This window comes from Haemaphysalis longicornis, unplaced genomic scaffold (assembly GCF_048455015.1).
Source record: "Haemaphysalis longicornis isolate Haplotype H1 unplaced genomic scaffold, Haemaphysalis longicornis Haplotype H1 scaffold_5, whole genome shotgun sequence".
NCBI lineage: Eukaryota > Metazoa > Arthropoda > Arachnida > Ixodida > Ixodidae > Haemaphysalis > Haemaphysalis longicornis.
This window is the reverse complement of record NW_027526385.1, coordinates 153392395-153463861: the sequence shown is the minus strand read 5'-3', so window position 1 is coordinate 153463861 and position 71467 is coordinate 153392395. Positions and strand designations below refer to the sequence as shown.

At 47.8% G+C, this 71467-nt stretch overlaps 2 protein-coding genes and 1 pseudogene across 3 annotated transcripts; all 3 read right to left on the bottom strand.

Moving 5' to 3' along the window:
- Positions 1 to 12233: 12233 nt before the first annotated feature.
- LOC144139949 (uncharacterized) lies at positions 12234 to 15410 on the bottom strand. Its single transcript, XM_077672171.1, has 2 exons — positions 14336 to 15410; positions 12234 to 12898 (listed from the first exon to the last, which is right to left on the bottom strand). The coding sequence occupies exons 1-2, from the start codon at positions 15408 to 15410 to the stop codon at positions 12234 to 12236; spliced, it is 1740 nt and encodes a 579-aa protein (XP_077528297.1).
- A 705-nt stretch (positions 15411 to 16115) lies between these two features.
- LOC144139948 (uncharacterized) lies at positions 16116 to 18436 on the bottom strand (annotated as a pseudogene).
- A 15251-nt stretch (positions 18437 to 33687) lies between these two features.
- On the bottom strand, positions 33688 to 64064 carry LOC144139467 (uncharacterized). 2 transcript variants are annotated; one of them, XM_077671803.1, is made up of 6 exons: positions 63827 to 64064; positions 58293 to 58391; positions 45122 to 45239; positions 44929 to 45048; positions 36621 to 36847; positions 33688 to 36467 (listed from the first exon to the last, which is right to left on the bottom strand). In XM_077671803.1, the coding sequence occupies exons 3-6, from the start codon at positions 45165 to 45167 to the stop codon at positions 36300 to 36302; spliced, it is 561 nt and encodes a 186-aa protein (XP_077527929.1). In that variant the 5' UTR covers positions 45168 to 45239; positions 58293 to 58391; positions 63827 to 64064; the 3' UTR covers positions 33688 to 36299. The 2 variants fall into 2 exon arrangements, with proteins under 2 accessions (XP_077527929.1, XP_077527928.1); XM_077671802.1 differs by lacking the exon at positions 63827 to 64064 and adding an exon at positions 58496 to 58583.
- Positions 64065 to 71467: the final 7403 nt, after the last annotated feature.

The following is a 71467-nucleotide window of genomic DNA, read 5'->3' as shown; positions in this document are numbered from 1 at the left end:
TTTAGGAAGATTACGTTTAGCTTCACCTTCTTTTTTGCACGTAATGACAAAGTCGTCTTACTGGCTTATTGTCATATATAATTCGCTTCCAGATAGTTCAGGTAAACCAACAAATACAGCCGTGTTCTGTAACCACCGTACCTCAGTTGGTAGCCATGTATTGACAGCAGACAGTTATTACGGGACGTTTACGACTCCAATGTGCACTAATTCTGACAAGTAAACAAATATCGACGTGTTGGTAGAGTCGTCTTAGCGGCTCATTGTCTTGCAGTTCATTTTGGTGACTTCCATAAGGCAGCGTATAGAGCCATTTTCTGTAATCATGCACCCTCAGTACATAGCCATGCTTCACTACGCAACCCGCAGTGTGGGAAAGCCAGCTTACACCAATTTCCAAATGTCGGCTTCACCTGTATTCACAACTGATTTGCTGCGACGGTATTCCTCTGGGGACAGTATCAGCCATCTCATATCAGAACATGAGGCCCTGGTACCCGTTTTATATATTTATGGATTTTTTCTGGGCAGGGAACCGGCTTCTTTGCGGCCGAGACACCTGATCCAGATAGAGTGTGATACGATAGCAGCAGACACTGTCGTCAGGGCCAGCTATAGAAGAGCGCCATTGTTAAGGTGTAGAACATTACTTCGACATTGCGTACAGCTTCAGAGATGGTGGTTATAGAAATAACGTAACTTTATTTCGTCTGCACAAGCTAATTAGGCTGGCAAATTAAGTGGGCTACACGGTAGTCGGAGGAAACCTAGCGAACGTGTTGTGCAATTCTCTCTTGCACTGCAAGCTTAATTAAGAGGTGTATCATGGGGAGTATGTACATTGGCGATACTGCCAAGTGCGTGAATAAGGGGCCTTTTGTGTGTGGTTGTGAAAGTGCCAGGGTGGTGTCTAGGCGCCCTCGAAATGTGTTGCCGCCAGCTGCGTACTGCTTTTTTTATAAAATAGCGAAATTGAAACAAATTAAAGCCGTTGAAACATTGAATTCTCGGAGGCATTTCCTCAAAGTGAAAGGAGACAATGGTGTGAGCGTTCTCCCGGCGTTTTGGCTGCTTAGTTTGCAACTCCAGCGACGCGCTGTAAATGGCAGCTACCGCTACTCCCCGTTTTACCGCATGAAGGCTGTAAACGTCAGAGGTCCAACCAGCACCGCGCATTAGACCTAACGACTGGTTCCGATACCCATCCCCATTACCTTTATTTCCGATTACGCCAAAACCCTCCGAAACAGCACCCTTGCGAATACCTCACAGGACACCCGGAAAGTTGCAGACACAAAAGTTTACAGAAAATGTCCTGCCAGCGTCTCATCCGACCCCGGTCCAGGTGCGGATGCCTCTGTGATCGCTCACCTGGTTAGCCCGTTGACACACGCTATCAGGCTCCCACGCTCGGATTTACGCTGCGATGCATGCGGGCACCGCGAGTGTCTGCGTGCTCCTTAGGAACTGGCACGGGGAGTACGCCAGGCCCACTCCCCGGCCCGGAGATCCACGACCACAGGAACGAGCGGTACGCCAGGCCCGCTCACCGGCCCGGAGGCCCGACAATTTAGGAACTAGAGATGCGCCTGATCCACTCGCTGCCCCGAGGGTCCACGACCGCAGGAACGAGCGGTTTCATTTTTTATTTTGTTTTCTCCTTCGCGTGTCTCCGTCTTCTGCTTCCTTCTCGTCGTCGGTCCCACCCGTCATTCACCATTTCCCGCGCTTTCTGAGATGAGGCATTGGCCATTGGGTCATTCCGATACTCCAGGTAACACACCAGCCCTAAAGTCCCACAATTTACCACAATCACCCCGCTTTTTAGAAAGTTGTGGGCAAAACTATTCCAAGTTCCAGAGATCTACGGTTTCAAGGAATTATTTAAAAGTGCCTGACAAGGGGCCGCTTACCAGACAGTGGGACTACAAATGTACAGGGGAAACTATACAAAAGACGCACAGAACACACGACATTCAACGATCACGACCTAAAATGTGTATTCATTTTGTCTAATCACGCCCTGTTCATATAGTCGGCACCAATGTATTTGTGCTTTTGATGTAATGTACGGGGAAACCATACTCCTGAAGTGACAAGCTCCATCGCAAAACCCTGTTGTTGACGTGTTTCGCGGACTGCAAGTACTGCAGCGGTTGATGGTGACATTCAATAATGAACGGTTTGCCCTAAGGGTAAATGTAAAATTTTCGCACTGTCCAGACCAGCGCTAAGAACTCGCGCTCGATAGTGGAATATCGCGCTTCTCGCGGGAGAAGGTTTCGGCTTGCGTAGGCATCAGGATGCAATGCAATATCCTCTCCGGCTTGTAGAAGAACGGCCCCAAGGCTTGCATTGGAGAAATCTGTGCTCAATACGATCTCTTTGGTGTGATCTGGGGCTTGAAGAATGGGAGTTGAGGCTAGTTTGTTTTTCAGGCCATGGAAAGCCTTCTTCTGTGCTGGTCCCCAAGTGATGGTGTTCTTCTCGCCTTTCCGCGTAAGGTCCGTTAAGGGTTTAGCTAGCTCAGCGTAGTTGGGTATGAAGTACCGGTACTAGCCGGTTAACCCAAGAAACGATTGGGCGGCCTTCCTTGTGACTCGTGTCTTGGCGTCTTTGATTTTGTTCAGGGTTTCCTTTAGAGGCTCTACTTTGGATTCGCCTATTTGACGGCCGATGAACGAAAGATGGTGCTACCTTCTTCACACTTGGATGGATTGATCGTCAGGTGGGCCTCTTTGACTCGTTCGAAAACTTGCTGTAGGACTTCCAAGTGCTTGTCCCAAGTGTCAGAGGCTATAATTACATCATCAGAATCTAGATACACAAGGTTCAGGTTCCCCGGTACAGCCATCATGAGACGTGCGAACACGGCCGGCTCAGACTTGATACCGAAGGGCATAAACTTAAAGTGGTATAAACCCGATGAGCTGGAATATGGCCTCATTTTGCGGCTTTCAGGAGCCGTGGGAACTTGCCAGTACCCATTTGTAAAATCAAAGTTCTCGAAAAACTTCGTCGCCACAAGGGCCAGAAGAACGTCTATCAGTAGGATGGGTTCCCGGTCGCAGACAAGGAGCCGATTGAGCTCGCGGAAGTCAATACGAAAATGATAGTTCCATCCGCTTTGCGTAGAACCACAACAGGGGCATGGTAGGAAGGTTTAGACTTCTCAATAATGCCAAGTATTAATATTTCTTGTACTTCTTTTTCGACAGCCTCGACTAAGGCACTGGAATGGGGTACTGAGGTATGTGAATGGCCTTGGTGCTCGTCGATGTCAATGTGCACTCCACAAGGTCGGTCTTCCCAGGCAGATCAGAAAAAATGTTTTGGAAGGCCTGGAGGAGGGTGCGAACTTGTTTACCACGCTTCGGGTCGAGGTCACGAGAAATGTCCACGTCAGCGATGGACTGCGACTGGTGGAGCGAGGGGAACGGAATCTTGGTCTCGTCCTCCCTTTCATCACCACTGGAGTGAAACATTTTGGTGTTGAGAGAAGCTGCTACTGACGCTTGCGCAGGAAGTAAGCGTTGTCGGTCTTCATACAGTTCGAGCATGTTGACATGAAACACCTTGCTGTTCCCACCTACGACAACCATATAGTCGATGTCGCTTTTTGCTTCAACCACTTTGAATGGGCCTTTTTACTGCATAAGCAGCTTGTTCGATTCGGTAGGTAGAAGAATTAGGACATGATCGCCAACACAAAGTTTTTGCAGCGTGCGTTTTCTGTCGTAGTACGTTTTCTGTTTCAGTTGACTGCTTTCCAGTTTTTCGGGAGCAAGTTGGCAAGTTTCTTCCAGGCGCGTCCGAAGATCTACGAGGTAATCATACCTCGTCCGCACTTCATCCTCAATATTTTCGTTCGTCCATAGCTCCCGGAGAACAGACAAAGGGCCTCTAAAAGGCCAGCCGTATATTATTCGGAGAGGGGAAAACCCGAGGCTGGCTTGTGGGACCTCTCGGTAGGCGAAAACGATAGGCGCAATATATTGTCCCATGTTCGGGGCTTCTCGCAGAAAATCCTCTTCAGCATTGTTTTCAGTGTGCCGTTGAACTTCTCAACGAGTCCATTCGCCATTGCGGGGTAAGGGATAGTACGCAACAGCTTAATAGAAAGAAGGCAGCCGACCTATTGCATTAGGTCGGGCGTAAAACTTGCCCCCTGATCACTGAGCATTTCTTCCGGGATGCCTACCCGAGAAAATATCTCAAGTAGTTCTTCACCCACATGCACAGCCTCGATAGCTGGCAGAGGAATGACATCCGGATACCGGGCGGCAAAGTCAATAAGTGCGAGCACGTAGCGGTTCCCCTTTTCTGATGTTCGGGTGAATGGCCCTATTAGGTCTACGGCAACATGGCGAAATGATGTCCGAATCTGTGGCATGTTTCCCAAAGGGACGATTCCAACCATTCCTTTTGGCGTGGTCCGCTGGCAGGTGTCGTAGGACTTGCAAACTGCTGTACGTCACTGTGTAAATCAGGCCAGCAAAACTCCTGAAGAATTCTCTCAGTTGTGCACCGTATTCCCTGGTGGCCGGACATGATAGTCTCATAAGCGATTCGCAGTATGGGTTCGCGAAGCGGCTTCGGGACAACCACTTGACGGAATGTTCGACCTGTCGCCAGTTTGTACCATCGGTACAGGATACTGTCTTCCTCCAGGAGCCTATAGGAGTGTTCTTTCCCGGAAAAGAACGGTTTGCCGAGTTTGCGGTAGCAGCGACGTAGTCTCCCATCTTTCTGTTGTTTCTGCGCTAGTTCGGCTCTCGACACCTGGGAACCGATAATTGATGAAACTTTCAGAGGTGTGAACTTGTTTTGGTTTTCCCTGGCTACTGCAAATATCAGCGCGGGAGTGTCCAGCGGCACGGTTTGGTTACCGGAGTTTACACGTCCCTTGGTGCTTGACGAGGGTTCCCAGCATGGGTCAGGATCGGGGGGTTCTCTCACGCCAAATGAGTTTCTAATGACTAGATCGTATAGCGGGTTTTCCATGCAGGATGAAGTGACTTCACCAACAAAGAAGTGACAACGTGAATGACAGCTTCAGGCAGTCGAGGAGGACGGGAGTGACGACTTCCGGCAGTACGACAGACCCGTCGAGAAGCAGAACATCCTTCGTTTCTCTATTGAATCTCTCATCTTCCACGAGTTCCCGACTAACAATGACTCTGTTGCTTCCCGTGTCCCTGAGGACGCGGACTCGTTTCCCGAGTAAGCATCCTTCGATGACGGGTAGTCCATCTACTAAGAATCGAGGCGCCTTCTCGTCTGCTGAACTATGCAGGTCTGCGATGTCAAGGTCCTTAGTAGGGACCTTAGGTCCTTAGTACGAACATGTTTGCGGGGCCGTGTGAGTGTACAAGCGGCTTCATGTTCTTGGTCGGGTTGCTTGCTCCTGCAGTGCTCAGCCGAATGCCCCGACTTGCCGCATTTCTTGCATTTAGGTAGGCCCCGTGAAGTGACGCGACAGTCATATGCAGTGCGGCCGATGCGGTTGTATAGGTAGCATTTCAGCAGCTTCTTTTGGCCGGCCCTTCCATCTCTAGCTGTCCTCTCTTCACTGTCGTTCCCAAGGCTCGTGATATTTGGGGCCTACAGGAAGCGGTCAGGGTGGTCCGGGAAAGAACTCAGCGTCTTGCAGTCTCGCTCCTTCAGGAATACAGTGACTTGGCGTGGCAACACCGAAGAAACTGCTCGGAGACGGCAAGGTTCCTGAGTCGTTGGAATGTTTTCGGCACGCCCGCCACCTTAATCCAATGGTCAAAGTATCCTGAGAGCCGGGCAGCCAGTTGTGAAGTCTCGCCATCTATGGCTGAATTTCTCTTGGTAGCTCTGGGCAGTAAAGCGAAAGCGCTGCAGTAGAGCCTTTTTGACCGTTGGGCAATCCAGCGATTCCTCTGCTGTCATACGGCCTAGCACGGTCAAAACCTCCCTAGAGAGGCGCATGCTGATGGCCGTGGCCCACTTCCCTGGCGGCCATTCTTGTTCAGTAGCTACCCGCTCAAAGCGCTGTAGATATGCATGTAGGTCATCGTGGCGCTCGTCAAAGATGGGGATAAGCTTCTGGGGATTGACCATGGCCCCAGGGGATGGCGTGCCGATCGGTTAACGCCGTTCTCCTCGGACCCTGAATTTTCCGGTGTTTCCATTTGCTCCTTTCATCCGCAGCTTTGTGCCTTTTGTCCACGGCCTTCTGCCTTTAGTCTTCTTCGCGACTTGCTTCCCGTTGAGCGACTCGTTCAGCGCGCTGGTTGGCGCGTTTTTTCTCAACCCACTCGCGGAGCTCATGCTCAGATAAGCCGTAGTGGACGCGTAGCTCTGTAAGCTTTTGGAGATCCATGGTGGCCTTTATGCACGGTACGGAAGTCGTATCGGTCGGTATGCCAGCTGGATCCTGGCAGGCTCGCCACTTTTGTGAAAGTCAGAGGTCCAACAAGCATCTCGCACCACACCTAACTACTGGTTCCGACACCCACAACCATCACCTGTATTTTCGATTACGCAAAAACCTACCGAAACAGCACACTTGCGATTACCTCACAGGACACCCGGAAAGTTGCAGACACAAAAGTTTACAGAAAATGTCCCGCCGGCGTCTCACCCCACCCCGGTACAGGTTAAGATGCCTCTGGGATCGGTGACCGGGCGAGACCGCCGATGCGGTGGTGCTCGTCGGGTCTACGCCGTGAAGCGCACACGGCGCCGGGTTGCGTTGATGACACGCCTCGAGCACACACGCTATCAGGCTCCAAGGCTCGGATTTACGCCGCGAGGCATGCGGCCGCTGGGGCTGCCGGCGTGCTGCTTAGGAATGGGCAGAGGAGTACGTAAGGCCCACTCGCCGGCCCGGAGGTCCGAGAACTCAGGAATGAGAGATTACGTTTTTTTCTGGTGGTGGTGGTGGCCCGAAAAATGGCGCATACCCACTTAGGGGGATTGGCCAAGAAGAGTTATGTTTTCATTAGAATAAATCAAGCGAGGCAAAATAATGGAGCAGAAGAAAGAATTTGGTCTAGGTTAATGAAAGAGAGAGAGAGGAAACACGAGAAAAAAACACAGAGAGAAGAATAGGAAAACTATAGTAAAAATTAGCCTAATCGGAATGTTTTTCCTGCTTCGCGTGCCTCTGTCTTCTTTCTTCTCGTCGTCGGTCCCGCCCGTCATTCACACTTTCCCGCGCTTTCTCAGATGAGGCGTTGGCTATTGGGTCATTCCAACCCCCCACGTAGCACACCAACCCTAAAATCCCACAATTTACCACAAAGACATCCTGCCGGAGTGTGTAGACAAACCTTCCAAATGTATTGTTGAGCGCCCCAAATACAGGTAACAAAATGTGTTAAATTTAGTATAAGAATCTGGATTTCCCGGAGATTGGCTAAAAAGCACGCGAAAAACATTTTTCAGCATCAAGGGTGGCGGTACTTGGTCAGAAGACGTTCAAAAAATGTTGCAAAGGGCCCTTTATCGCCCTAATATCGATTCGCGCATTGAACGTGTGGTTTATGCTTCGGTGTTCACGCACTCGCTCAATATTGTCGGCTGCACACCCGAACAACGACTCTGTTCTTCCTTCCGTTATTTAGCCGGCAACTTGGTCTCGCGCTACGCCCCGAAAGAGATGTAGTTGCCATCACATACGCCATCTATACCATAAGTGGCTCAATATACAGCTCCAGCAGCTTCTGCCGAATGCATACACAAGCAAAACCTTCTATTTCGTAGGCAATATTTTTATGGCGCGTGTCTAGCGCTCTCGTGATGTTCGTGAATGACCTATTTGTGCGCCCAGAGGCAGTTCATTTGCGAATTATAAGGTGTGGAATGAGAAAACGTGGAAGAGCAAAGGCAAAGCAGCAACTGAACAATATCAGGAGTGAAATGGCAGAAACCGTGGGTAATGCTCACGCTAGCCCGAACGCGGCTAAACAGGATGCGGCAGAGCAGGAAGTTGGAGACCCCAGCGATAGTGGTGGCTGTGATCGCAGCTGTCTCCCTGTAGACCGGAAGCTTTAGAGTTCACGTGGACGACGATGAGCAACTTACAATTCGGACATCATGGAAATAGGCCAAGCGGCTTCTATGCGAGTGCGACAATAACCCAGACTTGACACCTCTTTCTCCCTCCCCTAAGCACTGGTAGATACTGTGTCCAGTTAGCTAACGCAATATCGCCTTCTGCTCGTCGACAGGGCCCGTCGAGCCAAGACGCCTCATGAATATTTGAAAAAGGGACCACCGAGGACTTAATGCTTAATAAAAAGTTTTCTCTCCCTCTCTCCCACCGGATTTCTTAAATGTATTGTGCGGTGTATTTACTGGATGGAGTTATCCAGGTGGACTGGATTTATGAGCCTTGTACGGCTAACGTTGCTAGCATCTCACAACGAATCTACCGGGAGTGGAATCGTAGTATTCAGCCAAGTGGTCCTGTTAATTCTGGGACAAACACCAAATCTTCCTTCGACGGCGCTGGGGGGGTATATTAGTTGATTGTAATAGTCATGGTAATATACCCGCCAGGTTCAGTAAGGAGGCGTTCTAACTGTCATGGCAACTACGCAAGGAGGCGCAGCCGGGAGGGTGGGGCAGTAAGTGAACTGTCGACCCCCGGCTTCTCACCCGCGCTGACCGCCCCACCAGCCGCTAGACCAGCCAATACGGCGCGCAGCTCTGTGTATGCTACTTGGGCAGTTAATGCGGCAGCCAAATCACACTTAACATTTCATTCATCTTATGAAAATGCTACTGTGCGCGAATGCAACGTGAGACAAGAAACACTGATTTACAATAGCGAGTAGGAGAAGCTGACACAAAACACAGTACACTTAGTTGCTCAGCTCTTGGACCACACTTCTTCAGCTTGAATTCACGATATACGAACGAGTATCTCATCTTTTACTAACATAAAGAAAAAATACCTTCTGCTGCGATTGGTCTCTGTGGATGGGGTAACCGCGATTTTGTAATCCCCAGAACACTGACTGAAATTTCTTCTACTACGGTAGGACGCGTGCGAGAGACTCCACACCTTGCCTTTCGCTGTTACTCAGGCCGCAGCGGTGATGTTTGTTCTGTGTTAGCACCTCTAGCCGCGCCGGGGAGAGGCAGTGAGACCTGCAGGAAGAAAAAAACTTCACATAGAGAGAAAAAGTCCCGGGGCAGCACCACTAACGTGAAACCTGGGGAGGGGCGAAGGATGCAGTGTTTTTGCAAATGGCGATGAAATCGTTGGGAGGAATGGGCATACAGCTTTGCTGAAAAAGTCTCTCGTCTTTGAAGTGCGAAGCTCTCTAGAGCGACTTTTAAACGAGTGTGCTGGTTTTTTTAGCGCACATTGCATTCTAGCGCGTGGCGTAAACGAGTTTCCCGGTGTTTTAACTGTGACTACATAGGAAGACGGTTATGACGACGACAGCAGACGCCAACTTTCCCAGACACTAATGGGCTTCGCCTCTAACAATAGTGGAACCAGGGGCGGCGTCTTGCGTACCGAGTCGCGGTGCCACTAGTACCGGTAAAAGCTAATCGAAAAAAAAACTGACGTTAGTCTGGTATCGCTACATCACTTGACGCAATTCGGTTATCGCTGCCGGTCGACGCCGATAACCGAAGACAGCGTGGTCTTGGGAACCACACGGAGCAATCGAGAATCGGTTGCCGCGTAGTGCCTAGTGCTTTTTGTAGGGAAAAACGTCGAGAATACCAAAGAAGCGACGCGGCGTGACTGGGCAGTTACGTGCGGAATCGAACTGTGATGTAGGGTTCTGATGCTGTAAAGAGATCTTGAAAGCCCTCAGGTCAGTCAACCCCGTAGTTACAGCAGCAAGACAGACATCAATTTTGTCAGAAATATCCATTGTTTCTACTTGAAACCGGCAAGAACAATGCGTATTCGATTGTTTGGTGCCATTATTGTAGATCGTAGTAAAGTTCCGTGCCTCTATCCGCCGATTCCACCATGTTAGAAGGCCAGACGGTCGCGAAGGTTCACAAGCCTACAAAGTGTCTTATGATCTGTAACTGGAGTGACATTATCGCCGTACTAGTCAGAACGAAAGCGTTGCGCTGCTAAAATTTCTGCTTGAAACTCTTCTCCTGTAACACTACATTCACACACAGCTTTTCGCGTGAGACCACTTACATAATAAAGAACGTCTTGACGACTATTTGACTTTGAACTATGGCGTCCCCAATGCTCGCGGCGCTGGCGTCTGTATGGCATGGCCTTCAGTGGATACACACAGTCAAAGATACAAAAAATCCTTAGCCTCCCTGTAAATATAAACATTAACATCCGTAGAGTTTCGTTAAATTCGGGAGTACATGTGAAAGAAGGATATCGGGCCCGAAGCGTAGAAAATAGAATGCGAGGTCACAAAAAAAATTACAAACACCTAACAAACTGCGGCTGCTTGGAGTATGCGACTGGTTTAGTCTTTTGGGGTCTTGTCCCACATTATCCCGCTAGTAAAGATCGTTTCCCCGAAGTCCAGTGTCGATGAGGAACCTAATCTCCCGGGCTCCGGTTGATTTGTCTGGAGGCTGGCAGGGCGATGGCGTTGAAGTTCTTGGAGGTGGCGGTCGAATTGACGAACTCGAGGCGTTGAGGTTATTAAATGAAACGGAAGTTTATATACAGCTATTTACAGTACGAAAACTGGGTACATGAGAAATAAAAAGAAAAACTTCGAACTTCAGCTAGACGCTAGCTCCAAGTGCGCACAAATCACTCGAGCTCCTCAACTTTGTCTAACTCTCCTATTCTCGGAGCGTACACAAACCGCTCGAGAAACCACGGCCGAGACTCTGTCTCGCCGCAAGATCCGTCTAGTTGCCCGGTACGGCGCTGCACCCTAAACCTCCGACGCGATCTTAACCTCTACTAGGGGGCTCACAAATCCCAACCTAGCTTTAGTGGTCGAGACTCCTTGTCCCGCCGGGTACTGCCAGCTCAGCGCTCAGACAACAACGATTTCCAATGGCCATGTTCGGCCTTAAAAAACCTCGAGATCAACCTCTCTCGGGAACGCCCCTGTAGCGTTCGTACACGTGTATGGGAGTGCGCGAATTCACGTAGACAGCTGTGACTCAGCACGACAGGGAATATTCATTGAGGCCCCGCCACCTTCGGGTCAACGGCACGCCCGCAGACGAGCAGGTTCGTGCGACTCCGTGGGGTGAAAGCGAAAGACGGCGACCGTGCGTCGTGCTGACCAGGGCGCGACAACAATGGAGACACGCCGGTAATCCCACCACCTCCGCATGTCGAGCAGACGTTCCTGGAATCCGGCGGCGCTGTTTGCTTTCTCAATGGGGGATTATCCTTGAGGTATGCGGTGGGCCAGACGATCCGTCTTCCGTGCGCGCCGTGACGAATTAGCGACGGCAGCAGCGCAGTGTTGGCAGTGCTACGTCGCCAGATAAGGTGGTGGGTTCTCACGTGCAGCTCTGGCGCGTGGCCGTTATTCTCATAAGTGGACCTTACAACTCCCCCCTTTAAGAGGGTTACTGGACCTCTTGGTTCAGTCAATCCGAGAAGAATTTAAAAGGGCCACTCGTTTCATCTCTCCTTCCGCAATAACAGCGGAACAAACGAAAAAAAAAACACGTGGAAGGAGCTAGGTATAACCACAAATGAGCCCCCTCCCGTTTTTACAGCTGAACCGAACTCTCTCTCGCCTAAACTACAAACACAACCTATTCACTAGCCGTTCAACAGGGACGGAATACTCTAGCAAACCGGAAACACACCAAAAAACATGCTAAAAACACTAAGTGCGAGCAAAAAGAAATCGGGTCGTATCTACGGGGCGCGTAAACGCCCCGAACAACGAGACAGCTCAACCTATAACACTGATGCGCGCTATCACTGCAAACACGCACACACATTCCGGCACTCGACAAAAAGAACAAAAGGAATAAGGACTGGCAAAGAACACGGGCAATTTTGCAGACAACAAAAATAAAACATTAAGAAAGTTTGCATTGTCACTATGCGCACGCACGCCAATGTTCTCCGTGACGGCGTAGCATGATAACGTTCCTTCAAGAATGTTCGGCTGTGCTTTCGCTCACTTGCGGTGCACAGAAAGTTTGGTTCGGTGCGCCGATCGATCAATTCGGTGCACGGATCGAGCACCCAAGGCATCTCGCCGCGCACAACCACGGCACACACACACACACACCACCGGCGAAAAAGGACGGGTGAACGGGAACGTTCACGTTCGTCGTGGCGGTGTTAAGGCTGGGAGGCAATTCAATGGTGGCCCCCCGAAAGCAGCATTGTGAAGGCGCGACAGTGCGTCCGCGTTCGCGTTGTTTGCTCCCTTCCTGTGAGAAACCACAACGTTGTTGCGTTGCAAGGCTAATGCCCACCTTGACAATTTAGCCCCATGAGGCGTACAGGTCGTCAGGTAAGACAGGGGGTTATGGTCGGACACAACGTTGACTTCTGCCCCAAAAACCCAATAATCAAACTTTTTCAATGCCCAAATGATGGCAAACGCCTCGCGCTCGATGGTTGACCAGCGGGTTTGGGTTGGAGTGATACGATGGCTGGCAAAAGCGATGGGCTTCTCGCGGCCCTCTTTCCCCATCTGCGCCAGACATGCCCCGGCTCCCACCTCAGACGCGTCAGTAAACAGCCAATAATGCTGGTGCGGGTCAGGGGTGTTTAGCGCCGCGGCTGAGCAAAGGGACTCCTTTAGCTGCTCGAATGCCCGCTCGGCCTCGCTACTCCAAGGAATCGGGTTTGGTAAACCCCGCTTTGTCAGGGACGTTAGCGGCTCAGCTACCTCCGCGTAGTTGTTGACGTACTCTCGGTAATACCCGCAAAGGCCAAGGAGGCTTCGAAGCTCCTTCTTAGTCTTTCGTTTTACGAGACCTATGATTGCGGCAAGCTTTTCCGGATCGGGACCGTGCGTTCCGCTGCCCACTACGTGGCCGAGGTACTTAATGTGGCCCTGAGCTACCTGGCACTTCTCAACGCTCGCCTTTAACCTCGCGTCCGTCAAAAAGCCGAGGATAATGTCCACATGCCTAAGGTGGTCCTCCCATGAAGAGGAGAAGACGGCAATGTCATCCAGATAGGCCGTGGCGTAGGACCTGTGTTTGGCGAGCAACGTGTTCATCATCTTCTGAAATGTTGCTGCCGCATTTCTGAGACCAAACGGCATGACGCGCCACGCGTACTGCCCGTCTAGCGTGACGAAGGCGGTTAGGTTCTGGCTCTCCGGCGCTACCGGCACCTGTCAGTAGCCCCTCCGCAAGTCTATGACTGTGATAAACCTCGAGTGACCCACTTTCAGGATCAGCTCCTGCGGTGGAGACATAGGGAATGCATCGGCGCGAGTCACGGCATTTAACCTGCGGTAGTCGATGCACATTCTCCATGACCCGTCTTTCTTTCCGACGCAAATGACTGGGTGGGCGTGCTCACTTTCAACTGGGTAGATGAGGCCCAACTCCAAAAGTTCGTCTACCTGGTGGGTGACGTCTTTCCTGAGCAGCTCCGGAACGTGGTAAGGAAAAGCCCTCTTCGGCTCATAACTTCCCTGCAGCTCGATTCGGTGTTGCCCCACCGCGGCGAGTCCTGGCGTTCCATTGAACAGGTCGGCGTGTTTTGCAAATACGCTTGAAATCTCAGAGCTCTCTCGCTCGCTTAAGTGTGACAACTCCTCGATCGGTAAGGGGAGGGTACTTCGACACTGCGGCATAAAGCGCGGGGTGCGCTCTACGTCCCCAAAGTCGCTATCTTCATCGAACACTACCCCCACGTAACTGACGCGACCGTAGTAAGGCCGCAGGTGGTTCGCGTGCACCACCGAAGTTCTCTTTTCCCCCATGTCGAGACGGTATGAATGCTGCCTCTCCTGTGCAACAACCGTGAATGGGCCCAACCATCTCGGGGCCGTCTTACGTTTACCCTCCGTGTCGAACAAAAGGACCTGTTCGCCATCGCTGCACGTTTTGTTAAGGGCGGTCCTCTTGCACGCCTGCGCGTAGCTGCCCTGGCGCGCGCTCGCCGTGAGCCCCGCCACTTCCGCCGCTACCTCTAGCTGCTCGCGCAGCTGCCGTAGGTATTTCGCTGGCTCCTCTTTTAATGTGCCCGGTACGGGCAGTTCCCCTGTCCAACTGTGCTGGTGGATCGCCAGCGGTCCTGTGGGGTTCCTGCCATATAGCATGCGAAACGGGGCGACTCCGGTTGTGTCATGCGGAACCTCTCGGTAGGCCCACAACACGAACGGTACTAATCTATCCCAGTTCCTTGGATCCTTCTCGATGACGTGAAACAGCATGTTCTTAAGTACCCTATTCCAACGCTCCACCGTGCCATTGCTCTCCGGGTGTTCCGGTGTCGAGAAGCGTGGCGCGCAGCCCAACCTTTCCAAAAAGCTTTGTGTCAGTTGGGACGTGAAGTTAGTACCCTGGTCAAAGCGTATTAACTCAGGGATGCCAGTCCTGCTGAATATTGTCAGGAGAGCTTCGCAAGTTGCTTTCGAAGTAAATGACCGCAAGCACACGACTTCGGGCCAGCATGTGCAGAGGTCCACCAAACAAAGCGCATACTTGTGGCCCCGACCCGACGGTACGTCCAGGGGTCCGATGATGTCCACGTTTACAACCTGGAATGGGTGGTCGGGCCTTGTTAGGGGAACAATAGGGACCCGGTCGCTGAGCCGTATATCTGCCCGGATTTGGCAGCCATGGCATGTTTGGCAGTGATGGGATACGTCCGCCTCTAGGCCAGGCCAGAAAAAGCTGTATTTTATCCTAGCCTTCGTCTTTTTGGGGCCTAAATGGCCTCCCCATAGTGACTCGTGGGCCAGCAACAGTACCTCCTCGCGCCTCTCTGAGGGCAGCACAAGTTGCGTTACCTTCGCGCCGGCTATAGTGTCCCTATGAAACAGCAACCCGTCAGAGACAAACATGCCGGCTTTCCCTCTTTTCGCGTCGGCCCAAGCTTTCTTTAGGCTGTCATCAGCCAGCTGAGACGCCAGCAGCCTTGTCCGTGGGCCCTCAACTTCGACTGCCTCATCAATCTCCTCGGCCGGAGCTTCGGGTGCCGTCTCTCCCGTAATCTCACACACGGCAGCCGCCGGTTCGGAGATCGCCCCGGTGCCGACCTCGCGGTCCCCACTTGAGGAGGCGAAAGTTTCAGCCGTGCTGTTCGCCTCCCGGTTGGGGTGACATTTCGTCAGCAACTCCAAATCCTCTCTCGAAAGCAAACAGTCTAGTCCCTCGGCGAGATTGTTGGTGACAGCACAGATTAGCTGCACCTTGGGGCTCCCGACCACCGACACGGCATGCCTCAAACTCACAGGCAGGCTGACCACTCTCGCGTTAACCGACTCCCGAAATGCTGGAACGAGCCTGATGGTGCCCGATGGCTGCATAGCGTCCTGTGGGACGCTATGCAGCCATCGGGCTTCCCGTGTCGACCATCCCGTGTCGACCGTCCCGGTAACTGCCTTGCCTGCACAGTCGAGTTCCACGTGCTGTAGTCTAGACATTCTCAGCTCATTAATGCTTTCGAGAGCATTTACCTCGACCACGAGAATTCGCTGCCCCGCGCTCGTCAGGCCGGCATCCTGAGCTTGCATCATCATCATCATCATTTATTATACCCTTAAGGGCCCCTTGCGGGGTATTACATAAGGGGGGAGCAAATACAGAAATTCCACAGCAGGTGATGGTCAATGGTACAGGCGTAGAAGTGAGGCAGATTCATAAAGAAATGGCAGCAACACAGCAAATATATGTACATATGTACCTAAAGGAGCTGTAACAAGAAAATGAGGAGCGAAGTACCCTTTCAAAATAATTAATATAAGCCATTGATTGGCCACATCATCCAATCAATCCCACACAAGTCACTCATACACAAGCCCACACAATCACACACACAATCCCACTCACAGCACTCATTGACATAGAGTCACTGACCCGCTGAGTGGTCAAACCGTCTCGTCAGGTGGGCAGCACACACACAAGCCAAAGCCGAACGCCCAGCGCAGTCCCCGCGCGGACAACATTCCAGTGTCCTCGCTTCGACGCCCCGCAGTTGTCCGCGCGCGCTCGCCGGCACAACGAGCGAGTCGCTAATCCCCTGAGGAACGCCTTCGTCCGCCGCCGGACTCGCAGGAAGAGCTGCGGTAATCCCAGCCCAGTCTCCCTGTGTACGCCCTGGCGAGCCGGCCAGCACGCGCGCGCCTTTTCGGCATTCCCTCGTCGCCCATGAGCTCGTCAGCCTTGGCGAACGACCGCATACCAACGGAAGAGAGGAGCCCGAACTTAACAACAACTGAAATGATTTACGATTAACTGCCTGAACAGTAAGTGGTCACGTTCGTTGACTATGGTTTCGGGTAGGTTATTCCACTCTTCTATGGCTTCAGGTAAAAAGGATTTGTTAAAAGCGTTATATGATCCATGCAGGCGCTGCAAACTTAATGAGTTAAAAAGGCGACGCGATGAACGGGTAGGAGGGAGAAGTACCGTACCGCGCTGTGAGGGGAAATTATAATATATTTTGTGCAAGAGGCATAGCCGAGTAACGTTTCGGCGGATTTCGAGGGTGGGCAGGTTAAGAGATTGTTTTATACTGGTAATACTTAAGCGGGGGCTGTACTGTGAGGAAATAAATCTAGCGGCACGATTCTGAATTGATTCAAGTGAGTCGATCAAGTAATTTTGGTGGGGGCTCCAAATAGCCGACGCATATTCAAGTTGACTACGTGTAAAAGTTTCATAAGCCAGTTTACGGATTTGGGGGGGACAGAAGGTTAGCGATCTTTTGATATACCCAAGTGATGTAGCCGATGCGGCGGTTAGTTGCTGTATGTGATCGCACCATGTTAGGTTGCTTGACATCACTACTCCGAGGTATCGATACGAATCAGCCTGGGTGAGGAAATTGGAGTTTACCGAATACTGGAAAGAAAAGTTGCTGCGCTTGCGCGAAACTTGCATGACTTTACATTTATTTATATTTAATTGCATCAGCCATCGTCAAACACCATTTTTGTATGTTAGATATGTCATTTTGAAGAATATTTTGGTCAGAGCTAATTGAAATGCGGCGGTAGAGTACACAGTCGTCTGCGAACAGGATAATGGTTGATGAGATTTCGTCTGGAATGTCATTAATAAAGATCAGAAATAGAAGTGGCCCAAGTACTGACCCTTGCGGAACACCGGATATTACCTTCACGTGAGTTGATTGGTGAATCTCCACAACAGTAAATTGAACCCTATCTGCGAGGAAATTTTTAATCCACTCCACTTGCGCCCTCTGCTATCACTCTCTGCACGTGCGCGCTGTGCCCTGGGTTTCCTGGCTTCTCAGAAATTTTTAGGCACAGCCGGAAATGTTGACCCTCTCCCTTACAGACGCTACAAATCCAGATTCGCTTGCCACTGTTGGTATTACGCGCGGGTACTTTATCTCTACGCCCAACAGTGGAGACTCTTCCCTTGGCCTGCTCGAAGGTTTGCAGCACGTTAGCTATCTCTGGCGGCTTCAGCCACGTCTCTGCTTCGCGCAGGCGAACGTACTCCAGTCCCTCAGCGCTCAAACTATTCTTAATTCTATCGGTCACCATGAGGGCCACTACCTCCTCTTTTGTTTCGACCTTCCTCTATTTCAGGTAGTAGTCCAACTGGGTGCCAACGCGGGAGGCAAACTGCGACCAGGTTTCGTCGTTACGTTTCGCTGCCTTTGCAAATCGGTCGAGGTATTCTGCGGGGCTTAGCCTAAGCTCTTGCTGCACGGCCTTTTCTACCACTTCGTAGTCATTGCACTCACTGTCCCCGAGTCCACGTAACATGTACCTCACCCGTTCCGACAACGCGGGTACAACTAAATGAACCCGACTTGACTACGGTACACCGTACGTCACAAACAACCTTTCAACTTCGTCGAACCACAACAGAATGTCCGCTTCGCATGGCAGCTTTAGCACCTTCAGGACCTTTGAGCACTGAGTGACCGGGTCTAAGCCCAGCCGCCTACCCTCGTCTGAGTCCGAGCCCGTAGGAGTTGGCGCGCCAGCCCTCGTCTCCAGCTTCAAACTTCGCAGCCGCTCATCGGATTCAAGCTTCAGTTTTTGTATGCGTTCTCCCGACTCTCGCGCCTCTCTTCTCTCTCGTTCCGCCGCCTCTCGCGCTCTTTCCTCCGCTTCGCGCGCTGCTTTTCTCTCTCGCTCCTCCGCCTCCCGCGCTCTTTCCTCCGCTTCGCCCGCGGCTTTTCTCTCTCGCTCCTCCGCCTCTCGCGCTCTTTCCTCCGCTTCGCGCGCTGCTTTTCTCTCCCGCTCTTGAAACTCCAACTCCATTCGTCTAAGAATTATCACCTCGGATTCCACTTGGGGAGATCCTCCTGCTGCCGAGCCTCCTTGAGGTGGCGCCTCGTCTGTCTGACCATTTCGGTCTCCTTCCGCCATGTTCGTCTGCATGCTCCGCGTGACTACTATGCAACCCAAGACTCAGCCTACACCGCCACAACGAAGCGCAAGAAATCCCACTCACCCACACCTCCTGTGGTCGGCTGCTGCGTCGTTGGCCCCGTGCGGTGGTTGGCTCTGCCGCTCCACTCCGCGCGGAGCTCGGCCGCCGCCGATGAAGGCGGGCTTGCGTCTGCTTGCTGCCCCTGGTTGCGGCCTGGTGATTTCTTCTGCCAAATCCCGCCGACTGCGCCAGTAAAGATCGTTTCCCCGAAGTCCGGTGTCGATCAGGAACCCAATCGCCCGGGCTCCAGTTGATTTGGCAGGAGGCTGGCAGGGCGATGGTGTTGAAGTTCTTGGAGATGGCGGTCGAATTGACGAACTCGAGGCGTTGAGGTTGAATAAATGAAACGGAAGTTTATATAGAGCTATTTACAGTACAAAAACTGGGTACATGAGAAATAAAAAGAAAAACTTCGAACTTCAGCTAGACGCAAGCTCCAAGTGCGCACAAATCACTCGAGCTCCTCAACTTCGTCTAACTCTCCTATTCTCGGAGCGTACACAAACCGCTCGAGAAACCACGGCCGAGACTCTGTCTCGTCGCAAGATCCGTCTAGTTGCCCGGTACCGCGCTGCACCCTGAACCTCCAAAGCGATCTTAACCTCGACTAGGGGGCTCACAAATCCCAACCTAGCTTTAACGGTCGAGACTCCTTGCCCCGCCGGGAACTGCCAGCTCAGCGTTCAGACAACAACGATTTCCAACGGCCAAGTTCGGCCTTATAAAACCTCGATATCACCCTCTCTCGGGAGCGCCCCTGTAGCGTTCGTACACGTGTATGGGAGTGCCCGAATTCACGTAGAGAGCTGTTACTCAGCACGCCACGGAATATTCATTGAGGCGCCGCCACCTTCGGGTCAACGGCACGCCCGCAGACGTGCAGGTTCGTGCAACCACGCGGGGTGAAAGCGAAAGACGGCGACCGTGCGTCGTGCTGAACAGGGCGCGACAACAATGGAGAGAGAGAGAGAGATGAAACGTTTATTATCAGGAAAAAAGGAGGTGGCGCGATTGTCTTAGGGGTGGTGCCCTCCTTCCAGGGCCCCAGACTCTTCTGCTCTTCTCCGGGCTGGAAGAATTAAGTCCTTCTGAATCCCGAAGTCGGAGCTGGCCGGAGCTGCCTCCCATAGCGCGACCGTATTTTTGGGGTTGTTTCCTGAAGGCCAGATGATAGGGCAGGCCCATGTTGCGTGAAATAAGTTGGAAGGGTTTCCGCATTTATTGCATGCTTCTGTGTGTGTTGGAGGGAACATTTTGGATAGCCGGGATTTGTTAGGATAAGTGTTCGTCTGGATTTGCCTCAGCGTTTCAGCTTTTGCGCCAGAGAGGTTCTTGTCCGGGTTGGGGAAAAGGGCTCGTTCATCTCTTTGGACAGTGAGGCGTTCGCCAAAGCCACTTGGGAGGGGCTGCAGAAGGCTAGGACTGTTAGCCGCGCGGTTTGTAAGATCGCGCGCAGCCTGGTCGGCCCTCTCGTTTCCCTCCAGCTCCTCGTGTCGTGGAGTCCAGACAATGCGGAGGAATTGATTCGACATTTTCGGCTCTAATTTTTTAAGTCGCTTGAGAATTCTTCCATTCATAAGGTTTTGCGTAGCGTTTTTGGAATCTGTGACTATTTGGAGGCTTTGGTTCTTATGCTGCCCATACCTTATTGCCAGGAGGAGAGCACCAGTTTCGGCTTTGTCGGCAGTGGTATCTTTTAGCGTGAGGCCATCCTTGATGGCTCCTTCGTGATCAATTATAACTATGGAGGAATTTTTCCCGCTGTAGAAAGCAGCGTCGGTGTAGATGACATTTTTTTTTGTTTTAAAGTTGTTTCCGTAGGAAGGCTACTCGTGCTATTCTTCTCTCTTTGTGCAGGCAGGGGTCCATGTTTCGAGGTAGGGGGAGCACTTTCAGTCGTGTTCGTACATCTCTGCTCATGTCCACTTTGTCAATAATCGAGTGTACGTCCGCGGGGGACCCCACTCTTTGCAGGATAGCCCTGCCCGCTTTTGTTTTTTCCAGGCATTGTTTTTGCGAGATTAGGAGTGCCTCTCTGATTTCTTCGAAGGTGTTGGATACACCCAAGCTCATCAGCTTTTCATTTGATGTATAGTTTGGGAGACCGAGGGCTGCTTTGTAAGCCGTGAGGAGTATGACATTGGCTTGATCAGTCTCTTGAGTGTTAAGGCAGTGGCAAGGCAAGCTATATGCCAGGCGGTTGACTACCAAGGCCTGCATAATGCGCAGGGTTTCTTCTTCCTTGAGGCCGGCTCTGTTCTTAGTTATTCTTCTCACTATTCTTGCAATTTGCACAGTTGACTTCTTTATCTTTTCTATGGTGAAGTTTGCCTTGTCATTACTTTGTATAAACATCCCTAGGACTCGTATTTGATCTTTTTCGGGTATTGTGTAATCTCCAAGCTTAATGTTTATTGGCCCTGGGCTTACATAGCGGGTGCCGTGGATTCGGATAACAAAGGGACGCCGCAGGGCTCCGTAATCTCCCCCCTGCTTTTTAACGTTACCATGATCAAAATCGCAAAAAACTGCAAAACATTCCCGACATAGGCCTTACCCTTTGCGCCGACGATATAACAATCTGGGCTACTAAAGGATCACTGGCTGCAAAAGAAGAGTTACTTCAAGAGGCTACAAATGTGGTGGAAAACCTGGCTGCACAAAATGGGTTACAATGCGCACCAGAAAAATCCGAAGTTATCCGAATCCACAACAACGGAGACACGCCAGTAATCCCACCACCTCCGCGTGTCGAGCAGACGTTCCTGGAATCCGGCGGCACTGTTTGCTTTCTCAATGGGGGATTATCCTTGAGGTATGCGGTGGGACAGACGATCCGTCTCCCGTGCGCGCCGTGACGAATTAGCGACGGCAGCAGCGCAGTGTTGGCAGTACTACGTCGCCAGACAAGTCGGCGGGTTCTCACGTGCCGCTCGGGCGCCTGGCCGCTAATCTCATACTTACACCGCTCAAGCTAAATTTATTGGGAGGGTTTCGACACTCGCCAAAAGGTCATTTCGATACCAGGCCCACTTCTATATGCACACAGCAAACATAATGGTGAGCGTTATGCTTCTGCTAATCGAAAGTGAGACATGAAATGCCGACGTAATACTGATTTTACATGCTGATACAAATACAGTGCAGTGCCAGCAAAACGGTATTCATACAATTGTGATGCTGGCGCTTGCATTTTATAGGGCAATGGTCACAACAGTGAACGCAAGGTCTATCTTGTCTGACCGCAAATACGTAAGGTCCGTCTTATGTGGCCGTCTTACCTGACTTGAATTGTGTTCGTTTGTCGCTGCCATGCATAAGAATTTTCTAGTGTCCGGACTGTAGGTACACAAAAGAAAAGTAGAAAGCTGTGTGGCGAAAGCCAGGAGTGCCCTCAGTCCTTGGCAGAGGGTACGCCCTGTTTTTTTATGGCAGCACTCAGGCGGTGGTAGTCAAGACAAAATAGTTAGGGGTCACTATTTTTTTTCTCCAGAGTAACTGTAGCTGTCAAGGGGCTGTAAAAAACCAGAATCACGCCCTTGAACACTTTGCCGACATGGTCAAGGATGTCTTTGCGCTGAGACGGTATCACTAGATAAGGTTTCTTTTTGATTGTTGTTGCCCAGCCGTTATTTATTATGTCGTCTGCCCGGTTGTTTTGTATCAACGGTGCGGTGATGGTGTCGGAATAGTTGAAGACAGTTGCGCATCAACAAAGACTGTTTATCAGAGTCCGGCGTTTGTCAGAGAGGTTAGGATTCTCACCATTTTTCGTTATGAGTGTACATAAACTCAGCTCTAGAATTTGATGCAGGAAGGTTCGATCATACGTATCAGCTTTTACATATCATCCTTTTGACGTTGCTTTCAGCGAATACAACTATTAGGCGCTGTTTCAGAGGTCAGTACACCCTCAGGTAGACGTAAAGGTATGCCAAAGGTTATCCTGTGCTCGACCCGGGTCAGCCGTGTATATGTTCGCACAGTATTTTCTTAGTCGCCGTTGAAAGTGTTTCCTAGTCTAGTTTTCTGCGGATCTCCTGAGAAGCAGTGGCGTGTGTACGGCTAGTTGGCGTTCTTTAATTATAGATTTTGCTTTTAATCTGTCGTCATAGCCGGAAGGAACTAGACAAGCAAACGCTTGGAAGGGCACAAAGACAGGGCCATACGAGGATAACAGGGATGGCGCCGGTCGCACGTAGGCATGCCTTTGGGAAATTTTTATTATCTACCTGAGACTCGGCTAGTCTTGCAAGTGGCGATTGTTGATAACTAATCTAATTGAAATTTATGCCCTAGTTAGGAGACGTGCAAGAGAGAGAGAGAGAGAATAAAGTCCATTCAGTTTCCCAACTGTGATGTCAACGACTGTTTGCCCTCGGACTCTGGCCGCTTGAAGTTTAAATCCTGTTGATCTTCAAAATAGCTACCTTTAATTAACTAATAATGAGGTACAAGTATGTTTTAATGGCTTCCGACATCAGCGGTGTCCGCATGCTAATTGCACACACACCGGGACGTAGCCATGGCAGGCCTCGTGCCTCAAAGAAATGTTTTGTTTATGGACGTAAAAAGACATATAATCGTAGTACAACGCCCCCCCCCCCTCTTTAATGGGCGTGGAACATATTTCGATCTAATAATAAACCCTCGTCATAGAAAATTCGCTTAATAAATAACTGTTTTCTAGGCACAAGTGCCGTTCCTTTTTTTCAGGGCCAAGAATAAAAGTACTATGAACTCCCCAAAATAAAATAAGAATAACGACAAGTAGAATGTCGGTTATCCTTCAATGTAATCGTCCTGCACTACCTTTGAATGAAATCAGATGGTAAATGCATCTTTTCTATTTTAGTCAAACGCCAATAATTTTTTTACTTCATTTTTTTGCCGCGCGGCATATGAGACGAGGATTAAAGAATGTAACAGATAAGAAAGTAGGAAGGCAAGAGAAATAGAAGAAAGTAGGGAGGGAGGGTCTGCCAAAAGCACAGATGGTCACGAAACCGATATGTTTTCCAGTCTACAGACATGCATGCAGGCCAGTGGCGTGCACAAAGTCCATCAGCGACCTGCAGTATTTATCTTCCGGCACCCAGAGGTTGTAGTCATCCGGTTTATCCCAATTCCGCTGCAGTTTTGAGTACTGCATGCCGCATTGAGAAAAGACGGCTAAACAAATTTAGGCTGTGCAAGCCGCTAGATGGTAAAACACGTGAACGCACAAGGAGCAGAACAATGTCCAAATTACTGAGATAGAACTACACGCAGAGAGCAAAACAGAAATTGATACAGAATGCAAGTAGACAAAAAGGAAGATGGAACAACAGCATAAATAACAACAAAAAAGCGGAAATAAAGCGAGCGTTCGATGCTGCCTGTTGCACTGGTAACAAGGTACTGGCATTGAGGGCAGCGTGGGGCAGTACCCCGTTCATTTATGCGCCAAATGCACAGCTTCTCCATTCCCTAAAGTTTTTTCTGGACTGCCTTCGCTCGCTGAGGGTAAAGAAATACATTTCCACTGGGAAAATATTGAAGCAGATGCCTTACAAGTCGGCGCAGTTTAAGTTCAGGAAAATAATTCCTTTGAGAGGCTTGGCAGCTATTGGCCGTATAGGTTCATGGCCAGTAAATGCCAAAACGCTATAAAAATGTTTCGTACTTCTGCAGAAATTTCCGTCACTTTTCGTTTTGATGGTGACAGCTTTCACAGAGTTCTTCAGTTAACTTCTACCTTCCTTAACTGCCAACCTTTTGGATGAAATTGGTGGGGATGTGGTATGCAAGAACGCATTCCTGTTCATTCGTTAAATTCAAGGTGGCGGAAAAAACGCTGCTGGCCTAAAATAGTTTTCTGCAGGTAACTTCAGCAATACCGTCTGCATTGTTCAGATAGTGCGATCAGCACGAACATCCTCTTACACGCTAGAGGACTGCTACACCGCTCAACAATGAGCAACTACCGCAATGCCGCTTGCCGTCTGTGCAATAAGACCCCCTCCCACCACTTCTGACGCACTTCCGAGCAGGAGCCACTGCACGTGTCTGCATCGTGTACACGGGATCAAGTTTGCCACAGGCGTTGTGCCAGGTTTCTAGCAACCGGTCGTCTGTGGTCTGCGGTGTACACCTTTGTGTACTGGGAAGCAGGGCGTGGGATCCATCAACAAGCATTTTGCAATATGCTTCAGCTACCTCTACTTCGCTTTTTTCTGTGCTTAGAGCCAAAGCACGAAAAGGGTTCTCGATGCAAGAGCTGGATGCCGCTCTTTCGGCCTCCTGCCGTTCATCTGCTCCAGGACCTGATGGTGTACGGTACTGCGTACTGCGAAACCTTGGCAGCGAAGGTCGGAAAGCTCTCTTATCATGGTTCAATGCAACGTGGATCTCCAGCTCTGTCCCCAATCACTGGAAATGCAGTTGTGTGGTTGCTCTACTGAAGCCAGGAAAATCCCCCTTGGAGCTGTCCTCATACAGACCCATCGCATTGGCAAGCTGCATCGGAAAGGTTAGGGAGAGAATGGTGCTGGCCCGACTCGAATGGTTTCTTGAGAAAAACAACATTTACCCGGATGTCATGACAGGATTCCGAAGAGGACGATCCTCTATAGACAGTGTCATCGATCTGGTGTCTTCAGTGGAGCGAGAAAGAAACCGTCGGCGAATCGCGGGCGCATTGTTTTTCGACATCAAAGGCGCCTATGACAACGTGCTCCACAGTGCGATTACGGATGCTCTAGAGATTGTGGGTGTAGGCGGCCGACTCTATGAGTGGATTTCCAGTTACCTTACTGGTCGGACAATCTTCATGTCCACGTCTGCCGGTGACACAGGACTCCACCAGGTTAATCGTGGTGTTCCACAAGGAGGAGTACTGAGCCCCACCCTCTTTAATATTGCCCTAATCGGTCTCGTGGACGAAATGCCTGAAGTCGTCAGAGTCACTATGTACGCTGACGATATCTGCATCTGGACTTCTGGTGTAACTCGACCGCAGCTGCGAGCCCGTTTACAGCGAGCCGCAACAACGACGTCTCGGTACTGGTGCCGTCAAGGCCTAAGTTTAGCGCCAGAAAAATGCGCCGTTCTTGCATTCACCAGAAAGTCGATGCTCCGGTATCCTATCATTATTGAGGGGGCACTAATACCTTACGTCACGCACCACAGATTTTTGGGAGTGACTGTAGACCGCGGTCTGTCGCGGACGAAACACATCGCCTCGTTGAAGACTAAACTTGCAAGCCTTTTACATGTTCTTCGCTTCGTGGTGGGGATGAGATGGGGTCCACCTGAGAGCGCTCTTCTCCAGTTGTACCGGAGCCTGTTTTTGGGGCATCTTCGTTACAGCCTGCCAGCCATTTCAAACCTGCGAACTTCTTCCCGGCGCACATTGGTGGGTTTGCAAGCACAAGCCCTCAGAATATGCTTGGGACTACCATGATGTACCTCTACTGTGGGCACAATTGCCGAGGCACGTGTTTTTCCAATGGATGCGCTTCTTTTGGGCAAACCCCTTCGAGTCTACCTTAGATGATTCACAAGGCATGAACACCATCCATTATCGGCTCTTCCTACTGCGTATTCGAGCATTAGTTTTGCGGCAGCCATTTTGCAACACCAACATAAGATCCCATCAGATTTCGCCCCAGTGGTGGTTTCCCAGAATCCTCTGTGGGTACTATCAAAACCATCAATTTACCTTTCCATCCCGGGAATTGGGAAGAAGTCTTCTTTGCCATCAATAGCCCTCAAACAGTTGACTCTAGCGTTCTTGACAGACAAGTACGCTGGAACTGTACATGTATATACTGATGGCTCTGTGACTGCATCCCGGTCCGCCACAGCTGTGGTAATTCCAAGCTTATGCGTTACCCGAGGATTCACACTAGACCACAAGACAACTTCTACTGCCACTGAGTTGTTTGCCATACGGGAGGCGATTCGTTTAGTCTCCCGTGAATCACCTCAAGCTTGGACCCTGTTTTGTGATTCCAAGCCAGCACTCCAGGTCCTCAACGGAGTTATGAGGCAAGGACCTTATTATGCCCTTGCTTCGAAGTACTCGAATTATGCTCATTGGCACTGCAACAAGGACATGTCCTCACCATTCAGTGGGTACCAGGCCATTGCGGGCTAGCTGGTAACGACTGGGCTGACCAGGAGGCAAAGAAGGTTTCTGCAAATGCAGATGTTGTACGTCTGCCCTTCGCAAGGACGGACACGACCGCCCTTCTGTTTACCATTCTCCGCCACGCCTCGGCGAGTCACTGGTCCCACCCTGACAATCGTCATAGAAGACTACACCGCCTGGACCCCGACTGCAAGTTTCGGTTACCTCCTGGTATTCAACGAAACTACGCCACGCTGTTTCACCGCCTACGGCTTGGCGTAGCCTTTACCCGTGCTACAAGCACCTCATTGGCTTTACGAGTGACCCCGACTGTGAGACATGCCATGTACCAGAGACTATTTCGCATGTTCTCTGCCACTGTCCACGCTATGCGCATCCTCGAGAACAATTAGTGAGAACATTGGCCCGTTTGGACTGTCGTGTGGTGTCGGAGGAAGTGCTGCTGGGACCTTGGCCAGACGCGAATCGTTCCCACAAGGTATTTAAATCTGTGCTGACGTTTCTGCGCAGCAGCGGCCTCTCAGAGATATTGTAGTTGAGGCCCGTCCGACTTAACTTTAAAACATACACCGTATCGGTATAGGTATCGTCTATACATAGCCCTTTATTTCTCCGCCATCTTCATCTCTCTCGTCTTCTATCCACACTCTTTCCTCCACTTTCCCTTCCCACACACAGAATAGCTGGCCCGATATACTACCGTCAGGCCGACCTTTCTGTGTTTTTTCATTTCAATAAAATTCCTCTTTCTCTCTCTAGCAACCGGCCGCGGTTCCCAAAAAAACGACACTGAGTGCCCAGAACAGCACCCATTTATTGGTAGTTCCGTTATGAAGGTTCGATTCTCGCAGTGCCCGCTCCGCACTCCCTAAATCCCATCCTGTCTACCATGCTCTAATCGCAGCTCCCGCCAACTTCCGCACCTTCGTCACCCCGCACACGTTCTTGTGGGTGGCCACCACGTGGGATTGACCAAGGCCTCGGTTGTCCGGTCAACACAAGAGTACGCACAAGCTGCCCAAACAAACGCATTTCACGCCACTTTTAAACTTTAATGTCATCAATTGAACCCACGTAAGCCTATCCACCGGCGAAATTTTTAAACAAAGAATAGGTACCGTACGAGCGGCGAGATTATTTTCATGGCATAGTGAGCGCGACACCCCGACCTGCCATACCAATGCAGCTCGAAAAGCTTTTAAAAAGGGGGACATCGTGCACTACGGTTGCCATGGAAAATCAAGCTCGTTTATTTGGTGCTGAAGGCATGCCCCACTGCCAAAATTGGATGAACTTATTCCCATAACTTTTTCAAATTAACCTCGACATTTTCCCAACAAAACATTTACGCTCAGGTTTATACCGAGAACAAAAAATCTCCGAAGTCATCTAAGTGCACCTTATAAGTGAAATAATGGTTTTGAGAGCATCGACGCCTCAAACAAACAAGGTTAGAGGACAGGTGTGGGTGTGGCGCAGAAAATTCAGGGTCCATGCCATGTCGCTGGATTCTCCATATGCTGTTCACAACCGCACAGTGGTACAGCGGTCCACCGTTAAGCAGTTGCTTTGGGAATTACCAAAAAATATCTGTCATGATTTTGGATATAAATAATAAACTACGCTCTGGATGCGGTTGGTAATGTAATTCTCTGGGTCACACTATTGCTAATGTTTTCTCAGAACTAGAAATGTCCGCTCCTGCGCCCGAAATGTAGAGATGCACGGCGTACACGCATCAAAATATCTTAAACAGAAACAGCCTTATTTGAGGTTACAACGAATACAAAATCTGTGTCAGTGGGTAACCTCTCCTGCAATTGCACCCAACCTTTCTTAATTTCCTAATTCCTGCATACTGGGTACTAGAAAGTGATAAAAAACTACCCGCTCAAATATGCAGCAATCCAGCGTAATTGTAACAAGAAGAAACTGGCTTTTGCAAAAAACAGCTGTCACCATGCTTAGCAAGGTTTGTAAACAACGAAAGTGCGCAACACTTCTCGATAGGAGCCATGGGAGAATAAAAACAGGTCGACTGCAATGCCGCCATTCAATCTAGCTTTCCTGTGCGTTTTATTTTTGTTTTACTACGTTAGTTTTGTGCTTTTGATCTCTTGGTGGTCAAATGTTCATAAACAAATGCGCTCTCAGTGGACTAATCGGCTCATATTTTGCCACCGTTTCGGTATGCACTCAATGTTGTTTCCGCTTCACGAGAACCTCAAAAAAGTATTTCTCACCTATTCAGCAGCTAGATATTTGTTAAGGTTGGCCCGATACAGCAGGAGAGTGCATAAGTGCGCGTTCCAGGCATGGTGAAGTGGGTTCTAGAAGAATGGCTCCAGCTTAATTTTGGTGAAAAAATTTTGTGTCTTTGAGATATCGGGTCTCAACCCGAGCAAGAAATGCAAAAACGGCGATTAGCCCGAAGATCAAGGGCCTCAAAATTTGCCAATTGAATATTATTAAGAAAGCGTATGCTACATCTGAACACATAATCGTTTAGAATATTTATAATATTAAAATTTTCATATGTCGAGTTAACATTTCTTTTCTTTAACCAGCTCTCCGGATGTTTCAAAATAGCGATGGCGTCACATTTGTTGCATCATAATATATTGAAAGTCTTAAAGTGATTCCGTCGTCTACATTTGTTAGGCTCACTGAGCACACGTTTAAGACACCCCCGTAAGTGATTTCCAACTGATATTTCTGCTCTTTGGGTCGGAAAGCAAAAAAAAATGATGACGATAAGTATATTACAATAGAATAGAATAGAATGGAATAGAATAGAATAGAATAGAACTTTATTTCACATCATTTGCATGAAGCAGGAGAGCTGCGGAAAAAGCTGAAAGAAGTCAGCTGGACAAGGCCGCAGGCCCCCTTCGTTGGTATGACACATAAAATTCGCGATGACATGATATATAAAATTGGTTTACATGGGCATGGTACATAAAAATGGCATGATACACACATAGGGCAGTAAAACAGCCTTTTTTTCCAAATGAAAGAAAAAACACGAAAAATCGCTATACACATAGTGCTAGGCACGCTGCCTAACACTAAATGATGACTACGACATTTATTTTATTACATATCTGCGCCTGATAGCGTGAGAACACAAAATTAGCATATTGCCGCATATAAAGCAAATTATTTAACACAATGCACAGATTAACACCACTATAGCCAAAGGTGACGAATTAGCCAATAACAAATTGAAAGACAGGCAAGAAGAGGCATGTACTACATTTTGAACTGGTCTCCCAATGCCATAAAAGTGACGTTATGAAGCTTGACGTTTCTAGCATCCAAACTGTTTAATAGCCGAGGTAGTCTGTTTTTTAACATTTGTAGACCGCATGTAGTTCTACAAGTCGTAATTTCCCATGGCTCAAAATGACGTGTCCTATATGTTTCTACATTTGTTTCCAGTTTAGCTACTTTCTGAATGAAACCACCACCGCGTGTACTTTTTTAGTAAGTAGGATAAGTAGGTACATGGCAGGAACATGTTCATACTACGATAAGTAGGAACATGGCAAACCACGACTGAAGTATACAATTTCAATTATTTTCCTGCAAACGCCCTCGTAAATTCGTTTACACTTAGCGGTCTAAGCTGAGTGTTCTTGCGTTTATTCTCTTCTTTTCCAGTCTCAGAGTTTCGAGAGTTTCGGTGTTTTCCTCCTATCAACAAGCTTAAATATAAAGTTGGAAAGCTCTTAGCCTAAATTCCTGAAGTTTGCTTTGACTGATTGTAACGTCATTTAAATCGTACTTTTTTGTTCACGTTTCTGACGTCATAGTCTTGTGCTATTGCGGCATTTCTGCCAAAACACGTACAGAATTCTTATTGTGGGCCTATATTAGGGCTCGGTGAGGAACTGACATAATACGCTGCACGTCTTGCGTATGGCGAGTCGCGCGAGCTTACTGGCTATTCTGCTGCCGAATTTAAGGACGCGGGTTGAGTCCTTAAATTTAGACCACTTAGGACAGACTTGTATTAGGTCCTGGAAATGTGGTGTCCTCATTCGGGGATGACATAGGTCCTCGCCAAAACTACAAAACAGGACTAACAAAAAGAAAACAAGAAATTTAGGCAAATTAAAAACTGATGTTATTTCAGGTAACAAAGCCTTCCGCATTTCCTTGCGATTGTAATGAATATTTTCCTCACTAAAATTGAAAAATGGCGTTCCTTTGTGTAGACAACATGCATAGAAGCCTATGTGTTTGATGCATAGCTTTATCTTATCGAAAATCATTATGCCTGAATTGTTGTAACTTGTTGATAGGCAGGGTCATTTCTCTCTTTCGTCGTACCCCTCCGATTTAAAATTCAGGAATTCGAAGGAGGAGGAAGTTTAATGACATGCACCGACCCCCCCCCCCCTCTTCCTTTTGCGTGAGCTACTGGCTTTCCATACATCATATGAGTGTGCACGAAGTGAAGAGAAAGGGCGATGGAAATAAATCAGGCGGAAACAAGGCCCCATTTTAAGGGCGAAGCTCCTCTTGCTCGGGCCCTTTCCCGTCCCTCGTTGGCGCTGTATGCAGTACATTATTGATGATTGTGGCAGGATCCCCCTAGGGATTGGCCAACCAAAGATTGACCGAAGAGGTCAAAACGTTCAACGCGTTCGTTGCTACCCAACAAGGAGGAGAGGAAGAAGAAGAGGTTGCCGTTCGTCGCCTGCGAGCTCAAGACACTTACCGGGGGTACGCGACACAAGACGGTCTGCAGAAGGCGACGGCCAAGGTGGCTAAAATGTCACACACCGAATTCGCCAACGTACCCATGGAGATTCTCGTCGTCCCAAACAAGCCGTACATAATCACCGCAAATATGGACGTCGTCGACGGGCTTGTCAAGGGAGCGGTGGTAAGCTTGACGTGTCGAGTCTTTATATGATGGGCGGGCGAATGTTTCAGGGTTTTACCGATAAGCAATTTAGCTTCGCCCCTCTCATCATCATTCACTTCGTGGAGATGGCGGGATTTTTTCAGTCCGTTATTGTCCGAGGGAAACAGTGGATTCCTAGTATGCAAGCGTGGTAGGGGGCGGCACAAAGGGAGGTGGGCAGTGAGATCACGAAGTTTGGGGGGATAGGAACAGGATAATTAGAGATATATTGGAGAGGCCTTTGTCTTGTTGTGGACGTAAACAGACTGCTGATGATGATTGTCCGAAAACGTAAACCAAACTAACATTTCTATATGAAGCATCATGTTGTAACAGGCCCTAACGATTCCTTCCCACATATATTCATAGTTCAAGAATGAAAAATAGCGAACTATATGCCCACGTGGTTGCAGTATTTTGCTGAGGCGTGGAAGTTTGTAAAAAAACAGGCAAGTTTTTTTCCCGGCTCAAAATCGCGGTAGTTGTGCCTAAGTCAAGATAATATACCAAAATGTACCCCCACCCCCTTCTCGTGAAACTCACAAAAGTGCTTCGGGCGAAGAAACCGTCAAAAGAGACGCAGGTATGGTGCAGCAGCAAAGAATTGTATACTAATTAACACCACGTTTTCGCTTTCAACACACGTTAGAGTGCTTAGGTTCCCAAAAACGTTTTTATTTACTCTATCCAGCAGCGGCCTTTTTCTTGGCCCGACAGCAACAAGGACGACGTTTTTTCGCCGAATACGGCACTTAAGGCTTTCGCCCAAAAAGGCAGTACCAATCGGCACTGAACTGCTTTGAAGCAAGTCGGGAGAATCCAGCACGCCAAACGTACATCACGCCAGGCATCAGACATTTCCCGCGTTCTTAACCGGTAGCAATAGACCTCGTGCGATCAAGAAACGGTGCCAGTTTGCTAGTAATTACATTTTTTCGGATAGTTTGTATTAGATGTTTCGACATTGGTTGCCTTTTACAGATTTGGTTTCTAGAATTGTCCCGTTCTTTCGACGCTGAACTTTACTGCGAGCTGACCGAGCTTGCTTCAAGCACCGCACACTAACACTTTGTCTTCATACTCGAACGCCTCCAGGCACTGGTCAAAACAAGCCGAACTAGACGCAGATAATTTGGTGCGAGAATGTAATGGTGCTCATGTATATCCCCTGGCAGGTGTGGTCCAGAAGTATAGATAAAAACACTGCACATGAAGACGACTTTTAATAATTTCGCGGTTTGCTACCATTGCTGAACCACAAAACAAATATTGGCGGTGTGAACCTATGCGACATTGTGCGCTTGTTTCACTTAGATAAGTAGTGAGATGGGACGTGGTGGGAAGATTGAGAGTCTCGCACTGCTGATTGGCGGCATTGTGCGGAAGTGGATAAAGATTTCCGGAACGTTTCGTGGATACCTTTTTAGGTGTACGTTATTGAAGTGGTTGTGGCAGACCCTAAATTTTTGATATCTTATTTTCTTAGTTTTATATTAGTGCTAGCGACTTCAACACCTGGATTCCCAATGTGCTTTAAAAAGAAAAAATGGTTAGAAACGATGCAGGCATATGTGGTGTACCCTTGAACACATTCGCTAAGTTCACTAAACGGGGCAGAAACTCGTTGTAGAACAACAAATTTGTTACATTTGTGGAAGGGGTAAGAATTTGCTTTGACAAATACCTTAATATGCATCTCACCGCAATGGCGTAGCAGGAAATATTGTTTCGCGGGTGTTTTATTCCACCGGTAAAACATAGAAGAAAAAAGACTCCACCAGAAGACTAGCTTAGTCATTCTGGACTTCATCATTGTCCTCTTAATACTCATTTGTAGATTTCTTATGTCGATGTGTTTTTAAGCTGCACGAGCGAAAAAAAAGCTGAACGAGAGGACGTGCAGATGCTCCACTCTGATAATTTCGGGGGGGTGTTCTGCAACCGAAACACGCTCTCCAGGCTACGCCACTACACCACCGAGATGCGCCTTCTGCTCGTGGCAAGTTCTTCATTGCCCCAGTGGCATTCAACTGGCGCGGTGGGGCTGCTCTTGATTTTTCGCGGGGAAAAGCTCAAACGTTCACTCTGGGCCGGTTCAAGGAAAACTTGGGATTTACTTGTTTCTGTGGTTTACTTTTTTCTTCTTGATCCTACAGCTTGTAATCTACGCGTGTGTATTTGTTAAGATGGGTCATTATTTGTCTTTGCGTGCATATGTCCTTTTTTTCTTTCTCATTAGACAAGCCAGCTGATTCACACGTTTTTTGTACGCACAATATGTAAGCCCTCCTGCTATGCTCTCGCATGAGCGTGGCAAATTGTAAATAAATCAAAAATAGAACTTAGGTGGAGTGTCTCAAAGCTTATGCCAAAATAAACATAATTTAAGAAAGGCAGAGGAATAAACAATATTAACATGCGAATTGCAGCTGACATTATTAATTTATGCCCAAATAATAATATTTCTGTACTTGGTTTCAGGGATTTCCTGCGAAAGAGTACGAAAATTGGTGAGAATTCTGATTTTTGGTGATGCGAAGGGAGACAGTTTTTTCGGGGTTTAATACCATGTCCCGTTCAAGGTTCAAGGATAGGAGGGGCGAGGAAGTTAGTTCGTTCCACGGACGTCTGGTATGCAGGAAAAAAGAATATTTGAAGCAGTCGTTTCGCGAGCGAAAAGGGGTTATTATCAGTTGAGTCTGGCTGGTTACCTATCCAAATGAAAATGAAATAAATGCCCTTCAAGTACTTGGTAAGAAAATTGTAGTCGAATTAAGCGATTTCTTTTTGGAAGGGACGGTTCATCTGCACGTTCTAAGAGTTCAGTTACATATTTCTTGGCGAAATTAGGGGAGGCTGTGGTAAATTCACATACGGCTTGACAGAGGCCTCAGTGAGCCGATTCACAGTGTCAGAAGCAAGAGTCACGCCCACAACCATAAACAAATTCAACCATAACAGCGCAGTCATACCAGCACAGTAGCGCAGAAGTACAGTCAAGAATACATTTCCTATGTTTTATACAAAGCATAGGTGTGCAAATCCACAGAAGGATCAAAGTATACACGCAAACATAGCAATTCGCCTCATTAAGTTGCAACAATTATTAAACTACATCACAAATACGTAATAATGTTTTTTAGTTTATAAATGTTCTGAACTTCTTCCTTCAGGGGAACATATTCACATATACTTGTTCACATATACATTACACATACAACTTTAATGCTACGGCGTCCCTTGTACAGAAAACATTGAATAAATGAGTGGAAGACGAGAAAGTTAGAACTTTTTAATTGGTCACACCAGGTCAGCCCTGCAAAATGACGGCATTTCTGGTTCATAGATGAGCCTGAGAAAGAATAGTCAGAACTCTTCTAACGGAACCTAATCTTAAATATTTCCCAAAATAACGAACAAATTCGGATTTCGGCCCGCAGGTGCTCATGCGGCTAATTGCTTCAATGGATTATAACTAACGAAATAGATGCAGTGCCATTCCCGATTTAACGAAGTATTACGAGTTTCGGAATCCCTCGACACGACCAAGCAAAATAAATTCCGCCCAGTCACTCGGAACAGCTCAGTCGATTTAACGAGGTAGCAGCAGATCTGAGCTTCTGCGACTATCTGAGTGCCACCGCTCCCTTAGACGCCGACACGACAGGGGTTTTGAACGATGAAAAAACTGTACACTTAGTTTCCGGCGAGCAAGAGGTATCAGAAGAGTGTGACGACTTAGAGATTGCTGAAGCTCCTGTGCCCGCTCCAAGTCAGATATTGCACGCTATTGACTTGCTCAGTCGCTTTGCTGGGGCTCACTATAGAACTACGCGTGTGTTGTACGCGCTTGCGTGCTACGAAATATCTGGATTCTGAATGAAAACAAAGCACACGCAGGCGAAAATCACAAGCTTTTTTGCCAGGAATTGAATTCGTTCCCACTAGGACTCCTGGCGTTCTGTCGTAACAATTTTCACCGCGGACTATAAGCGCATTCCTATACTATCGGCAGGCGAGCGCCGGGGCCGCCGTAATTGTGATGTCATGGCAGCTGTTAGGATGCACCTTCCTTCAGAGATCGCATTACGGAATGAACTTCTTGTGAAATGGCAGTCGCGATTTTACGAAGTTCTCCATTTAACGAAGTAATCCCTGGTTCCCGGTGATTTGTATAGATCGGGTTTCAACTGTATACTACCGTTTCAGTTAGTAGAAAGGAAGGGGATTCAGAGAAAAAATTAGGCCGCCTAAATATTAAAAACTTTGTTTAGTGAATGTATACCCCCTCGATTTATTAATCGCTCATGGCGGCTGTTCAGTGCTCTTTTCAGGGACCTCGAAGCCGTATGCTCTAAACAGGCATAATTTTTATATAGGAAAAAATCTACGATGTTTTTGCTGACTGAAGTTGCAGTGATGCAAATTAATACGCGATATACTACCGTCATTCGGCGTTTGAGGCAAAACGACGCCAGCGAAATGTGTCACGCCCACCGATTCCACGCTTCTCCAAAATGTTCCTGTGCAAATGTTTTCTCGAAGTACTTGCCGGTGTCGGCTAACCGTGCACTCCGCGTCTGCTGCTGTCTCAGCACCACCAGTTTTGACGGTGTTCTCCGCATTTTTGAACCGGGATGCTCTCGAGGTCGCAACGGTTCTTCGAATCCGTCGTCTCATGCTTAGCAGTACGTTCCTTGAGTGTAATTCATGCCTGGTGTAGAATGTACACTAGGTATCACCAGGATCGGGGGCGGTATGCATGTTGAGATGTTTCAGCATCTCCTTAAGCCACTTTTGGCAGTTATTCCAAAGATGATCGTAGGGGCCACTCTTCTCCATCCTTCTCACAGTCTCTTTCACGAGCTCTATTGATAAGTTCCGCTGAACAATGCGTCTCTGTAACAAAGCCGACACAGATCGCTGATTGCAGGGAATAGCACTGTAGGAGTGATACGGCGTTGCAAAAAATAATTGCACAAAATAAGCAATGAAATTACAAAAAAGTTTGTTTTTCACACAATTTATAGAAACTAATCGGAGCTAACTTACCTTCTTTGGATATTTTTTGTGGAATTCCTTGATACCCATCGACCTGCATCTCCCAGTAAGCTGGCCAGCTTGGTTTACAGCATCGCATACGAGCACCTCCTCTTCATACTCAAACGCTATCATAGAGTGGTGGCAACAACCATAGATAGAGGCAGATGGTGTGCTCCACCTCTTCTTGCTGGATTTCGTCCAGAAGTACACATTACAGCGGTCTGTGTGAGGGGCATCTGCAATAAATTCGAAATTTGTGGCTGTTGCTTGAACACTGATCATAGTGTGGGCCTACTCGACAGTGCATATCTGGGCCGCGTACATGAGCGGTATGGTTATATGCGAGATCATGACTGAGACTTAGCATTGCCAATTTATAGAAGCGTGTGGACCCGTATGAAACTCTCCCTAAGCAATACAGCATGATCGATGTTAGTACACCGTAATATAATCTTATTGGGAAGCCCAATGCTTTCGATATATTCTTTCTTTATATTATTGTCAGTAATAGAAATTTGACCGACTGGCCCCCAAATATATTTTAAAAACAAAATACATTATAAAGGTTGAAGCGCATTCACCCTCTAATGATATATTTTCTACAGAAAGGGTTGATAAACGTGTACTAAAACAGTGCACCGAGAAAATTGTGGAAGACCTGAAATTTTAACCGCATAGCTGTTTCTGTGGAACTAAAAAACGTCGAATCCTCAAGAAAGAAATGTGGTTAGAGAGGTCCCGAAAATTGAACCCGGGACCTTCACGCATTCGACCCGGCAACCTAACCTTTGGAAACTCCCAAAGACCTCAGAGGTACGGGGTTAGCTGCGGCGGGAATAACATGTGCATCCAGAAAGAAAAACAAGAACACTTGCTGGGGTAGGAACCGAACCTGGGTCCCTCGCACGGCGTAAGAATATATTTAGGTGTCGACACTGTCCGGCTGCTGCGGCAGCAAACGCGACCAGATCATGTCCTCCTGCTCAGTCAAGATGTCCGGGTGCTGTTAACATATGCACTGCTACCGCACAAAAAATAAACCAGGTAGCGAACTTGATCTACATTGTGTGTTTGTACTTATGTAAATATGTACGAATGGTCGCTCGCCTGGACAAGCCCTATCAGTTGCTTATTATAAAGCAGAACTATCGTATACCAGGAACAAATGGAGCGAATTTTTAGCCTACGTGCAAAGCGAGACAGACGGATCGAGTTTTGACCATTTCGGGTACCTCGTAGACATTAGAACGCATAATGACAAAGCAAATTCATCAAGACGCCTAAGAACACGATAGACATGCCTAGCCAGCAGTACTGATCCCCCCCCGCCACAAGGACTCCCAGGTGCAGTTTCCTCTCTAGTATACTTACAAATAAATTCTAGGGCGTCTTCTTTCCCTCGGTTGTGTATAAGCACGTCTCCGCCGGAAAAAAATATCTCGCACCGTCTCGGCATACAGCCCTCCCCCCAATTTCGCCCTACTTTCTTCCCTTGCTTTACTGCTCGTCCTATTTCTTCTATCTTCAGTGTCCCCTTCGTTAGCTCGGTTAGAACGAGGGGCGACGGTACCGCAAAACCGCGGGAGCGGGCAGGGCAATAAAACTAACTGCTGGGGCATTGTCTCGAGCAGCCCCCTCTCTTCCCTTCCCTTTCCGGAGGTGCGTGTTTCAAGAAAAAAGGCAACCAAGGATGGACATGGTAAGAATAGGATGAACAGGTATCCGAGAGGAAGCAGGAGAGGAGGAATGCACGCGCTTGGAACTGGAGCGATAGTCATGGCTTCGCCTCATATAAGCTACACCAGCTCTGGACCGCGCTCCTAGATAGGTACTCGGCGGCCCGCACCAGTAACAATTCCGTACAGAACTGTGCCTCAAAGAACCAGCACACAACAACAACCACCTGGGCTCCGCATCCGCGGCTTTTCCAAAATTGTCCCGTCTATTTACCAAACGAATAGGCCACGAATAAATGGATTGCAGTCATCGCTTCGGTCAATATAGCGTACGGTATCCCGTATCGATGGCCTCGTGATTGATTAGCAGGTAAGAGATATGCCCCAACGGCGTATCATTCGGCTGTGCAATAGCCAATCGACCAGCCGTGTGTACTAATGATCATCTCAGCCGTGTAGAGTTTTGTGTCGACTATGGGATACCAAAAATCATCACGTGCCAAGATGTGTATTTTCTACGGCGCATTCATGCTGCTTCTGACTCTTACGCGGCGCTAAATTCTCGTCGTCTGTCGATTTGGGTTCTGGATATTTGCATGTACGCTTGGCGGACGCCGACCCCAGAACGCCATCTTTCTACCCAACGTGTTCGCCTCTTTGGTGTGAACCTAATTCCGTTCTGGCGCTGCATGTACGCTGCCCCTTTTTTGCAAGTTCTGGCCGGTATCTTACAAGGCTTCAAGTCAAAAACGTGTCCTTGCTACCTTGATCCTATCCCCGTTTTTTTTTCTTCTGACTTCTGCATGCGCGTTGCACATCTTAACCGAGTATTTACATGCATTGCGCGGTGCAGGGCTGTGGCTGAGTGTCAAAAAGGGGATTTCGTGGCTCTTCAGAAGCCCCATTTGAATTTATCGTGACAAAAATATGGCTGCGGCTCATAGGACTGGTAATGCAAGCTAAAGAAGCCGAAGCACAGTTTGCCAACCGAACGAATTAACCGGTCACGTTCCGTACTGCAAACACTCACTACCGTCATTTCGTCAGTTAGCGAAATCGTCTTCCAAGTCAAAGTCCATTGGAACCTCTAAAGCTCGCCGCTATCGTGTTTATGCATCCTCTTCCCGACGCTTAGCTCACCGAGGTTGCCGTTTTTGGTCGTCCGCATTGCGCAGTCGTAGTATCGTTTTCTGTTCAAAGGGACACTGAAGTGAATTTGTCAAGCTCCCGGTTTTACTTGCACTGCGTAGACTGGCTCAGATTAACACACTTTTCATCGTTGATCCTATTGATAAGTCGGTAATTATTTTATAAAGCGCGAAAGAAGAAAAAAAAATTCCCCCGCATTTCCCCGAGGGGGAGAATGTGAAAGTGCGAATGCACGGTTGTCGGCCCGCTTGCGGCGCTTGCGCTCGGCCCCCGCAGCCCACCGCCTCGCCGCCTTCTCTTCCATCTCTTCCATCGGGTTTGTAGTATCACGTGTACACCACGCAGTTATCAAGCCGCTATAGCGCCGCTGAGTCGCCAACGCACGCCGCTGACGACGTAGTTTGAATGCGTTAAAGATATAAAGCGCGTTACTAACACTGAATCAGCGTCGCGTCCGTGGCTTAGTCGGTAAAGCGTCGCGCTGCGGCCGCAAAGTCCTCGGATCGAAAACTGGCGCCGGATGCTGTTTTTTTTTATATATAGAGAGGAGGACTGCGGACGCCGCCTCCGCCGCCGCCGCCGCCGGCGGTGGATGGTTTGGGGTCGCTTATAAAGTGCATTCGCACTTAAAACTACCATGCGCGGTCTGCGGCGGCCGCACCAACTAAAGGCTGTGCCGACGGGAGGAGATGCACCTTGATTGGACGATGTCCAAGGTGAGCATTCAAACAAGTTTCGTTTTTTTTTCCGTTCGGTAAAAGAACATGCTTGACATCCGACGGCATCGTTGGATGGGCATTCTCGATATCTCAGTAAGCGTCATACCGCGCTTCGGCCATGTTGTCGGCTGTAAAATGCCTAAGATAAGCCTCCCAGGATGGCTTGGAATGATAGCAATCACTAGCCGAGGCCTACGCAGTGGATGAACGCCCTCCGCGTCACCGCAGACGCTCAAATTCTACGCGCTTTCCCCCCATATGTGGAGCTTGCCTCACTCATGCCTGTATCGTAAAAAGCGTGTTCGCACCAGGCCAAGGGTCAGTTGATTCTGGCCCGTGCCTACTGCCCGCAAACAGTCGGTGCTTATGGCAACAGCACGCCAACGAGAACTCGCTAGCACGTCAGTGTCAGCCTGCGCGCGTTCTGTGAACTAGTTCGTGGAGCAGTGAACATTACGGCCCAAACACGGTGAACTCAGTATAGAAAACATCGGCCGAAAACGAAAAAGTCAATTTACAAAAAAAAACAAAAATCTACCATCGGGGATTCGAACTTATGACTCAAAATAACATACCTAGCACCACAGAGGCCACGGTCCTTTTTTTTATGCATGGAATGTTTTGAAAAAAGAACTCGGACAAGGCAATTAACACACAGAATAAACACTAACAGACAGCAAAGGGTAAGCACGTCAGTCTAACAAAGGTCTGCACCATTTACAACCCAGGCAAGCAAACGCACGCGACCAGCGTTGCCAGTATTGGAAATATAAGGTATATAATATATAATCAGTTTACAAGTTTATTTAGTTTTAGCGTTTTAAGCAGCTTAGGTGACGATTTGTTGTTTTGCGCTTGTGCGGTAAGCGTCCCCCAAAGTTACGCAATGTCTCACGTATAACAATTGCATTTCTTAGGGGAAAAGTGTTTGCAGATGTGTTGTCGTGCTGCTGACCGCTGTGCTTGTTCTCCCAGAGCAAAGAAGTGCTTCGTGCTCCCTAGTGTTACGCTGTACGGTAAAAGTAATAATTGATTTTATTTCCTTAGTACCAATATTGACTTCGCTGGCACATCTCTTGACTTCAAGTGGCCTTAGATTTTCCTACTAGCGTACCAGTCAGCGACGCTTCGCATGTGCGCTTGTGCAGCGCTTGTGTGGAGCGACCTTGAGTTGGAGCGAGATATAGTGTACAAACTAAAAAAGTAAAGAAAGGCACATTCTTTCATTAAAAGCGTGTGTTGGCTTCTTTTCAACTGAGCGAACGAATTGCGACGACTCGTGGGCGGCCGGCGGAATAAACGCTGGGCCGACTGACTCTGCCGGAAGGTCGGCGAGTCGTGCAGTAGCTCAGTGGCTCATTCATGTCCTCCTGATGTCACATAAAAACGCCACAAAAAGTGGGCGAGAATGCAGAGAGGTGGACAGCATTTCCGACTTGATTATTCTGGTGAATAAATTCGCGTAAACCCGCTCAGAGTTGCCGAAACATGGTCTATGGACACGTGACTACAATTTGCGCTACTAATCTCGCAATGTTTACAAATCACTTCAGTGTATCTTTAAGTCATTAGCAAACCGAGCGACATCTGCAGGATGGTTCGACGCAGCTTGGTGCTTTCGCAAATGACACCGCACACACAACTTCGACACTGATGTACCAATGTCCTCTCTCTATTCTTCACGCCGCGGCTGCACTAGCCCTCATTCTTCCCACGCGACCTCCTCCCTCACTCAAAATCCCTCTTTCACGCCGCGGCAGCGTGAAGGGCGGACAGGCGGCACTCGCCGCGGCGGTGAATTACATGGTATCCCTTGAAGGTGAAACTTGCACCCACAGCGAAAATCGATGAAGTAGGCCAATATGGTTTTCGCAATTAAAGGCCAATTACCATCTGTGGTGAGGCCCCGAACCCGACTACTAGGAAGGCTTCACAGAACTTCATCGCTCTCAGGTCTTCCACCGCTTTGTGCGACACTTCAGGCCCGACGTACGAGCGCTAGCTTCGTTGTATCGCAAGCGCAAATATGCTCTCTTGGCCTGGTCTATGGCTTCTGATTGTGAATTGGCGACAGTGCTTCGCTTCTTCCGTCATGGCTTATTCTTCATTCTTAAAATGCACGTGCGCATACAGAGACCGAAATTGGTGCCACTGGAGCTTGCATCGATGCTCGGCTTGCTCACTGGAAAGCTGCCTTAAGCGAGTTCGTTACTGGCTTAGGAAGACGAACTTTAAGGAAGAATAAACCCATTCTGTAACAAAAAATAGTGCCTTGCTGTTGCATGTCTGCGTGGCAAGTTTGGACTGTATGTATACATTTTACACTATGCTGGTGTGTCCTTAGAGAGTTTGTTGTCGCGCCTTGATTTATGGGCTCTACAGTTTTACAAGGGCTGTCAACAGCAGGGCTTCGACGCTCTGTCTTTTTTGCCGCTACAGGGTGAGCCCTCGTGCATTCTGGATATTGACTAGCTTCTGCAACGAACCCCCGCTAGGAGCGAGGGTCCGTGAACCTGGTGCACTATTTCCTTTTTTCTTAGAAATGATCTAATCATATACATTTCGAACTCTTCGCAAGATAAGCAAGCTTCTAACTTCACACTGTTTAATGGATTCTTTACCCGCGCTGTGCTCTCACCACTGGGGCAAATAATTGGCTGTTTGTCATCACTCGTCCACGGCTAATCAAAAATATGCGCGTATGTTTACGCCGAAGAAGCTTGCACTAAACCTCGAGCTTTCGAATAATAGCAACAGTCCCGTTTGCTCAGCAACTGACGCGGCATGTTTAACTCCCCCCGCAGCACGTCCTGCCATATGTCGAGCAGCAGCACCATAATTCCCACAGGCCAGTTTCGGTGGACCGTTCCATCCACCAACCAACCAGAAGACGAAGATCACATCGTTGGCTCGTCTTACATATTCACAACTGCTCTTTTAAACCTCCTAAGAGTCCGTATCGACTAAATCCTGGTCATACTTCTGTATAGGCTTTAAATTACATTTCCCGGGGTGGCTCAGTGGCTAAGGCGTTGTGCTGCTGGGCAGGAGGACGCGGTTTCCATTTCCGGCCGCGACGGCCGGTTTCCTGATGGAAGCGAAAAGCAAAACCGCCGGTGTGTACGATGTTTTGGCGCACGTTAAAGATGCCCAGGTGGTCAAAACAATCCCGAGTCCTCCACTACGGCGCGCCTCATCGCCTGCGTTGCGTCGCGTGTTAAACCATACAATCAATCAATACATTAGATATTTTTCTACTACCTTAGTATTTAGGTGTTTGCTTCCGTCTGCGTTGGTTTCCGGTAAACCATCAGATGCTTATCAAGGCATCGTCCCAGAACCAGGAATCTTCGCATCCTGCTGCTCGAAGTTTTCATAAAACCGCTGTAATCTTCCAGTTCTTAGCTGCGGTATCACCCTTGGAACGATTGAGTCGTCCTGGACATATGAATCCCGCCGTGGAGCGTTCACTATTGCCTTAACCAGACGACATACACTGACAAAATCTAAGAAGCCTCAAACTCACTTCAGAAGACCATTGTACACGGCCCAGAAGTCACGGCCCCTTCCAAAAATGCCGACAGTTCCAACATGTACCAGCTACGAGGCGCAGTGGCTACTCAAAGGACGTTTGCGGCCACTAAACACCAGCACTTTAGCTTCTGATATATAGTTTCGCTGGTGTTTATAGGCAGTTCACACCTGAAAACCTGCCATGCAATACAGCCGCATGCTGTCAAGAAGGGAGCAGAACCTCTAACGTCCGATGGCGTGTTGCCAGCTCAAAGGCGCTGAATCAGCTGGGTTCTGACACCACACAGAATGCTGATGGTTTGGAGCATCAATTGAAAATATTCACTATACCCGGCATTAGATATCCAGATTCCATAGAAATTATTCACTACACCGGACATTCATATCCATGCATATGAGCAGCGTTTCAGGAATGGTGGAGTGGACGGGATCAGACGAGTCGCCAAGGATTTTCTGATTCATATGCCCTTAGTGTTTTGCGCCTTAGACATCCGAATTAATCAAGACCGCAGACTTAGGAAGTATTCAGTATTCAGGAAGAATTCATGTTGTGTTGGCCAAAAAAACAGTGTTGCATCGAGAATGTATAACATAAATGCTGTCGGATGAAGGTGTACAAACAGTGAGCAAGCTCAAAATGCTAGTGTTTCGGACATGTGGCAAAGTACGCAAATCCTCGTTGCATTTGACGCGCATCGGTTCAGCCACAACTGTATAGATTTTACCCCTGAAAATATTCACTTCTTCAAGGGTGAAAAAAGGCACGAATTCCTAATTGCCAAGTTTTCTGTTCATTGTGACCAAAAATCTTTTTTAAACCAAGATTGCTTAATACAACGACTGGAAAGATGGTGATTCTGCTTTACTAGAACGACGCAGCACTGGACCGTTGACGCAAGATGCCTTTAAAATTTAAAACCTCTAATCTTCACAAGTTCAGACGCAGAAAAAATGTCCCACTGGGTATTCGTCTTAAACACCAGCGTCTTCCGGGTGTAGAACCCTCGCTGGAGAGCGCTCCAGGTTTCCGGAATGCGCCTACTCTAAAATCGTGCGAAACAGTTGCACCGATAGTCAAGCACTTGCTACCCACTTGAGATGTATACATTAACCGCTAGCTGTGCGGACACCCCATTGCGGCCTTGTAGCTACTCCTTGTGATGAACGTAGGCCTAAAGTTGACTGAAGCTCTGGAAGATTTTGTGCAATGCTTTTGTCCCCCGTGGAGGACGTGCATACCTCCCTTCCTGTCCTGGCGTTGCTGGTGGTCGTGGCTCTCAGGAGACCCCGGCACTTCGTTTTGTTGATTCTCACGGAATGGGGCCATCTCGGGAAGCTCGTACTGTCCCAGCACCACGCCTGCACGAAATTCGGCAAAATGCGGAAATATTGCAGCCAAACTTTATTCTCTAGTTTTCCCATGTTGTCTTACCTTTGCCATGGTCATCGCTCCACTCACTCGACGACGAACAGCCCATTTTTGGTCAGGTTCAGAATCCGCTATTTTTTGGCTCTTCAGAACCATGTATATTTCCCCGTGCCGTGAATGCCTGCAGAGAACACTTTATTCTTGTTCACCTCAGCGAAATAAAAAATCAGCGATGTCGAGCATGCAACACCAGTGTATACATTACGCCCTTACACATATTCTATTATTCATTTTAGTGTTAAAGTTGAACCAATCGGACACCACTAAAAACTCTTCCTACGACGGCTCAATAGGACAAATTCGGGACAACAGTCTGAACATTTGGCTGCACAGTATGATCTACAGAGTGCTTACTCATAAAGCAATCGCCAAATTGAAGTGATGTGGTGGGATGGTATTCGCAGTGCGAATCAACACTCGTAGTATAAATTTAGAAATTACTCATTGCGTCCTGTATATAAAATTTGAATCAGGTGCACATTGTATTTATACGAAATACAATTTTCCTAACACACAAAATATGTTAGGAAAATTAAAACAAACTTTGAGGAATAAAGAAAAACAACTGCAGGAAAGAACTGCACATCAGGAAGAGAGCACAGGCACAGCGCTGTGTGCGCCTGTTTCATTTGTGTTCCTGGTGTTGTTTTTTGCCCTCTTTTGTCGCAAAATACGAACTCAGCGAAGCTTCCTTTCATGGCTTTCATGCATAACCTTCGGATAAGCGCGGCGAAGAGAGGTAAGAAAGGCTTCTTTGTTTTGAAGATGTTTGCCTTTGTGAAAAATATTTTGGATTCAAATAAACAAAAAAATATAACAAGAAGACAACCAGTTCGTTGATGAAGTGTTCCGAATATCAGAACTGCTTATTGCCCTTGTTTCGGGCCAAGCAAAAGCGGGATATTGCTACGTTGCGGCAGGAGAGATGAGGCGAACGATGGTTGATGCTGAAGCACTCTATTTACAAAATGGTGACCATGGGCATGACGGCACCGACTCCTGCTCCGTGCGACACCTGGCTTCTTCTTTCTCTAGGACCCCATCTTGCGCTGCGCGCTGCGTATTCTATTTCCTTCTGGTGATAATATCTCCTGTGAGTGCACAGTTACCATCAATGCAAGGTAGCTGAATGCATTGATGGCTACTTAACAAAGATTGCTTGATCACCAGAATTGAGCGGGAGTAGGTCACTGATAAGCCCTTGCTCACGCAAGCATAATGATATTACCGTCTGCCATTGTTCAACCCTCGTGACTCTGTGCGTGAATCCATAACATGGGCCCCGGCTTCGAATCTCCTTCCCTTCCTAGTAAGGTACGGCACCTTTTCAATCATTATGATGCAGTGAATGGAAAAGCATTGGGGTTTAATTTGCGAAACAGTATGTCAGACTGACTCCCTTCTCCGCTAGCCAACCAGCATCCGCAGGACATAAAGGTACAACTCTACAAACATACCATACACCCCGATTACGCCACCAAACGCACCACACAGCACATCCAAGATTGACGTTTGAAAAGCTTTCGACCATATATGCCACACCCACGTCCTCTCGGCCGTCAGTGATAGCCATATTGGTGATGATTTCTTCTCTTCAATATGCAATTTAAGAGCTCCATACAGATCTCTCCGGCATTTATAATCTCTATAAACACCTTCATAAATCACACCGTGCTCAGATGCGGACAGCGAAGGCATCGTACAACAGGGACTATCTTTTACGAAACACTACCTCGCACAAAAAACCTTATCTTCTCCTACCATAATTCCCAGCCTTACATACACATACCCTCAAAAAACACCTCATCCCATATAGGGTTTACAAAATCTTTCCCAATAGGTCATTCCACACGATATGCAGACGCGTGAACATATTCTACCATATGCGCCGTATGAGTGGGGTGGTAAATGTTGAACTACAGCCTACTGTTTAAACATCATTTGAAACCAAGAATCACTGCTGGAGATGGCATTGCCACAGCTGTCCTTAATTCACACGCATCCTAAGGCACCCCGACAAATTTGATGAATGAAAAACGGACGTATTGAACAAAAATTCCTGTACCACATTCATACTCCATACCCACCTCTTGCAGAAGGCAAGACTTTACTCCTGCAGTAACATTACCATAAAATAGGTACCCACCCCACTAATCACCCTAACAAGCGCAAGCACATGAGCTGGCCCTAGTGGCAGTCACCCAGGTCTCAGTGTGGACTCCCACTTGCCCAAAGATCCCAGTCTCATGTCCAGCAAAGAAAGCCTCCTCAATTATTTCGACATTGTTGGGTGTTATAGACACGCAAGGCAGCACCTCCCACAAAATGCTTAGTTTGCACGACAACACGTCGCCACATACCTGAGACTACAAATAAAGTCTACCTCGCCCTCGTCATGGGAGGCCGTCCTGACTGACCCAGACTTCACATTACCAGAACTGTGCCACCTAGCGGAGGACACAACATTGCCCCGGCATAATACGAGAAGACTAGCGCAGGGACCATTGAACATGTCGAAACCTTCAAAAAATGCCCGCCAATTCATCCTGTGAAGACGGTTGTAAAGCGACACCCACAATGATTACTCATGCGACGTCACTTTAATTCACACATGTGGCTCTACAAAGAGTGGAACAAGAGTGAATTAAAAGAACTCAACCACAACCTTCATTATTTCAAAGCAATATTTTTTGCTAGGGTTAAATCAATGCGTGATTCATGAACAGTGGTTGGTTGAGTTGTATTGGCCCGTGCGCCTAGCGGTGGGAGAGGTCGCCTGACGCTAGCACATGACATTCAGCGAGAACGCCGGGGGTAAAGACGCAGATGTACTCGTTGAGTGCACCGTCGGTCTACCCCATCTCAGCGTGGGCTCGTTGCGAAATTGGTATGACAACGGGCTCTCGTTCCGTTTCTCTATTCATTCCAGGTTCCATTCCAGGTTCGATTCCAGGCGGTGACGGCAACTTCGTTTGTTTGTTTTCGGGAGTATTCTGATGACACCAACGGTCCCGACAGAACCATTGGGGGCTAGAGGTAATAAGTTCGCTTTAAAAGTACAGTTCAATTTAATGCTACTCATTGCCTCTAAAATGTCCTTAAACCCGATAAAGCAACAGTTGGACGTAGCTTATTTAATACCATTGTTTTTAAGGGTACCCGATGTAAGGTCCTTTCCCGAGGTCAGTGAGTGAGTGAGTGAGTGTTGTTTCGTGAGCGGACATGCATCAAACTTTCGGCAGTTTCCCCGCTTCTACGGAACCATGCCATATCAGAAACAACAAAACCTTCTATTCATCACTGAGTTATGTGGCTTGCAAAACCGTAGCAAGAGACCAGACATAGCTCGTCGTGTAATCTAGTGGCCGTGGACAAAACAAATGTCCTCGGCTCACAATATCGGATCCCGAAAAAAGGCCTGCCCTGTCCAAACGCCATTATCATAAATACGCTAATACTTCCAACAACGGCATAATTTTTTTCTTAGGGACATTACTTTTAAGGTATACAAGCTCCCGGTTAAAAGTGATGTATAAAATACTTCATGGTTCATGCCTTATGTGTACAAACTTATCAGCGCATCCTCTACGCCGCAATTTTAGAACTTTAAAAGCCAGGCACCTCTGAAATCTACTTCAGGGAGTGAGAGATCATTAATTTGAACAGTGACTGTGCGAACATAACACCCTTCGTGCCGTTTTCAATACTGGTCAACGTTACACAGCCCAATTTTGCGCACATTCACGGGCTTGGCCATCTTTTGCCAGATATAGCAAAAAATACCAGAGCTCCGCGACGTAAAAATGGCCTGCTTAGAACGTTTTGTATTTACTCCAGCTGTTCTTTGTCAAACAGCATGTATTGCTTCACTTGGTGGAGTAGTATGCCCCCGATGTATTTTTGTATATTTGTATTTTTAGCGCTCTTAGTTTATCAACCATATTTTACTTCCACTCCGATTTATTTATAGGCATTTCTGGCGCAATTTGCCCCTTGATGGTTTTGCGCCAAGAAAACTAATAATAATAATCATCAAAAACATTTCTTTTGTGCCTCAATGAATTAACTACCCGATCAGTGGGTCGCATTCCTTTCATTGGCTGAAGCAAATATAAGACCAGGATTGACTCACGGTTGCTGACATCTCACTTCAAAGTTTTATTTTATTGATCGTTTTCTTGCTTTTTTTGTTTTGTACCAGCCCTCGACTAAATGTTTCGCACAAAACCACAATATACAGTTCTTTTATACCCACAGGCAGAACTTTTTTCCACCTTAAAAGAAGAAAATCTACGACCGTCGAGCCTAGAAATTTCTTTTGCCTAAATGAAAAAGTCACTCTACTTTCGCAGTTTTGTGCTCTTGGTGAACTAGCACAGCGTGTAATAAACAATAATGGTAATATAAACCTAACAAAATAAAAAATAATATAATATAATATCCGTTACAAGCGCATGCAAAAAAGCTTTTACACTGTTCTGCCGAGCAAGAAAAGTAGTCAACTAGAAGATTCATTCGTCTCGCCTAATTTGTAACAAAAAATGTCGCTAGCTCTACAAACGGCTAGCCAAATCGTTTGGAGGGTTGCTAAAGCAACTACCCAAGGGTGACAGTGCTTCTCGAACGGAACCCTGAACAGAACATGCTTACTCGATTGCGCATGCCTGAAAAAACTAGACTGCGCTGCAATTTGGCTGCATATGCATGGTGTCCGTTTCTTCCAACTGAAAATTTTATTTTAGCAGCGGAGCTATTGTAGGTGGATAATTTTCTGGAGCCTGCTGCAGGTCTTGCGTCAAACATGGGCGGGAGCAGGTTCCCTCAGCCGCCCGCAGCCTTGCTGAAACCGGTTCCTAGACCCACCATTTGGTGGCGCAGTGGCCTCCCAGGAGCGGGTTCCTCTCCCTCCCACTAGGGAGACGGAATGGTAAAGGAGCCTCCCGCCGCTGATGTTCAGCTGGATTTTTTTTTTTTTTTGCACCAACCATAGAATTTGCGTGGCGACAGCGCTGCGATTCTCGGGAGAGCGCCTGTTTACATTGCAGCCGACACAGGAGAGCCAGAGTTCTGCTGTTTCCATATATTTTCAAATTAGGGAACTGAATTTAATTTTCCTGCTATTTTGTGTGATATCTATTAAGTATTCTGACCTAACTCAGCCCAAGTGGTTGAGCGCATGCGTACTAAGTAGCTGCGGCACCCAGAAGACACCCGATATAAAGATGCGCCTGCTATGAGCGCTCCGCAGGAGGTAGCAATTTTTTTCGCAAATCGTGACAAATATAGCTTCAATAAACGTGTTAGGATTGCTTGGGGGTCAGTGGGACTCTTACTAAATGGTGTGCAGCGGATGAGCGGCAGCTACACTAACGGACATGCCCAAGGTGACGCGAAGGCGAGAACTCTACATCCGCCTAGCCAAGAAAATATTTAGGTGCAACTTATTGTCTCACCACAACAAGAACGCATGGCGATGAGCGCTAGAAACGGCGGTGGATGTTGTGCTTTCGTGGTGTTGCACCTTTCCCCTCAACGAAGCATTTACGCTCCCAGAGTTGACTTCTGGCGATATATTTTTTTCGCTCGCTTAAATAAGTCCGGGGTATTTTGTTATCATTCACTCTGTAATGAATAAAGTTTAGTGTTCTTGTCTACCTATAGCGTCATTCTAGATCCTCGTCCGGCTAATCGAGGCACGTGAGCTCCTTCAACCCGAACGTGGGGGAGCTCTTTGAGGATCAACACCCGGTTGCTATGACACCGAACAGACAAAAAGCCCCCCAAAATTCCACGGGGACAATAAAGACTCCAGACATCCCGTGAAGGCGAAAGCGGGGCGATACTGATTACAACTTTTTTCTGCTACATCTCGTTCGCGCCCCTTTCCTCGCTTTCGTTTCTTTGTCTCCTCGCGAACTACTTTGACTGAACTCTTTTCTTCTACTCACGCACTATCATGGTAAGGGTATTATTCTGCAACTTTTTCCTGTTCCGAATTTATAATTTTCTGAATTTTGTAAATGGAACACTTAAACGCTATTGCTATTGTTCATGCAGGTACTGTGAAGGGCAAGTTTGAAATCACATCAGAACACACATTTTCGTTTTACATTATGTTTACAAAGAAAGTCATTTTCAGGACCGGACAACAAGAACACGCCTTCACCCTATGTATGATTTTTCCTTTTGATTTTTGTGGTTTTAGTGTCTTTGTCCTGTTTTCTTTCTGTTTCAATTTTTTTCAGGCTTGAAGATCCCGTTGAAGAAAACTAGACGACCGAAGCAATGCGGTAGCGAAGCTTTCGAAGAAAGGGTGGTGTGGGTTACTTCGATCCAAGTAGTTTAGCACATTCATGGGAGACGCTCTGGACACATAAGTCGCCGCAATTAATGACGCGTGTGCTGTGCAAGTTTGGCTTTAGATTTGTTATTTATTCCAGGTCTGAATGCGCAATAAACCTCTTTTCCACCCAAAATGCGGACGTCATAGCTCCCGCCACAACGCTATAAAGACAAGAGCTGAAGGATCAAGCTCGCTAATGGCGGTCGCGGATGCAGGGATGATGTGACACGAAAGCAGAGGCTCAGGGTGATTACCAGATGGCCACAAGGCAATACCAGAGTCCTTGGGACGCCAGGAAAAATATGTGACTTCAATTCTGGGCCACAGCCCACAAACGTATGGTTGTTCACTAGCAAACGCGATTCATGGATGGTCGTATATATTATGTGTTGCCAGTACCTCTCCTCCCCGCCCAACAAGGTGTTCGTAAGAGGCAATGTCCCGCCCAATGTATCGTTACGCTTTCTTATCGCTGACGAGGCTCTTTGTTGTTATTCACTCACCGCTGAAAAAGCTCTTAGATTTCGGAAATCGCCTGGCGCCCCATTCAGCAACCCTAGTCTGCCAAACCTCTGCAGCTACAAATCTGACAACTTTCAATTACCGCGCTTGCCACTGAGCTTATTTGTTTAAGTTTCGAGGTAGGCATTGCGTCTGAACATGTGCTCCACTCCTAAGCTCGGCAGAAATTGTGCTTCGGCGCATTGGGACTGCAGAACTTTCTGGAGATAATTACGTGTCACCCAAGCAACACACAGCATAAACGCAAAAAGAATGAGTTCTAATTTTTTTTTTTGGGGGGGGGCGTTTTTTTGCGTTTTTCCATTTTTTTGTCTTCATAACGATAACATACACCAGCAAATCACCAGCCAGGAGGTACAAGAGCTCATGATTTGCCACTTGGGAGTTTCCAGAGCAGGCCGAACTTCAAGGTATTAAGTTGTGTTGCATTTATTTGTATCTCTCAGAGGTTGGTGTCTAGATTATGCGATATTGATGTACTTTGGATCAGTCGCTGCTTCAAGATGACCATTATATTCTACATTAAGTTGGTTTCGTCTCTACGAGTTTTACGAAAAAATTCCCCGCATTTCCCCGAGGGGAAGAATGTGAAAGGGCGAATGCACGAGTTGAATTTGCGCGGTTCGGTAATGGTCGCGAAAGAGAGATCACACACACACACACACACAACTACAAAGAAAGAAAGATGCATTTATTCACAGACACCTATTTGTGTTGTCGTTGTACTTGATTGCTAGAGCGGATCTCAGCTTTGAAATTTCGTGTCAGTACTCCTTTAAGCGGGTGCATTAGCCCTCTCACGCGCGATTCCTGGCCAATCCCGCACGTGGGTATGTGCCATGTCAGCGGCCAGGCAGCGCGCGCCCATCTCCCCCCGTTGCTAGGGAAGACGAGGAGCGCGAGCACCCGCAGCTGTTGCTATGCGGACTACGGCGGCGGACGATTCAGGCTCGCTTAAGAAGTGCATTCGCACTTAAAACGGCGCTCAGCATGCGTCCTTAAACACTCTGCCTTGAGCTCTCTAGCACTTGAGCTCTCTAGCCGGAACTAATGGCGGCCCCAACATCTGCTGCAGGAAAATTACGTCTTCTAAAATACCCCGTGGCAGGTGTTAAACCAAACGAAGCGGCACGCAATGACAAGCAAGTGATTTAACAAAACCTGTACGCTGGCGGAACAAAGAACATCATGTTCCACGTACCATAAACATCAACGGAATGGTTGCCAAAATGGCAAATAAAACACAACGCTATGAATGAAAGTGTGTATCTATAATACAAAACGTCGTTAGTAAAACCGTAGTAGCACTGTGGGGGCACTTTACCATACGCAAGCTTCGGAGCACCGACAAGGTTTCATTGAAACTCAGTTAGAAGCGCCTGTCCTGTGTAGTGCTTCTCTTTGTCCCGCGTTTTTCTGCGCTTTTAGTTACCATGTTAGCATACGGAAGCAATGAATTTCAACTTGCGGATTTTACACGCCGATTTTATCTCCTGCGGACGAGGCCTCCGAACTAAACTTGACTGCTTCCGAGTACTCAACATGCGCCGAAATTTCCACATGAGGGCGTTTTACTTTTTCGCATCGAATAAAAAAAAAATCTGCGGAATTTCACAGAGGTGTCTACTTAAGCCGTTTATCTATACAGTCGAATATTGTTACTACGAACCCCACATTACGAATGTCTCACATTTACGAACATTTTCAATATCCAACCCAGATTTCGTATATTTTCAATGTAAAAATATTTCAGAACTGCGATTTTCAGCTTAGCGCATATTTTAGGATAACGCACGTAATGTATTTTCACCGTTACCGTCGAGGAACATCCATAATACGAATTCGGGTAAAGTAACAACGCCACAACTCTCGCGTTAAGCTGAAACCGCCGTTTCTGGGTGCGCTCTCCCAAGTGGAGTAGCTATCATCATCGCCAGGTTGTGTGCCAATTGCTAGCGCCACCACAAAGCTGTAGTTTAATGTGCAGTAGCCTAGCCAGCCTAGCTGAGTTTGCCCCTTTTCTCTCTCGTATTGGGTGTGTCAGTCGGTGGCCGATGGGTCGTTCGGTTGTTTCTCACGCTACTGACGTGTGCGGGCAGGTATGTCTTTGTTGTGAGTGATCTTTCTGCGAATTTTGTGCGAGGTCCAACGATGAAGGCAGCTAGCCACGCAGTTAAGAAGCCGCGACAGTAGTCATCGTCGCGGTATAAACGAAGACGTCTGGGGGTCGCAGAACACCGAAGAAGATGCGATACTGTAAAAAATTGATATTCCACTGCACATGAACAAAGTCTACACTTTCATCGGTCACTGCGATGATGTACCCGATGAGGTGTTGCTCAGAGTGGAATCCGTCGTGCGTGCTGAACTCGCCGGAAGAAAATAACTGATTTCTTGAAATAAAGCTACTTTGAAGTGAGTGCAACGTTTTGATTTCAGAGTTTGCTTGTCTGCACACGCGAATACTTTCAAGCTACGTCATTTTCACGCCTATGTATGAGCCCTGGCATATAGCCACAAGTTTTTTATTACAACGATATTTCAAAATAACGAATGATTTTGAGCGGTCCCGCGCGGTTCGTTATATTGAGACTTCGCTGCACTGGGATGTGTTTACGGCCAAATATGGCTATCCGCCGGAAAAGCCGTTGGATTACTTTAGTCTTTTTAAGTTCTCTTTCGTTTGTTTTTGCCAATGATGTACATTTATACCATTACAGCGATAAAATGGGTCAACTTCGCTAATCATGTATTTTTTTACGAAGAATAAAGGCGTGCTGAGCAGTTTGTTCATTTACGCTATTTGTAGCGTTCAAATTTGTAACGTGGTAGAAGGCGCATTTTTTAAGTGCGAATGCACTTCTTAAGCGAGCCTGAATCGTCCGCCGCCGTAGTCCGCATAGCAACAGCTGCGGGTGCGCGCGCTCCTCGTCTTCCTCCTCGTCTTCCCTAGCAACGGGGGAGATGGGCGCGCGCTACTCTCCTCCTCCTCTCTCCGCTCAGTGACTGCAGGTGTTGGGCGCCTCCTCTCCACTTCGGGCGGGAGAGCTCTCGCTCGCGTAGCGGGCGCTCCGCATTCCGACGCGTGAGGGCGCTCGTGTAGCCCTCGCCGTAACGGCGGGCGCTACTCTCCTCCTCCTCTCTCCGCTCAGTGACTGCGGGTGTTGGGCGCCTCCTCTCCACTCCAACATCACGATATCCACCGTAATCGCGCAATCAACAACCGTGCATTCGCACTTACACACTCTCCCCCTCGGGGAAGTGCGAGGGAATTTTTTCGTTTTGTCCGATAATTTTTGTTAATTTTTTTTCTATTTTTTTATTTCTTGGTTTCTAGAAATTATGTCCCAATAATTATCTTCATATAAGCTATTGTATGGATTAAAGGTGTTACTTCCGAAAAATGTACTTTTTTGTCGAAATACAGGGCATTACATGGCTCGCCGTATTGGGTATTTTTAATTTCGTATTTTGAACATGCCTTTATGGCTTTTCTTCGTTTATTTTACGATTTTTGGTATAGATTTATTAGACGCACAGTTTTGATTTCCGTAGGATCAGTTTTGTTAAATTTTATTTGTTTAGTGTTTTTTATTTTTCAAAATTCTCTCCAGCCGATTATCTCCATTTACGCTATTATAACGATCAAAGGTGGACCTTCCGCCAAATCTGCACTTTTGTGGAAAGACATACGTTAGACGGTTTGAAATTTTGCCATTTGTTATTTCGCGTTTTGAGCGTTTTCTTGCGGAGTTTTTTCGTTTATTCTGCTGTTTAAGCGGAAATGCATAAAATGCATATTTTTGGCTTTGTCACATTTTAAAATCTCTTCATTTTTCTCTTTTTTTGTTTTTCAATTTTATGCACTACCAGTGACCTCTAATTATTTGATTATAACTATTAACGGTGCCACTTCTGCCAAATCTGCATTTTTATGGAAATACAGGGCGTTACACTGTCCCGGCAGTCGAGGTACTCGCAAAGAACTCTACGCCTTTTAAAAAAACGGCCATTGGGACCGGGACCTAACCCTCGACCGTAAATTCAGCACCAGAATAGCCACTAAGCCAGCGTGGCCGGCCATACGCAAATCCCGCAGCGTATTATGTGAGTTCGTCACCAATCCATATTATCATCATCAGCCTATCTACGCCCACTGCAGGGCAGAGGCCTCTTCCATCGATCTCAATTCATCTAGGTCCTGTGCTATACCCTTAATATAGGCCCACGGTAACAATTGTATCCGTGTTTTAACAGAAATACCGCAATAACACAAGACCACGGCGTCTAAAACGTGAACAAATAAACAAAATTTAAATGACGTTACAATCAGTTGAAGCAAACTTCTTGAATGTAGACTAAGTGGTCTTCAAACTTATGCGTAAGCTCGTTGATAGGAGGAAAACACAAACTCTAACAACAAGAAAAGAAGAGACAAGCCGCAAGAACTCGTGGCTCAGTAGTGTAGACAAATTTACGAGGGCGCTCGCAGGAAAATAAATGAAATTGTATACATCACTCGTGATTTGCCATGTTCCTACTTATCGTCATCAATTTTAGTTTTCCGACCAAACGAACAAAATCTCAATATGAAATCACTTTACGGGGATGTCTCGGACGTGTGCTCACTGAGCCTAACAGATGTAGACCACGAAATAGCTTATAGATTTTCAATATATTAGAAAGCACCAAATGTGACGCAATCACTATTTTGCAGCATCCGGAGAGCTGGTCAAAGGAAATAAATGTTCACTCGACTTATGAAAATTTAAATAATATTGATCTTCTAAACGATTATGTGTTCTTATGTAGCACACGCTCTCCAAATAAAATTCAAGTGGAAAATCCTGAGGCACTTGCTTCTTCGGGCTAATCAGTGTTTTGCAATTCTTGCTCGGGTTGAGAACCGAGATCTCGAAGACACAAAATGTTTTCACGAAAATTGAGCTGAAGCCATTCTTCTAGACCCTACTTCATTATGCCTAGAACGCGCACTTATGCTCTCTCCTGCTGTGTCGGGCCAACCTTGAAGATCCATGTGCTCTATAGCTGAGAAATGCTCTCATGAGGTTCTCTTGAAGCACAAACAATCTTCACTGCGCACAAAAACGGTGCCAAGAATATAGGCTGATTCGTTCACATACAGCGCATTTGTTAATAAACATTTCACCACCAAGAGATCAAAAGTGTAAACTAACCTATTAAAACAAAACTAAAACGCAAAGCGAAGCTAGATAAACGGTGGCATTGCAGTCGACCAGTTTTTAATCTCCCATGTTTCCTTTCGAGAACTATTGCCGACATTGGTTGTTTACAAACCAGGCTAACCACGGTGACACCTGTTTATTGCACAATCCAGTTTTTTTGTTGTCGCAATAAAGCTGGATTGCTGCATATTTTAGCTGGGGGTTTGTTTTCGCTTGCTAATACCCAGTATGCAGGAATTAGGAAATTAACAAAGGTGGGGTGTGATTGAAGCAGAGTTTACGCACTGAAACGCCGATTGTGTATTCATTGTAACCTCATAAGGCTATTTCCGTTTAAGACATTTTGCTGCGTGTACGCCGTACATCTGTGCATTTAGGGCGCAGGAGTGGACATTTCGAGTTCTCAGTGCATCATGAGAAAACATTTGCAATGGTAAGACCCAGGCAACTACATTTACCAACTTCATTCAGAGCATAGTTTATTATTTAATTTCGAAAATCGTGAAAGTCATTCTTTGGTAATTTCTAGTGAAACAACTTAACGGACGACCATTGTAACAGCATGCGGTGGGGAACAACATACGGAGAGTGCCGCAACATGGCATGGACCCTCAATTTTCTGCACCACAACAGCGCTTGTCCTCTCACCTTGTTTGTTTGAAGCGTCGATGCTCCCACAACCTACATTTCACTTATAAGGTGCACATAGATGACTTCGGAGATTTTTTTGTTCTCGTCAAAAACCTGTGTTCGGAAAATGTTTTTGTTCGGAAAATTTTGAGGTTAGTTCGAAAAAGTTATGAGAATAAGTTGGTCCAATTTTTGCCGTGCGGCATGTCTTCAGCACCAAAAACATAAGCTTAATTTGCCACGACAATCGTAGGATACTTTGTCCCCCTTTTTAAAAGCTTTTCGAGCTGTATTGGTATGGCGGATCTAGGTGTCGCGCACACTATGCCATGAAAATAATCTCGCCGCTCCTACGGTACGTATTCTCTGTTTAGAGTTTTCGCCGGTGGATGGGCCTACGTGGGTTCAACTGATGGCATTAAAAGTTTAAAAGTGGCGTGAATTCCGTTTGTTTTGGGCAGCTTGGGCTTACCTTTGTGTTAACCGGACAACCGTGTTTTAGGCCAATCCCACGCGGTGGCCATCCACATGAACGTGTGCCGGGTGACGAAGGTGCGGAAGCTGGCAGGAGCTGCGTTTAGAACATGGCGGACAGGATGTGATTCAGCGATTGCGGAGCGGGCTCTGCGAGAATCAAACCTTGGTAACGGAACTACCAATAAATGTGTGCTGTACCGTGGACTCAGTGTCGTTCTTGGAGACCGCGTCCCGGGTACTCGACACCTGGCACATTGCCTGTAGCGAACTTGATCCAGTGAAGACGATGCCGACACGTTAAATTCCGGCTGCGCGGAAGTGCGTCACGAGTAACGGGACGCGGTCTTATCGGAAGGACGGGAAGCGGCATTGCTGTGGTGTCTGATTGTTGAGCAACGCAGCAGACCTCTAGCGTGCCGGAGGATGTTCGTGATGATCGCACTACATGAAGGAGGAAGTCGGTATTCCTGAAGGCACCGGCAGGAAACTCTTTTAGGCTAGTAGCATTTTTTCCTCAACGTCCAGTTTAACGGATGAACAAGAATGCTTTCTTCTACACCACATCACCACCTATTTCGTCCAAAAGGTTGTCAGTTAAGGAAGGTAGAAGTAAACTGAACAACTCTGTGAAAGCTGTCACCATGAAAACGAAAAATGCAAATATTAATGCGGGTGCATTTGATGCCGAGTACCCCCCCAGCCAGGATCTTGTAGCGTACTGCATTTTTACAAAAATGCAGATATCGCAGAAGTTTTATTTGCAATCGATTTAATTGCGTAAATGGAGACAACTGGTCGCATGATATTTTGAAAAACTGAAGAGGAGGAGGAATAAACATTTAATTGAGCAGTCAATGTTGTTATTATAAAAATTGTTCAAAAATACGGAAAAGGGCGAAACGTGTAACGCCCTACATTTTCACAATAATGCAGATTTCGCGAAAGCTCCACCTGTAATAGTTTTACCATCAATAGAAATAATTGGTCGAATGAAAGTTTGAAAAGCTAAAAAAATAAAAGAATAATAATTACGGAAAATGGGGAACCGTGTAACGCTCGGCATTTCCCCAATAATGCAGGTTTTGCGAAAGTTTCAAAGGTATTCGTTATAATACTTTTAGTATTGGTCGGAAGAAATTTCGAAAACCTGAAAAATAACATAAATTATTTAAGAATCACGGAATTGGCAAAACGTGTAACGCATAGCGTTTCCACAAGAATGCACATTTCACAAAGTTCCAAATGTAATCGCTGTAATAATGTAAATGCAGATAATTCGTCAGACAAAATTTTAAAGTGGTAAAGAAATTATAAAGCTATAAATTAATTGCTGAAAATGGCTAACCGTGTAACACCCCGCATTTCCACAATAATGCAGACTTAGGGAAAGTACCACGTGGAGTCGTAATAATAGCGTAAATTGAGGTAATTGGTCGAACGAAGTTTCGAAAAAATAGTAAATAACAAAATTGTGAAAAAATTCAGAAAATACAAATCGCATAACAACCTGAATTTCCACAATAATACATATTTTACGGAAGTTCCATCTATAATCGTTATATCGGCGTAAATGAGATAATTGTAGAAAGAAAATTTTAAACGTTAAAAAAATAACAAAAATGTATAAAGAAATAGGATAAATAGGGAATCGTTGAAAGCCGTGCATTTCTATATTAATGCAGATTACACAAAAGCTCCTTCTTATTCGTTATAATAGCCTCAACGGAGATAATTGGTTGGACAGGATTTAGAAAAGCCAAAAAATATGGCTGGAACAAACTCGCACTCAAGCAAGCGGCATAAGAACGCTACGCATTAATAGATAACTCCGCGAACTTCAGCAGAATTTTTTTTGCAGAACTACGGAACATTTTTATACTATTCTGGCATTTACTGGCCATAAAGGTATAGGGTTAATAGCTGCGGACCCGCTGGAACAAATTATTTTTCTCAACCGAAGCTGCGGCCGCTCGTGAGTTATCTGCTTAAATAATTTTCCAGTGGAACTGCTTTGCTTTACCCTCAGCAAGCGAAGGTAGTCCAGAAAGAATATTAGTGAGTGGGCAGGATGTGCACTTGGTGCAAAAAATGAACGCGGTACCGCCCCACGCTCCCCTCAAGTCCAGTACCTTGTTACGAGTGCAACACAAGCAACACGGAGCACTCTCTTTATTTGTGCTTTCGTTGTTGTTGTTCATGCTATTTTTCTGTCTTCCTTTTCGTCTATTTGCATTCTGTATCGATTTCTTTTTTGCTCTCTGCGTGCACTTCTCTCGCCATAATTTAGACTTTTTTTCTCCTCCTTGTGCGTTCACGTGTTTTCTCAGCTAGCCGCTTGCATGGCCTAGATTTCTTCAGCTGTCTTTCCTGAATGCTGCATGCAGCAAAGAAAACTGTAGCGGAATTTGTTGGCGTTTGACTGCAAATCGAAGGGACGCTTTGACCCTCTAATTTCATTCGAGGGTAGTGCGGAACCATTAGCCCGAAGGATAACTCACATTCTGCTTGTCGTTATCTTTAATTTTCTTTTGGGAAGGGAATGGTACCCTTATTGCCGACCTCCGCCAGTCACGTTCGTTTCCCCACCTCCACCCTTCCTCAAAAAAAGAACGGCACTTGTGCGTAAAAAACAGTGCTTTATTAAGCGAATCTTATGTGAGGTGGGTTATGGTTAGATTGGAAACTTTTTCTCGGTCATAAAAGTGCGTGGCTTTTGTACTACGATTGTATGTCTTATGTCCATAAGCAAAACGTTCCTTCGAAGCACGAGGCCTTCCATGCATACGTCCCGGTGTGTGTGCAGTTGGCATGCGGTCAGCGATGATGTCGGACGCCTTTCAAAACATGACCTGTACCTCATCATTAGTTAATAAAAGGCGCTATTTTGGAGACCAACATGATTTCAACTTCAAGCTGTCAGAGCGCAAGGGCTCACGGCCGATGACTAAGCATCACAGTCGGCAAACTGAATACACTTTATTTTCTCTTGATCAGATACATCCCCTAATATAGGCACGCATTTAAAGTAGATTAGTTATGAACAGCCACCATATGCAAGACTAGAAGAGTCTCAAATAGATAATAAAAATTTCTCATTTCTTGCCACAGTGCGACCTGCGTCATCCCTGTTATGCTCGTAGGGCCCTGTCTTTGCGGGTTTGCTGGTCTAGTTTCTTCCGGCTATGCCGAATGAAGAGAAGTAAAATCTATCATTAGAGAACGCCAACTAGCCTTATACACGCCACCGCTGCTCCAGAGAGCCACCGGAAACTGGACTAGCAAGCACACGGAACGCCGACTAAGAAAATACTGTGCAAACATGAACATGGCTGACGCGGGTGCAGCAGGGGATAACCTTTGATATACCTTTACGTCTACCTGACTGTCCACTGAACTCGGAAACAGCGCCTAATAAATATTATCGCTAAAAAAAAAAAATCCAAAGGATGATATGCGAAAGCTGATGCATATGATTGAACGATCGCGCATCAAATTCTGAGTTATGCACACTCACAACAAAAAATGCTGGGAATCTTAAACTCTCTTTGACAAACCCCGGACTCTGATAAGCCGTCTTTGTCGATGCTCAACTGTCTTCAACTTTTCCGACACCCTCACCGCACTGTGGATTCAACACTACCGGGCAAACGACATAATAAATAACAACTACGCAACAAAAATAAAAAAATAAACTTTATCAAGCGATACCGTCTTAGCACAAAGACATGAACGACCATTCGGCAAAGTGTTCAAATGCGTGATTCAGTTTTCTTCTAACCCCTTGACCGCTACAGCGGCTCTGGTGAAGAAGAGTGGTGACCCCTAACGATTTTGTCTCGACTACCACAGCCTGAAAGATGCCATGGAAAATGGGGCGTACCCTTTACCAAGGACTGAGGGCGCACCTGACTGCCTTCACTCAGTTTCCTACTTTTCTTTCGTGTACCTACAGTTCGAACACAGGCAGATTCTTATGCATGCCAGCGACAAACACGATTTTAGTTAGATAAGACGGTCACATAAGACGGACTTTACGTAGTTACGGTCAGATAAGATGAACCATACGTTCACTCATATGCCTTTTTAACCTGTGAAATGCAAGTACCAGCATCGAAATGTGTATATATACCGTTTTGCTGGCACTGCACAGCATTATATCAGCAGGTACAATTGGGATTACGTCGGAATTTTAGGTCGCACTTTCGATTAAAATTTGCATAACACACGCCTAGTTTTTTTTTGCTCTGTGCACATACAAGTGGGTATGGTATCGAAATGACGCTTTCGCGAGCGCCGAGCCCTTCCTATAAATTTAGCTTGAGCGGGATGGTTGGCGACAGGACCCCAAAAAACGAACCCAGTCGCACCCTCCAAGGAGCCCCAGTTTATTGAGTGTTTAAAATTTTTTTGTGACCTCAGATTCTACTTTCTATGCTCCGTAACCCGATATACTCCTTTCACATGTACTCCCGAATTTGACAACACTCTTTGCAAGCTAATGTTTATGTTTACAGGGCGGCTAAGTATTTTTCGTAACTTTGACTGTGTATACCCACTGAAGTTCATACAGACGCCATCGTTCAACCTCACATAGTCGTCAACACGTGTTTTAATATGGCAGTGGTTTTCCGATCAAGGCAGTATGTAACTGCACTGTCACAGGAGAAGAGTTTCAAGCATAAATGTTCGCAGCGCAACGCTTTCGTTCTGACTAGCACGGCGATAGTGTCCCTGTACTTACCATAACACAACTTCTTGGCTTGGGAACCTACGCGACCCTTCTGGCCTCCTTGCGTGGTGGGATCGGCGGATAGAGGAATGCAACTTTACTCCCACCTACAAGAGTGGCCCCAAAGGTTCGGAAGCGAATTGTTTTTGCCGGTTTCCAATAGAAACAATGGACGATAATTCTGACAAAATTGACGACTGTCTTGCCGCTGCAACAACGGAGTTGCCCGACCTGAATACTTTAAAGACGGTGCGACAAAATCAGAACCTTAACTCACTGTTCGATTCCCACGTAACTGTCGAGTCACGCAGCTTCTTGTGTATTCTCGACGCTTCACACTACAAAAAGCTCCACACGGCAACCGATTTCCGATTGCTCCGTGTGGATCCCAAAACTTCGCTTTCTTCGGTTATCGGCGCAATGCAAGAAAACGCCACTGCAGGTTACCCTAGGTTTCGCTCAGACGCTTTATCGCTCCAGCCAAAGCATTGGCTAACCCAGAATCGTCAAGTCATGTACCTTGTGGGGACCAGATTTCTTACACAGACATAGCTCGCACTCGAACCTCGGCCGCAAGTCTAGCTTCACTGAACACCGCGACGGACCGCCAGCTGGCGTAGCGCAGCGAGCAGCAATGAACACCGAAGACACAGAAATCGCCAACACCGACGTTTATTGCCACCGCAATAAGGAACGTTGGACGCGTCGCTCTACCACCACCAAGACCACCCTGGTCAGGACGGGAGAAACAGGCACGAGGGCCGACAAAGGAAGGGCAAAATGAAGCAACATGTACCTACCGCCGCTCCCGATGATGGCTGGTATCCAAAAGAGAGCCTTCTTCCGTCGTACGCCCCGGTCGAGCCCGCCCGGAGCTCCCGGGCACGACAACCCGGTCCCGTGAGGGAGTCGGCAGAACCCCCGGCGTCATCCTCCCGCGGCGGAGAAATGCTCGGCGGCAGGGAGAGAGAGAGAGGGACCTCCTTCCTCTCGCCTCCGTAGCGAGCCGGAAGATAGGGAAGACGGCGCACCTCTGTAATTCCCACAACCTATACCAGAGTAACGTCAGTTTTGTTATTTTCCATTCTCTTTATCCGGCTCTATTCGCCGCGATACTGGGTAGGCAAGACGCCGCCCCTCGTATCACTATTTTTTCTATCTCTGCGGAGCTTTTTCTTCCTGCATGTGTCTCTGCCTCTCCACGGCGCGACTAGAGGCACGCATACAGAACAACCGCCACCGCTGAGGCCGGAGCAACAGCGAAAGGCAAGGTCGGAAGTCACTCGCTTTCGTCGCACCGTAGTAAGAGAAATCTGAAGTCAGCGTTCTGAGGATTGCAAAATAGCGGTTATCTGATCCATAGGGACCAATCGCAACAAGAAGTCTTTTAGATGCGAAACATCTCATGGTCGGGGCTATGTCTCTCCCTCCGCCGTGTGGCGTCGACACCCCTGCTGCGCATGCTCGGCTTGGTGAACGCCCGGTGGTGTCTTACCCTTTAATGGCTCCTGGAGCGACAGTGTTGCCGGTGTCTTCCTGGGCCGGCATGAGACGAGCACGCTTCACGCGCCTTCGACGTTTCATCGTCATCGGCGGCGGCGTGCGTGGGCCAGTCTCAGCGGACCGTGATTACAAGCAGCCCACAACGTGCATCGACCTTATCTTCAGCAACTTTAGGGTTCATTCACAACAACAGCCCTTGACTTTACATTCCACAGACCATAACACGGTCATAATAAAAGCGGAACGCTAACCACTGCTCGACGTCACCTACGTTGAACATGATGATGATATTGTCTAAATAAAGACGAACTCATACCACGTACAACGTCTCTCTCTCTCTCTCTCTCTTTAATGCCTCTCCACTCACCTCCTTTAAAACACCCCACCCCCTCCTATAAAAGTACACCATCTTCCCGCAGGGCAACCCTGAGTAATAAGCGAAGCAGCCATAGGGTCAACGTAATTTCCCATTTCGTAGTTCGGTAGTTACCATGAAAACCAAACGGTAGATATAACGGGAGCTACGTACCTCAACCTAACGGATACGACGAACTGAAAATAAATGGGCACCTAAATCGACCCCATGGCTGCTTCGCATACTACTCAGGGTTCTCCTACGGGAAGATAGTGTAATTGTTTTGCCTTGGGTTAGTAAAAGGTCAGACTGCTTCGTATATCGTGAGTTCAAGCTGAACAACAAGGCTGGTGTAGTGCAAAGTGCTGTAGAATTACGTGTAGCCTGTCTTCTGTAAAATTTTGCTACTTCGTATTGGAAATCAGTGTTTTTTGCCGCACGTTGCGTTCGCGCACAGTAGGATGTTCGTAACATGAATAAAGTGTTGAAGTGCGATTTCGGCTGTCGCATTAACTGTCCAAGCAGCGTACGCCGACATTTAAGTGCGCCGTATCGGCGGGCCTAGCGGGCGCGGTGCCGGCAGGGCGGGGAGAAGCCAGGAGTCGACAGCTTCACATTCTGCCCCACCCTCCGGGCTGCGCCTCCTTGCGTTGTTACAACGACACTTACAACGCCTCGTAGCAAAACATGGTGCCGACGTTTCCGTGACAACTAACACTCATTACCCCCCCCAGCGCCGTCAGAGGATCGGAGGAGGACTTGGCACCAGACGCAGATGTAACGTGACCACTGGGCTGAAGGCTACAATGGCGCCTCCTGTAGGTTCGTCGTGCGTTGCTAGTAATGTCAGCCGTACAAGACTCCTAAATGCAGTCCACCTGGGTAACTCCACCCAATAAACACACCGCACTCTGCATTTAAGAAAGCCGGTGGGAGAGAGTGAGACAGAACTTTAAATAAGCTTTAGGTCCTTATTTCAGGCATCCATGCGGCATCTTCCTCAACTGTCCCTCTCGACCAGCAGAAGTTGATCTGACGTTGGGGAGCTGGAAGCTTCGGCAATAGCTTTCACATGCCAAGCCGCCGCAGTGTCATCCCCTAATCTCGATGGTCATGCCGGTAGCTATTAGCAGGCGGCGCTGCACGTATTGAAGGCCACGTGTTCGCGCGTTGTTGTTAACCGTTTTGACCTCTGTACTTGCGCCGACCGCAGGGGCCCTAATGCAGTGCCTATCGCTCTTGCAGCCGCAAGCGTGACTACGCTGCGGGCCCCGCTTTTGCTATCATTTTAGGCTGTGTCTGCCGGTGTTTGTTGATGCCAGAGTGCATTACAAGGTGCGCAAGTAAGCGCCACTCCCGCGTTATTCCAGGCACAGTGCACGTACTAAGTTTGCTAGAATTAGCAGTTTCTGTGGTTGTTTCTTCCGCGTTCTTCGGCCCATTAATCGTTCCTCGGTAAGGTATTCTCGGAATTACATGTCTGGAGGAAATTTGAGGATATACTCACGGCGGTATGGGCCCTGTATTATCTGGGTAGATGGGACCAAAGTTCCCAAGCAGCATCTATACAGACCCAACACATGCGATATGCCATTGCACCAGATGAATTTACTTCACTCAGCGATGTGAAGGCTAGTTTACCACTGCGGACCATTTTTGGGGTAACAAAACATGTTGGTATGAAAGGCAAAAAACATGCAGGTCACGTTTATATCGAATACAAATCTTCATAATTTTACCGACCCTACAATATTCGTTGGAGAATTTTGTGGCCCAGAAATCTTCAGTATGCTACACCTGGGCAACTCAAATTATTTGCAACTCACATCTGCCAGCACGTGCATGTCGGCGCCTCCTTGAGGTAGACAACTGCTCATCTTCAGCGTCGGCGTAATTCACGATCTTGGGAGCAGCAATTCCAGGGGAATTTCCGCTGACCATTTTCGCGTCGCGTAGCTACCAATGCTTCTTCTGTCCTGTCATGGCGCCTGTGTTCTCACCTTTCCTTTCTACGGCTAACCTAGCGCCTAAGCCTTGCCAAGACATTGCATTTTTTATTCCTGTAGGTCATGCGGATAGCGGCGGAAGAGTTGAGCCTGGGTTTATTCCTGGCTGCGGAGGCAATACTTCGTATGCGGGCGAAATGCGGGAACTTCGTGCAAGCTTCCGTGCACATTAAAGAACTTATTTCGGGTGGGCGGAGTGAACTATGCTCTTTGCTAGGCGGGAATGGCCTTCTCACACCTGACGCAATGTTTGAATGTACAGCCGTGAGCTGAAGTAAACGGACCACGGGAGCGGTGGCCAAAACTAATCGCTGTGCCGTCTGGTTGCGCGGCGCCTGCTGTCGAGATCGCGCACAGCGCAGGCGAGGCCTAGCAGTACAGTACACATGCCGCTATCGCTCGCTGCTTCGCGATTGTCTCACGCTCCGATAAATTGACGCCAGGGGAATCACGCCGCGCAGTTAGAGGAACACTGCCGGGCACCGCCCTATCATTGAAAACGATGCGACTCACCTGATAAGTGGCAATGGTGCTACGCTGCCACACATAGCGTGCTGTGGCTGCGTTGGGCTCGTAGCCTTTTTTTTATTCAAAAAGCAGGAGGGTTTTTTTTTGTTAAGTGATGAATTTTCTCAGTTGGTATCTGCTGTCTTGTCGTTTGTTCGAGTTCGTGTTTCGTGTTTTTCGTGTTGTTCGTGTTTTTCGAGTTTCGAATTTCTGCATGAGAGTGACAGAGTTGGGTCCCATAGCTATTTGTGTACACAACAACAACTGACTCTCTTTCTGGCCGTTCAGCGGCCTGTAGGTCCTATAGGTAATTGATAGGTCCTCCTCACTTTCGGTTGAGACGTCTCTTTGGAAGGCAGGACTTTTGTAATTAAACAAATATTATAATTTGGTGAAGGAAATAGGGCTGCCCGCAGGACTTGGGATTTGCCCGACCTCTGATTTTTTATGCCAGTGGTACTCAGCCGGTAGCGTGCCAAAGACTCCTTCTGGGCTTGCAAAAGTGGTGAGGGACCCCACGATGAAATATGTTGATACGTGTCCTATTGTCGCACAATTAACCCTTGCAGCCAAAGTCGCTCATACACATATCCTAATGCCCGCCCTTTGAGTGTGGCTTTTTTGCATAATTTAAACGTTGTGCAAAAAGCCAGCTTTAAAATTTGTGGTGTGCGGAGGCGTTAGTCTAACATGCCATGCGGAAAATCTCCTTTTTTTAGTTCGCGGCAGGGTTTGAAAAAAAAAAAACAGGAAGTTGGGAGTATCGCGGAGTGACCCACGGAGTTCATCTTCTCCCACGTTCGTCTTTTTGTCTGCGGACCCCCATCTATGAACGACAGATCTGTGCAATGCTTTGTAAAATATTACGTGTATATAAACTTGGCTGTTTTGAAGTATACCGTCGTTTGTTTGCCGCATGCTGTCGACCATAAGCTAGTAATGTTTTTATCTTCAATCGTCGACTGAACGACCCTCTTTTGATCAAATCCTTCAATTTCAACTCATGGCACAGAAGTGCGCAAGAACTGTCAATAATGTTATCAAGTGCAAATAAATCTAATCGAAAAATCTAGTTTGCATGCAGTTAGATAGTCGCTGGGAATTGAAGGCGTGGTTCAATGGTATCTCATATCGCAATATAGTTTTTGAACATAAAATGTATGTGTCGGTGCCTCGAACTTAAAAAATAGCGAAGCTGGATTTTCCCGAGCAATTGCGAAATTGCACATATGCCGCATGCGGCAAACGAAGTTTCATAAAGCAATGCAGTACATACTTAAACACAGCAGTATTTGCAAAACCTTAGCATGTAAGGTTAGCATCAATAATTTTCCCAGTTCGTTGATGTTCTCGGGAGACTGATTTCGCATCTATCCTCAAAACCGACGAAGATGGTGTTGTGTCTTATTTTCTTCGACTGTCCAGTGATTTTTTTCTGCTTCATTTTCTGTTTCAATATATAACGCGCGGGGGGGTGGGCGGAGGGATGATTGAAAAAAAAAAGCTTTAAGCCCGAGATAATCACCAGCGCGCCAACCCTGCCAGCGGAGCCACGTTGCCGCCGACTGCGCTAGCGCGCCATTTCCACTGAAGTGTGTTTCCCGCAGGCAGTAAAAGGGCAGCGCGGCTCCCGTCGCGTCAATTTATCGGAGCGTGAGACAATCGCGGAGCAGCGAGGGATAGCGGCATATGTGCTGTACTGCTAGGCCGCGCCTGCGCTGTGCGCGGTCTCGACAGCAGGCGCCGCGCAACCAGGCTGCGCAGCGATTAGTTTTGGCCCCCACTCCCGTGGTCCATTTACTTCAGCTCACGGCTGTACGCGAAGTCTCTTTTCTCGCAAATGTGGGGGTATGCGCTTGGAGGTCGACGTTTTCTTTTTGACAGGCGGTGAGGTTAGCATTTTTCTCATGACTCGTGCACATGAAGAAAAAATTGGCCGTATCTCTGCACGCTTCGCTGAAATATCTTCGATTTACGATAGTAATCTGCAGCTCCTCCCACAAAACTGCCTCTCCCATCACCCCGCCCACCTCCCATGCCATTCTCCTCTGGTCTCGGTCCTCTACGAGATCACCCATCAGCCCCCTTTGTTATGGGCACAAACCATGTCGTTATCTTTCTCTCTCTCTCTCTCTTTTTCTCTCTCTGTGTGCCAAAATAAATGCAACTGAGGTTCGTTGAATTTACTGTTAGCGCATTCGCACTGCTGGCACGCGATCTATAAGGGCCTTTCTTTGCTGTTTGGATTGGTGGGGGTGGTGAAAAACATTTATTATAACTATGTGCAAGTGTGAGATAAGGGCTGCCTTAAGGGCCGACCATGTACAAGCTCTAAGAGGAGTCCCTACTCCGGGACCCCTGTGGCTTCCGCGGCGGCGTGCCCTGGCCACGAGGGCTCTTTGGCCCTCCAAGGTCGAGCAGCCAAGCAGGGAGCCTCCCAGTTCTCTCACGGGTAGGGGGGGGGGGGGAGGTAACGTGGTTGGGGGGACCGCCGGGTTAGATGGGCATGCCCACACCATGTGGAAAGTATCCGCAAACGGATGATCACAGGGCATTCCCCGGAGAAGGCCGGATTGAAATGCTTAAGTATCGCTGGGCACAATACCGTGTTAGTGTATAGGCGTAAGAGCCAGCGCTCGTCAGCCTTAATCAGGCCCGGTGACGGAGGCGGAAATCGGAGCTTGTTCGATTTGTACATCGCTGTGATGTCGCCAAATGAGGTGACCGGGTTAGGTGCTGTATCGTCAGGTGATGGAAGGCGAGGGGGGTCTCGGTAATTAATAGCACAAGCTGAGGCATCGGCAGCCTCGTTACCACCTAGTACTGCGTGAGCTGGAGTCCAGATGACGGAACGTGTATTTGGGCGGTCCATATAATAACAGCTCTTGAGGAGTCCAGCAGTGCGAATGGTGATGCGACCTTTCGTAAGATCTTAAAAAATCGGCAATAATGATCCGAGATGCGGGGTCTACTGCGGTGAGAGCTATGGCGACTTCCGCCGCGTGTGTACTGTCCGGAGCTCGAAAAGTGAGCCCTTGAACAGGCACGTTTTCATGGACTACGGAAGCCGTATATACCATCCCCCGTGGTGAGGGCCATACGCGTCCGCGTAGAATACTCCAGGCCGGGACCCATAACGTCCTTGCAATGCTGTTACTCGCGCAGTTCGCCTGCGTTCGTGAGTCCCCCTAGCCGTGTCTTGGGGCAGAGGCTGGATGTCCAACGCACCTCGCCAGTCCTCTGTGATCGTGGTGCGCTCTTCTGCCTGATAGGTGTAGGAGATATGGAGGCGTTGTAAGAGGCATCTCCCAGCGTGCGACTTGGTAAGCCGCAGGTACTGGTTATGGAGATGGGCCTCTTTGAGTTCCCCGTATGTGTTAGTCATGCCGAAATCGGCAACACGCTGGTTAAACGTCGAGATCGGAAGGTCGAGGGCACGCTTGTATATCTTGCGGAGAATGCCTTCGAGCGTGTGCACATCACATTTGCGCAAAAATAGCTAGGGTGTCAAATAGCGGATCCGACTGGTCACGAACGCGTTAGCGACGCGCAAAGCATCGCTGCTTCTGAGACCCCCCAGCTTGTTCGAGACCCGACGGACTATGCGGGTCACTTGATCCCCGACCTTACGTAACTTGCGCAGAGTTGTGTCGACTTTACCGCTCTTGTGTATGAACTGCCCAAGACGCGGATTTCTTCGCGTTCCTGGATTTGCCCGGGGCGCAAGGAAAGTGCAATTTGAGTCGTGTCTTTTGGTTTGGGGCGAAGATGCACGTACTCCGATTTTGCAGGGGAACATTCAAGGCCGTAGCGGCGGGCGTATTTATCTACGACCGTTGCTGCATGCTGCAGGCTGGCCTCAATGCTACCAAGGGAAACCTGGGTTGGTCACAGCGTGATATCATCGGCGTACAGAGCGTGCCGTACACGGGGGATATCCTTCAGCAGTGGGGGGAGATGAACCATGGCGAGATTGAACAAAAGCGGCTAGAGGACCACTCCCTGTGCTGTTCCTCGAGTACCCAGAGGATATGAGCCATGCTCCTTGTCTTGAATGCGGAGGTACGTTT

What these genes read in the sequence shown, in the direction of transcription:
- LOC144139467 (XM_077671803.1), bottom strand. Translation starts at nt 45,167, where the DNA reads ATGGGCTGTTCGTCGTCGAGTGAGTGGAGCGATGACCATGGCAAAG. An exon ending in GAGCGATGACCATGGCAAAG is followed by an intron (nt 45,049 to 45,121) that starts GTAAGACAACAT and finishes AATTTCGTGCAG; the next exon opens with GCGTGGTGCTGGGACAGTAC. An exon ending in ACGCCAGGACAGGAAGGGAG is followed by an intron (nt 36,848 to 44,928) that starts GTATGCACGTCC and finishes AATTTATTGCAG; the next exon opens with ATGCCCCTCACACAGACCGC.
- LOC144139949 (XM_077672171.1), bottom strand. Translation starts at nt 15,410, where the DNA reads ATGCAGCCATCGGGCACCATCAGGCTCGTTCCAGCATTTCGGGAGTCG. An exon ending in GAGCAATGGCACGGTGGAGC is followed by an intron (nt 12,899 to 14,335) that starts GTTGGAATAGGG and finishes CCGCAATCATAG; the next exon opens with GTCTCGTAAAACGAAAGACT.